The sequence below is a fragment of the Hydra vulgaris genome, chromosome 02, assembly GCF_038396675.1.
Source record: "Hydra vulgaris chromosome 02, alternate assembly HydraT2T_AEP".
Classification (NCBI taxonomy): domain Eukaryota; kingdom Metazoa; phylum Cnidaria; class Hydrozoa; order Anthoathecata; family Hydridae; genus Hydra; species Hydra vulgaris.
In genome coordinates this window covers 66,067,726-66,139,814 of record NC_088921.1, presented here as the reverse complement: position 1 = coordinate 66,139,814, position 72,089 = coordinate 66,067,726, and the positions used below count along the sequence as shown (strand labels likewise).

The following is a 72,089-nucleotide window of genomic DNA, read 5'->3' as shown; positions in this document are numbered from 1 at the left end:
GTTTTCTTTTCGATAATAAATAGCTAAAAACTATGAATACAAATGAATTGAGAACTAATTGTTCAAATCTGGTCAAACACTTAGAAAATGATGTTGAAGAGTAGGAATTCAAAAAAGAACTTTCTATTTTAAGATATATTTTAGAAGATAATTATTAGGATTATGACTTTTTTTCAACCCCATGCTCCTGCACAGTAGTTTAATGAACTTTTACCTAAAAAGCACAAAATGAACTATTATTTTCATATTATTCGAAAAAAGCTCACCCCGCCATTCAAAAATCGATTTTAACATAAGTACTACAACTATGTTTTCAAATGTATTTAGAATGTCATAGTCATTTAATACAATAAATTTTCAATCCAACAACGACTCAGACCATTGACCTTCCTCTTGCTCTTGCTTTTTGCATAGAAGGAATATTAGGTGCAACTTGCCTTTATTTTTGCATGACGAATACATTTCCTTCATTACTTTGATTGCGCGCTCTGTGCATTGATTACTTCTGGGGATCTGTAGTATGGATGGCTCTCACTTCTAGTAATTTTTTAAAGAGCTTAAAGCGTTTTTGTATAGATTCAGTACTTCAGCCAAGTTATTAAAGTCGTTTTCGTTGTACAGTTAGTTTGTAAACCAATGGTCAGCCATACGATATAAATCGACATCTCTGCAGAACTGTCCTTATTGAAGGAATTAAAGTATAGCTCTGGAATTCCACCTCACATTACTGATGTTGGGTAATTTCTAAAACCTGATCAATGAAAAATGTCCCTTTTCACCAAAAAAATTGGCACACTCGAGAGAGGTGAAATAAAAATTTCATATCATCTCTCCAGCTTGATGTTTTGAGAATTACTTCTATTTCGTTATCAAACTGTATTTTCAGTTGTTCGTACTCCTTCAACAGTTGAGATAAAAATGGGTATTCGATGTTCGGCAATTGTGTTATACTTCCAAGTTCTTCATCCATCACAAAACGGAGGATTCTATCTAATACATGGTGTCTAATACTGAGGTTTGTTGATGCGTTTCTCTGTGAACATTCATTGCAATATTACAACAACACCATTCTTTTTTCCAGTGTTAACGCTGGTGGTTTCTGCAACAATCATCTGTATTGAATTCCATAGGTGAAATTCATTGAGGACTTTAGAAATTCCTTGAGCAATAGTTTCCCCCTACCATCTACCAAGCCCAGGACATCCAATTTGATTTCTCATCTTTCATTTTTAAGGACGACCACTTGATAATCGATCCCGTTGATATGCTTGCCATTAAAGTGTAAGGACCAACTTTCCATATGCAACTTTTCAATCATTTCTTTTTTCAGCTTGATTGCCTCTTTAATTGTTGACTTGTAAATAGCTGATTGATATGGAGTTGGGATGTCAATGCCTTCACGAGCCAATTGCTTGCATATGTTAGCAGCTTTGTTTGTTGATACTCTTGCGTAGGTCACCAAGTTGACTGCAATTTTGCTTTTATGATGTTTTCTGCTTGGTTCAGGAGTAGTCTCATCTTCTTCTTAATCATCGTTTTCATATTCACTATCGTCAGCCTCAGTCAGAATCTCTAAAACCAGGATAGTAAGATGATGAGTTGGATGACCTATTAGAGATTTTTTGTCTTTTAGAGGGATGGATTGTTTCTTTACTGGCCGCTTGACCTGTAAAATATACCACTGTTCCTTTGCTTTCCACTTGGAAATGGTACAATCGCTTGTCCTCGGAAGATAACCATGTTCCATCCACTTTAGTAATATCAAAAACTTCATCAAGGGGTTCGTAGCTTCCCCGCTTGACACATTCATCATAACATTTCAATTTTTTATCAAGCTTTGCTCGTATAACTTGATCGGATACATGAGGAAAGTTCAGTTTATACTTCCAAAATCTGGTGATTTCGTGAATTTGGAAATTTCCACTATTTGCTATTTGGTGAATTTGGAAGTTTCCACTATTTGCTTCTTTCTTCCAAGGAAATGGTAGCGTCCGATAATATGCTTTTGGAGAGACATTCGGCACTTTTCTTTCAGTGAATATTCTTCCAAAGGGACCATTCTTTTTTTATTATGAGAGTCTTCAAATTTTACCAGATTATTGGTCCAGACATCCTTGTTCTTCTGAATGCTACTATTGCTTGAACGTCGTCATGTGTTGCTTCTGTAATAACTATAAAATTAGATAAGTAGCTATATACACATAGTCTAAATTGTTCTAGAATATTTTAAATTGTTCCAGAATGTTCTAAATTGTTCTAGAATATTTTAAATTGTTCTAGAATATTCTTAAGTGTTCCAGAATGTTTTAAATTGTTTTAGAATGTTCTAAAGTCGTCTAAAATACTCTAGAATTTTCCAAAGTGTTCTAAAGTTTTAAACACTTCTAATCTATACAGGTTTTAAATGATTTTCAGCAAAGCCACACATATTAATCGTAGCAGTAACAAGATTAAATAAATGGCGATTCGTAATTTTAATTGCGGGGTGACTTTTTTTTACAACCTAGAGAAATTGAACATGTTTTCAATGTTTTCTAACAAAAGTTCATCAATTTATAACAAAGGAAATTTTTTTTAAAAACAAGTTAAAAAGTCATAACCCTAATAATTATACTATTATAGAAAATTTGGAATTCATTTTAGAAAGAAATTTGAAAAAGTTATATCCAAATGTATGTATTGCGTATATCGAATAATTTTAACAATACCCATTGCCATTGCTTATTGTGAACGGTCATTTTCAAAACTAATTCAAACTAATTCAAAATTAATTGCAAACTATCTGCGTTCTACTATGCCACAGGAAAGACGTTCAAAATTTACAATACTGTCGATAGAAAATGCAATTGCAAAAGGGCTAGGAAAATTGATATATAATTTCTTTGTATAACTTTTTTTTTAGACATAAAACCCAATAAAAAGGAATTTAATAAATTTGAAAAAAAATGTTTTAAGGACCCCAAAAGTTACAGCACGGTACTGTACTTACACTACATTTTAAATCTAAAGTACTTTAGAAGATAAATATTTGTTATAATGTTACTTCTATTATAAACACCCGTCTACTAAAATAATGTTTTTTTATTTATTGGCTGAGTTCATACCAGTTTCAAAAAGTCGCTTTACTAGCATAAAGCAGAAACCAAGATAGAAATATTAAAATTAAAATGTGGCTGGAATTTGGTTCGCTGGCTCGAATTTAATCACTTTACCCTAAGTTTTTAGTTGCGTTTGAAATAAATAGGGTACCGTTGCGGTTCTAAAAATAGGTTTAATAAATATTTCGCAAAGCTTTCTGAGATCAAAATGCGGACAAACAATACAAAATGCCAAGAAACCTAACACCAATTCAGAAGAAGATGTGTATAAAAGTGCAATATAACAATGTAAATAGGATTTATTTTCATCAAATTTTTGTGACCTTGAACGTTTGCCAACTGGTGTAATTAGAAAAAAATAGTAAGAACTAAAGATTTGATAACAAACTTGAAAAAAAAAATTAAAAAAAATAAAGCTTTTGAAATTGTATATTTAAACAAAAAGTTTACATCTTGAAGATTTTCTGGTAAAAAAAGAATAAAAATAATATTAACATAAATGCAAATACTATTTATAATTATTATAACAAAGAAACTTGTAAACTCTCCATTAGTTCTGATATAAATACAGAATGCAGCATTTTGATTTTATTACTGGAAATAGCCATGATTTTATGGTTGATTTTCTGTATTGTTTAGTCCTTCATTATATGAACATGAAAATTTTTTAATGAATCTCAATTTTCTACTTTTATTACTTTCTTGGACCAGCAAATTATCAACTTTCACATTTCAGCTCAAGAAGTGTGAGGTTGAGGAGTGTGACGGTTGAAAAAATTTCTTAATAGTTACCATAAGTATGCATCAAATTTTATATCAATGTAGCATTAGTGATGTGGCTATATTTTAGAATTGTGGAATTATGGAGTATATTATTTTCAAGGTTCTATTTTTGTCTATAAAAGAACTTACAATTCAAGACTTGCTTTTACAGAAACAAGCAACTATTTATATTGCACTATTTCGGGCCAATTCAAGAACTTTTTTTGCCATATGTAAGATATGTATGTTTTTTTACCAACTTATCATATAATGTGTTTTGGTAAATTGCGTATACTTATTAAAACCCTTAAAGTACAATAAAAACATAATGTTGTATTGAACTTTTATTATACTTTACATAAAAACTGACTACCAAATACCAAATACCATATTATTAAATTAATAAGATTATCAATTTATTAATAGTTTAATTAAATTAATCATCAAAGTTTAATTAAATTAATCATCAAAGTTTTCTTGCCTTAAGTTTTGCGAAGTGTTTCAAAAATGTTTCAATCGTACTCAGAACCTGGTGTTCAATTGCTAATGTGGCCATCCACTCAAGCAGTCCTGAAAAAGGGTTAATAGAACGTAATTTTTGGTAATCTTCAATTTAGAAAAAATCATTTCTCCGCTGACCACAGATATCGGGAGGGTAAGCAAAATTCTTAATGCTACATGAATATTAGGAATGATGTCAATCAAATGGTTTTTAGTAATATAAGTATTGTTTTAGGGCAGCTATTGTTTGCATTGCAACATTGGTGCATTTATCATACTGCAACATTAGAGCTAAGATTACAATTTCACTAAACAGTTCATTCTTATTGATGTCACTTTGCACTTTTTTTAAAATACATCTGTTTCACGTTTTTTTTTTCTTCTATTTTTTCATGTTATTGAAAAATTCAAAATGTTTACTGTGATTTTTCATCTAAATCTTTCTGACAAAGAATTAATTGCAGTGTCTAAAACTACAAAAAAAAAATTTACTTTGAAAGAATCCTTTGCCAACTTCACATGTTCCTCATTCATTTACAGACTTCAAAGGTTCATCTTTTATTTGCCGACATCTCAGGTTCATCAGTTACCTTCATAGAAAAATTTCCTTTTGATCTTACTCGGCCTGAACACAAATTTTTCAGAGAACCAGTTTTATTGCGTCTGTAATAACAATATACAGCCCATTTTTTTATCTCATGTTCTCCAAAAAAGTATCGACATTTAATTAGTTTCGAAGCGGTCAGCAGATTAACAGTTTTCATCTGAAGTATTTTGCATACTAAAGTAAATTTGATCAAGATATCATACAATGGGGTCAAACATCAGAGGACTTTTAAAAATCCAAGAAAATATTCCCTCAAGTCTTCTGGAATTACGTAGACAAACCGAACAACAAGTATTAATTGTTCTTTACAACTTACGTTAGCAGTGCAGTCAAGAATTATAGAACAATATGAAGCTTTCTTTCTGCAGTTCACACAAGATAAACTCAGTAACTTAACAGGAACAAAGACCAATAAACTTGTTTTGAACTTTTTTGATTAATAATATACATGAATTTCTTTGACAGTTACCCGATGAAGCTGTTTAGAAAAGACACTGCCAAATTTTGAAATTTGTTCAAACATATTTTAAAAAGTTTCCTTTTTTTTTTGAAAACTGTTACACTTGTTCCACGAAAATCTTTGAGTTCCAAGGAATCCACAATACAAAGAGAAAAGTTAAAGCTAAAGTTTTAGTTTTAAAACAAGACTTTCTAATTGAATACAACACTGTACTAATTGAATACAATACTGTACTAATTGAATACAATACTGTACTAATTGAATACAATACTGTACTAATTGAATACAATACTGTACTAATTGAATACAATACTGTACTAATTGAATACAATACTGTACTAATTGAATACAATACTGTACTTGTATTCATTTTTACTTTTTCAAGAAAAAGCTAAACCTAAAATAAAAATAATGAACTTGACGTACTCGTACTGATATTTAGTTGCAAATTAAAGAGTTCTTAAACAGAAAAAGATTTAACTGCTTCATCAGGAATGTCTTTTAAATCTTGAGGCTGTAAACTTTTTCTTGACGTCTTCTGCTCCTAGAGTACAAGTTGTTTTATTTTCTGCTGGTTATGATTTATAAAAATGATTGAAAATAAACCCAACACTTAACATTAAGAAAAAAATTATAGTTATGCTATTTTTATAATAGCACGCAATGGTTATGTTCCATAACCATTGTGTGCTTTTATAAAAATAGCATGCAATCGTTATGGAACACAACGGCCTAAATAACAGTCATCTATCATCTCTCTAAATTATCATTTTGTATTTATTAACTAACTTGATAGTAATAAATGTACTCTTATATCAAGTTTTACATGCAATTGATTATCGTTTGGATCAATTTAATTAATGCCTTTGCTCGTTTTTTGTCTTCTCTCTTCATATCTGATTTGCGTTTTCTTTAAAAAAAAACCCGAAGATTTCTTTTTTGTCATCATGACTTATAAATTTATTCTTTCAAATAATTAACTAACTACTGCTTTTTGCTGTAATTATTTTTTCATGAAAGTGCAGAGCAAATATATACAAAATCAATAGTTTAAAATATAAACTATGGCGCACTTAAATGCAAATTCACAATTATAATAAACATTTAACATACAGAAAAAAACGACGAAATAAACAATCAACTCACTAACTTATTCTTTCAACAATTAACTAACAACCCAGCAGGCACAGGTACATTCATTGTGCGTAGAATGTACGTCCAAAACACGTCCGCCGTTATCATCTACTATGATCATTAGGGTTATGACTTTTTTTCAACCCCATGCTCCTGTACTGTAGTTTGATGAACTTTTACCTAAAAAGCACGAAACGAACTATTATTTACATATCTTTTGAAAAAAGTTCACCCGCCATTGAAAAATCGGTTTTAAGGTGGTACTATCCTGTTAAAATCAGCAAAAAAGAAGAAAAAATTTTCTTTAAATTCTAACAGCTTGAACATCATAAATCACAAGAATCACTTTAATTTCCTTCAAATAAATAACAGAAAGTCCTGAAATTTGTATTTAAAGGCAACGAAGTTATTTTTGAACCCCTAGCAACGGCCTTAGAAACCATGACTGTTTATGTGTTTGCCCTATTATCACAATTTTTTCATTGGTTTTGTAAAAAGATTACTTTGTTACAGAACAAAATGTAAAAGGTGATTAATCATATTTTTCTGGTCAGTATGGATGTTTTATTAATTAGAGAGTTTTTTTTTAGTATATGATATTTTTTATTTTAAAGCTGTTTTTCTCAGAATAATTTTTTTCAAATATTTTTAAACCAGAACATTGATATTTCAGAAGCTATTTACTCTTTTTCTTTGAAATTTTTACAGTTTGTTCATTGATATTGTAGAAAGGGCTGGTAGTAAAATAATCAAAAAATTGTTTTTATTTTGGCCAGATTTTAAAATTTTACATACCCCACGGACTATTTTTTATGATTTTTACAGGTTATTATCTGCCATTTTACTTTGGCTCTGTATTTTTAAAAAATTCTACTAGAGGCCCTCCACCAACCAGTTAGCTACATGTTTGTAAAATTTTAAGCTTTTATCTCAAATATTACTCAAGTTATTTATGTTCTTGTGACTACGTGTTTTTTGCTTTTTTTTGCTGACTCAGCATTTTTTTGTGACAAATAATTAAAAAAATGGTGTTTTTTATATTAAGTTTTTTAACTACTATCAAAAATTGTTTATCATTTTAAGAAAAAGATCTTATTTTGGAAAATTAAAATTGTAGGGTAGTACCACCTTAACATAGTACTACTATGTAATACATAATAGTACTTATGTCAAAATAAGTACTACTATGTATTACATAGTAGTACTTATGTCAAATAAGCACTATGTAATACATAGTAGTACTTATGTCAAAATCGATTTTTCAATGGTGGGGTAAACTTTTTTCAAAAGATATGCAAATAATAGTTCGTTTCGTGTTTTTTAGGTAAAAGTTCATCAAACTACAGTACGGGATCATGGGGTTGAAAAAAATCATAACCCTAATGATCATAGTTCTATACAATTTTAATTTTAATGATTTAATTCTTAAATAAATATGCGGAAGACAAACAAACCCTAGCGAGCACGGGGACGTACAAAAAGTACAGGGAACGTTGCGACGGAACGTCTTGAATGCGTTCTAAACTGATTCTAGATTAGACGCTCAAAGAAGTCTTTTCAGGACGGTCTAAAGACGTCGTAAAAAGACTTTAATAAGACTTTCCGTTTAAGTGCAATTATAAAAAATTGGTCAAGAAAATACCTATATTAAACAATCAAAAGACGTTCTGAACGTTATGCGATGAGCGTCAGAATCAATCACAGAATTTGTAGGGTTTCAGGGACAAAAATTTAACATTTAGAAAACATAACAAAAACGGCAACAAGTGTGCCTCATTAATTAAAACAAATAAAACACAAAATTAAAATTATACACAAGATTAAAACATATTTTAAATTACAGATCTAAAAAAAATCATAAAAACTGTTTTCGTGGTTTAGTTTTTCACGGTCACCGGCGCCTTTTCTATCCGGCGCTCATTTCAGAATATTTCCAATGCAATTTTCTAGTTGATTTTTGGCATACTTGGGCATGGTCTCTGTAAAATATATAAAAAATAAATAAATAAATAATTATTTATAGATTAAAAAAAAAAGAATATAATAAAGATTCAATCAAGTTAGCTTATACAAATGTGAACAATTATTATTATTTAATAAGTAATTATGTTTTAACAAAAAAAAGACAACTTATTATTATGCATAATATAACTGAAGATTTAAAAAGTTGCAGGTTGTATATAAAAGAAAAACACGAAGATGACTAAGAGTTATAAGGTTTTTTGATACGCAAGGAAAAAAACTGGAATAATAAAAGTTTTTATAGCATGAAGGGACAGATACAGTAAAAGGATGCATCTTCTTGAATAAAAACGAAGCAAAAATGAGTTTTGGTTTATCCTAATAACGATAATAGCTCATTTTAGCATTGACCATGAAGGTATTTGTTGAAAAAAGAAAGAAATGCTACCTTAAAACAATGGAAAAGTGGCTTATAAGCTTGGCAGATAAAGTAGTTCTAATTACATTTATAATGTGCTTTTAGACTGAGTTTTGTTGTCTAACAAAAATTGTGGATTTTAAGTCTAGAATTTAAATCCATAAGCCTTAGGCTGTTGCAGAAGAGAGATCAGATAAAAATTGGCTGCTCGTTCTAAGCAATCAAAAAATGAAGATTTTTTGTTAAGACAAGAGTATAAGTTAAGTCGTCAGCAAATAAAGGCACTTTAGATGTAAAATTTTCATGAGATCGATGTTATCAATAAGAAACAATGCAGAAGACAAGATAGAACCTTGTGGTACCCTTAAAGTTACTTGAAATAAAGAAGAGTGTAGGCCTTCAAGAAAAACTTTAATACTGCAGTTAGAAAGAAATAATTTAATATTCTCAAAACCTTTATATAAAGAAACTAATAACAGAGTGAAGACTAATCGTAGAATAGTTGGAGAGGTCAAAGTGTTTTCTAGAGTTTTGAAAAATTGGAACCATTTATTTAGCACTTTTTATAAATTTAGCGAAAATTGAAGAGAATTCTGTAGAACACTTTTGTAAGACTATGATGGAAATCTTATCTGAAGCACAAACTGTAGAAGTGTTTGATTGAGAACTAACTTTATCATTGGAAGACAAAGTGATTTGGATGTTTAACAATGGGTTAATCTGTTTAACTGGCAGGAAGGATATGGCCATTAGATTCAAGAGTCAAATTAGAGTAAGATTTCTTTGCAAATAATTTTGCTTTATTCTGGGAAGAAGTAAAAAGATCAGACCCATGAATTAGAGATTAAATGAAAGACTTACTTTACTTAATGACAATGGTGAAGACTAACTAAAAGTCTCTAGATCCTAACATCTGCAATAAGATACAAGGTTTAGTAAACTGAGAATAACAGAGTTTAATATCAGACAGTACCTTTTTATATTGGCTTCTTGGAATAATAAAAGGATATTTGTTCTTAAGAGAGAAGTTCTTGTAAAAAAGATGAAAAAAAAAAGAATAATGTTTAATAAAGCAACTCCTTAGACTAAACTTTTTAGATATTGCAATTACTCTTGAAAATTACAAAAAAAATCAAAAAGACATTTATTATGAAGAAACTCATGACTACTTAAACTATAACACTCACATCAAAAAAAAAAACTCTTATAATTTAGCTAAAAGAATAATTGTTTTTACATCTATTTACAAAATTGAAAAACTTCGTCTTGCGAACTAAAGTCATGGTTGAAAGATTGTGAATATTCTGATGTAATTATAGATAAAGCATTCCTAATGCAAAAATACAAGGACCAGCACCACAAAAGAAGTCTAAAGAAATATTTCATTTAGTGGCAACATTCTATAGCAATCTCAATTGTCAACCTTTAATCTCAGAAGCTAACCTTTTACTCAAAGTATCTCATGATGAAAGAGTCAAAAATGTTTTTTCTAATATTTATCCGGTATTGGCTTTTAAACAACCTCCTAACTAACTAACGTCTGTTCACAAAAAATCCGGACTGATTTCAAATGTACACAAATTGTTCTAAATTTCGAATTTTCGATTCGAAATTTTTTAATTTAATCGGTCAACAACAACAGTTTCATTTTGTGGCAAAATTGAGTTTAAATAATTAATTCAAATAAACATGGAGCATCTAAAAGAGAACGATGTTAGAAATGTGATTGGAAATTTTTATAAACAAAACATAAACAGTGGAAAGAAATTTACAGTGGATCATTTTAAGAAAATGGGAATCGCTAAATCTACAATTTATGACATAATTAAAAGGTCTGAAAATAATTTGCCAATGAATAGAAAAATGGGTTGCGGCAGAAAACCTTTTAAAATTACACCAGAAAAGAGAGAGTCCATGATTGCAAGAGCAGAAGAGAGAATCAGGATTTCGCAAAGAAAATTGGCACTAAAATATAAGATAAGCGTTTCATACGTAAATAGATTATTAAGTATGCATGGACTAAAGTATACCAAAAGAAAAAATGCACCAAAAACAACAGAAAAGCAAGAAATTAAACAAAAGAAAAACTTATTAAAACTTTCAAAAACTTTTTTCAAGCCATCAAATGAGTTTGAAATCATCATGGACGATGAATCTTGTTTCTGTGTAAATGGTACAAATTGTTCACAAAACTCTGGCTACTATACAAAGGATAATTCTCAAACTGATCCTAACATTAAATTCAACTTCAAAAAAAAGTTTGACGAGAAAGTTCTCGTTTGGATTGCAATCAGTCGTTTTGGTCATTCATCGCCTTATTTTGCTGTAAAAAACTGTGCACTGGATGCAAAAACTTATTCTAAAGAATGTATTACAAAAAGACTTCTTCCATTTATAAATTCCAAGCATCAAAACATGAAAATTTTATTTTGGCCTGACGGAGTGAGATGTCATTATGCATAACACACATTAGAAACTTACAACACTTTAGGTATTAACTTTGTCGACGCTAAAGATAACCCCCCAAATGTACCGCAGTTAAGGCCAATTGAAAATTTTTGGGCACATTTAAAAGCAAAAGTTTATGGAAATGGATTTACTGCGAAAAATCTTGACCACCTTAAGAATAGAATTCGAATAAAGTTGAAAGAGTTTGATCCAGACTACTTTTTCAACCTAATGGATTCAGTCAAAACTAAAGTTCGAAAAGCCGCTGATTTAGGACCACTTTCGGTTATAAAATAGTTAACAATGTCCAGTCACTCATTTTAGTTAAAATTTTTGTCAAAAATCGATTAATTTTGTATTCAATTAAGAACAATTTTTCATTCCGGATTTTTTGTGAACAGACGTTAAGAAGACTTACTTCTTCAAAAGTTGAAGCAAATAATAAGAAGATTGGCATATTTAAATGCAAAGACATTCGGTGTAAAATATGCAGACTCTACCTTCAATAAGTAGATAATTTTGAAACACCTAATGGTTTTTATTTTCAGATAATACTATCTGGAAAATAAACTGCCATATCACATGCAACAGCAAAAATTAAAAGAAAATAGTTTCTAACTAATAAATTTCAGTGAGTCGACTTTATTAAATATATTTCATTTTCCAAATGTCATTTTTTTATTATAATAAATAAAGCATATTATCGGTATTGTAAAAGTTTAAACGTTTTTTTATATATTATTAGTTTATTATTTTTTTATATATTAGTTTCTTGTATGTAAAATGCCAAAACATGTTCTGTTATTTGAGATTATTTTGAAAAAGAACCAACTAATAAAAATGAAAAAGTAGTTGCCAACGCAATTTGCAAAAAATGTCGAAAAATTTACAAACTTGCTAAGGGTTCAACATCTAGTATGAGATACCACTTGAAAATAACTCATTCGTCTTTGTATAAATTATTAGTTGAAAAAGAATTAAAAAATTCAGTTGATCAAAATGATGGCGAGGAAAATAACTCTATAGAGGCACAAGGTAACTTATAGTAAAAACTTTTTCACTGGTTTTATTTTAACTAAACAGTTTAATTAAAAAGTTATTTTTTAATTTCAGATGAGTATATCGAAAGATACATACAAGGTCCAGCAGCAAACAAAAAAGAGTTATACAAGAAGATTCAGCTCGCTCTAGTTGTTCAAAAAATATTGGCAAACAAAACAATACAACGGTATTTAAGTCACAAAACCATATACTTTTTCTACTTTCAAAATATAAAAGTCAGGAACAAAAACAGCTGGTTATTGATCTTAATATCACAAAGTTTTTGGTTTGCGAATCTCTACCCTTCAGTATAGTTGAATCTCAAGGTTTTAAAGATTTTGTTCATAGTTTTGATCCCCGTGCTAATATTAAAAGTAGGACAAAATTTTCTAAGTACGAGTTACCTATGATGTATCGGAATATGAAGGCAACATTAGATAAAAAAATGACAATTGAACTAAAAAATGTAGATGGGGTAGGATTTACCACTGACTGCTGGACCTCTAGAGCAGTAGATTCATTTATTACTTTAACTCTGCATTACATTGCTGATGATTACACTTTGAGAAAGTTTGTTATTAGCTGTGAAGAGTTTTCAGAACGCCATACTGCTCAACATATTGCTAATGGAATAGACAAAATGATTGAGTCAGTAGTCGGCTTCAAAGCAAAACAAAAAGTGATGATAACTGATGCTGCAAGCAACATGATAAAAGCAATGACGCTTTCAAAGCAAGTAACTTATGCTAATTTGTGTTACGATCATAGGATTAATACTTGTTTAGGTAGAGAATTAAAAACAATAAAATAAAATTTATTTGAAGAGGTTAATGAAATTCAAGATGCTCTTGACATCTGCATAAAACTTTCTTCTAAAACTCATCAATCATTCTTAACCTGTAAAGAAATTTAAAAAGAATGCAATAAACTTGATGGTTGGTTTTTTTAACTTACTTTGTGCCTAAAAATCTATTCATAATATTCAATTAATTGTAATGTAACATGATATTTGCTTCTTTTATAGTGGCTTATGTTAAAGTAATCGCTCCCATTAAAACGCGATGGAACAGCCACAGCATGATGGTGGAATCGATATTGAAATTTTGACCAGCTCTAGAGTCTATAAGAGCAAAAATAATTCCTGATGTTAGATTGAATCAACTTTTAACGATCTTGACAGAATTTAAAAAAATATGTGATAATCTTTCAGCTGATATTATTTCGACTATTCAAAATGTTGTAGCAGCTTTTTATAACATTACCGTGCACCTTACAAATAAAAAAAATGAAGATGTTACTTTATTACCGAGCATAAAAGCTTTTATTGAATCCTTGCTTACTGAAATTGAAAATAAAGTGCCAATATTTATTTCAGATTTTTTTTCAGTTGCGGTTCAAAGAATTTTAGAGTTGCACATTTTCTACACCCATATTATCGAGGAGCTGTTTTAAAAAAAATTTGATGTAAGTTTAACTATAAATTTTATTATAAAAACTTAAAAAGTATTACAACATTGTGCTATTTTTTCAGTGTTTTGAATCAACCAAAAGGCAAATAGTGCCCATCTTCAATCCCTACCCTGGAAAAGTTATTTCTGTAGCAAGCACAGAAGATTTCCAGTTCATGGAGTTAATTGACTTTTGTGTTGCTAGTACTTGTCAAAGATATTGCAATGGGTGATATGTCTTTAATTAAAGAGGAAATGTCCTCTTCTTTTTCAATGTTAAAGCTTGTCACCAGAAGCAACACAAACGTTTTAACCAGGTGGAAAGACAATTCAAAGGTTCTTCCCATCTTGGCTAAAATTTCCAGATCCATATTTTGCATTCCTGCATCAAACTCCCCGTCTGAAAGGGTTTTCAGTTCGTCAGGAAATATCGTAACTTTTAGCAGAGAAAACCTTTGCACTGACACAATAAGACAATTGCTGTTTTGCCATGACAACTTTGAGAGTATTAAAGGGAAAAATTGGAAATTGAACGATTCTGTGAATGAAAAAGAAGAAGAGTGATAGCTTTTATTTTTTTACAATAGACAACTCTGTCTAAATGTTTTAATATTATTTAGTTTGCTTTTAAAAATATAGATTTTATCTGATTTGCAACTATTTTAATTTTCAATATTACTTTGTTTACATTCAAAAATATACATATGTGTTTTGTTGTATCTTTTAATTAACGGCCGATAACGGAATTTAATGTCCGTTAAAATAGATTAACGGGCGTTAACGGGAAATTGCCGTTAATAAATTTTAACGTAACGGATTTTAACGGAAATCTCGTTAATTTTTTTTAACGCAACGGAAATTAACGGTTTTTAACGGACCGCTTAACGCCCATGCTTAATTATATATAAATTATTTAAGTGCGCATTTTTTATAATAAACATTATTAAAAAATAAATAGTTGTTTTGTGATGATGACGATGACATCCTATGACAACGAAAGTCTCTTTAACTAATTTTAATATAAGAATAATTAAAGTTCATCCATTTGAAAAGATAAATATAATTTCGTTGAAAAAAAAAAGACAAATGTTTTAGAAAGCCGTTACAACTAAATAAGTTTGATCTTAAATGCTTTTATATTAACGAAACGCTTTTTAAGGAAGTAACAAAACACTTCTAACGATCTTTTGTAATAAGTATTAATAAACTGTTGTTTTTTTTTACTTATATAATTATGAAGAGTAAACTGGGGTAAGAGTAAACGAAATAAAAATTAAACGGTTTAGCAATTTTGTTTCTTTTGCATTTACTCAAAGCTAAGATAAAAAATCTTTAAAAATGCGAGTCACCGTTTTGTAAAGAATTTTGTGCTCTATCTAAAGGTGTAAAAAAGTTTTTTAAAAATCTAATGTTGCCTTAGCAAACCTCAAAATTCTCACCCTCGCACAGTGGTCCAGAAATGTCACTTTTGTGGCAAAAATCACATCTTTTTTAAAAAAAAAAGCTGTACCAATGTGGGTACCAATGTTTAGCTTTTAGTTGCAAGTCTTGGGTTTGTCGATTGTGTTTATCCAAAAAAAAATACAAAATTGGTAAAGAGTTTTTTGCATGAAAAAATGCCGCGAACCTGCTTCTGCCGATGAAACAACTCTTTTTTTGCATTAATAGTTTTTTTCATATATTTGATTAAAATAGTTTTTTGTAAATTTAACTTCTAATTAGATTAGTTTTCAATTTATTTTCAATTACTTTTGCTTGATTTTCTTAATATCCTTATTTAGTTTTGATTTTCCTAATATCTTAAAAAATTGTTATTAAAAATTAACTAGTTTACTTTTCCCCAATTATAAGGGGAAAAGTAAACGTTTTTTTTCTTCATAAATATCTTTTTTTAAATTTTTTTTATTTTCATTAAAGATTTTCAAAAATTTTTTGTACAAATTATTTATTATTCAATGATCAAATACAAATACAATAATCTATTTAAAATTTGATGAAGAGGTGCTACACCAGGTCCCTCTATGCTGACGAACATGGAGATAAAGACGCTACAGACAAAGCAGCAATTGTATCTATAAACTTTCTTATGTTGTTTTTGAAAGCGTTGATGAATTGAGCGTTCACTGCTTCTTGCGAAAGCGCATTCCATGGGGCAACAATTCTATTTGAAAAAAATTTATATCGCTCCTCACAGTTTTTTACCATCTGACGTTTTAGTTAATGGTTGTGGCCGCTTAGAATATGCTTATCTTTACTTTTTGAAATTTTTTGCGGGGCGACAAAACTGAAAAGCTCGAGTTTACGAGTGATTTTCAATTGCTTGATAAGATCTGCTCTTTTGCGGCGTTCTTCAAGAGTTGTTAAACCGAGCCGTTGGAGTCGATCTTCATAGGACAGGTGTTTAATAGTCGATAATGTTTTTGTTGTTAAATGTTGTACTTGCTCGAGAACGGCAACATCTGATTTTAAATGCGGTAACCAGGCTTGTACAGCAAACTCAAGATGGGGGCGAATGTAAGTGAGATACAGAGTGCACCATAAATATAAACTGCGGCTGACTCTATTTGCGGTCTGACATTAAGGTCATTCGAGACCATCACACCAAGGTCTCTTTCGACTGCGGTTTCTTTGAGAGAACGATGGGTGCCGTCGACGTTAGACATTGAGCATTTGTACGTTGACTTATTACATCCGCACCCAACATGTATTACTTTGCATTTCTCAACGTTGAAATGCAAGAGTCAAATATGTGACCATTCCACTGCTCTGTCAACGTCATCTTGGAGAGTGATGTTGTCCAACTCCTTTTTAATTGTCCCTATTATTTTGCTGCCGTCGGCAAACAGTTTCATATGATGAGTAATTCTGTCCGGCAGGTCGTTTACAAAGATTAAGAATAGCAATGGGCTCAAGACCGAGCCTTGAGGCACTCCACTAGTGACTGCTTTCCATTCAGAAGTAATGCCGTTTATAACCACTCGTTGACATTGATTGCTTAGCCAAGCTGCGATCCTGTCAACGAGAGCGCCTTGATTACCGTACGCTCTCAGGTTATGAAGAAAGCGTTTACTTGGTACTTTGTCGAACTCCTTTGCAAAGTCTGTGTAAATGACGTCTACTGCGTGTCTGCAGTGAGTTGCTTCCGTCATGATGTCCCGAGTTTCAAAAAGGTTTGATACGCATCCTTTATGATGAACAAAACCATGCTGGTTTGGAGAAATTAGACCATTAGCAACGCAGTGTTTCATTATTCTTTTTTTGTACAATACTTTCCATAATTTTGAAAGGTATGGAAGTGAGCGAGACTGTCCGGTAGTTGGATGCTTTTAGCCTACTACCCTTCTTGAAAATAGGTGTTACATTCGATTTTTTCCACAAGTCATTTCCTTTCATCAAGGTTGTTTATTTCTTTCTAATTTTTATATATTTATATAATATAAAAAAAAATTCTCTTTAAAACAAAAAAACAAAAAATTAAACAATGAAATATTTTTTTTTAAAAGAATTTTTAAATTTGAAGCTAAACTGTTTACTCCTACCCCAACTTACTCTATTTTTTATGATAAATGTTTATCTTTTGAAACATATTACAAAACAAAAAACAAAGTACTAAGTCAAAGTTTTTTTTTAAATAAGTTTAAGTAAGTTTTTGTAGCACATTTTTAAATTTTGAAAATGTATCAAAAGCCGTGGTCAAATCGTCAAAACAAATTATTTTTTGCGTGGTCATATAAATGCGTGTGATCGCACGCCTTCCTGTGAAAGAGTGCAGTGTATATTATTTAATTATTATTAAGAATAATAAATTTGATTTTTAATCCTAATATATCGTTGCCGCATTTGTTTCAAAGGTATTCTCTTGAATATATATTTTTATTTCACATTAATATTTTGTAATACAGCGATTTTTAATATTTGCATTTACGTTTTTACATATTAACTTTTAAATACAAGCAAGCAATAAAGTAAAGAAATCTATTCTCCTCGCTCAGTAAATTTATAGTTTGTTATAATCATAAAACATTCTTTGTATTTAGCTTATGTTTCCGTGGTGGTTTTTTAAAAAAGTAAACTAATGGTAGATAAGTAAAAAAAAGATTTTAGTTGGTGTGATCTGTGCACAGATGGAATAAACTACCACGTGTGGTAATTTATTCCATCCGTATGATTTATTCCATCCCACTGCGTAAAACTCAAAACAAGAATGCCTTTTTTAAGTTACAGCCGTTAGAAATGACCGAACATAGTTAGAAAATAGTTCCGTTTTATTAAGCAGTGGGATGGAATGAATTAAGGGGATGGAATAATCTACTATAGTAGTAGATTATTTCATCCCAATGTGTAAAACATTAAATTTTTCATTGCCATAAATCAAATAAATGTGATTAATACGCAATGGAATGGAATAAATCAGGTAGATGGAATAATCCAACACATATCCCATCTCCTCTAGTGAATCGTACTATGTGAGATATATGATACTAGTATTGAATAATAGTAAAAATATAATTAGTATAGTTATTAGTCCAACATATCAACATATCAACATATCAACATATCAACATATCAACATATCAACATATCAACATATCAACATATCAACATATCAACATATCAACATATCAACATATCAACATATCATAATTATATTAGTCTATTTTAAAGATATTCATATATTAATTTTTTTTTCCTCCAATTTACGCATTTTTTTATTATGTTTTCAAGTTCTATTTTTGTTATTTCTTTTGATCTACATAATTTTGTATTGATTCATTAAAAATATCATACTTAATTAAATAAAAAAAAGTTCTTTTATGATTATTATCATGTCGTTGCCATTTTGTGTAACTATACCTAAATTGGCTAAACAACTAACATAATTTTGAAAATATAATTGTAAATTGAAAAATGATTTTTTTAAAACTGAAAGCTGGTGGAGTTTACTGCAAAAAGTAATAAAAAAAACTTGCTTTTACTGTTATAAAAAAAAAAAATTTTCAGCTTTTTTTGGAGCCATAAGATTTTGCACATGGTAAGAATCATACTCTGTCTTAGGCTATTTTTTTTTTCTCAAAGTCGATGCTTGATTTATTTTACCTGAACTTGTTACGTAATTTGAATTTAATAAATAATAAATATAACCCAAAGTGACCAAGTTAATCATAAATTTGGAGTAATGGTAAGAGTCTTAATCCAAAATATTGCATTACCACGGTGGGTATTTCATAGTGACAATAAGCCCTTTAAATGAATTTTACTATTTATTAATCGAGCTTTATATACCTTGAAAGACTTGATTTTATGGTTTTTCTTTTATGAATTTTTAGATTACAACTTAATTTACAACATCTGTTAAAAAATAATTATAAAATTTATGAGTTAATGTAATAAATTTTTAAGAGGCTGTTTGTTTGTTATAATAGTAGTAATAAGTAACATAAGTAGTGTTTTACTAAGTAATTTTAATAAGTAACATAAGTAGTGTTTTAGTAATAAGTAACATAAGTAGTGTTTACTTATAAGTAGTAATACTTACTACTAATACTTGATCTTTTCTAAAATCTTTCTTTTCTACTATTAGGCTGGTGTAAAAGTAAATTCGCATAAATTCAAAGTCAAATATGATGCACATGCGTAGTACAAATACCAGCAAATATATATTAGTTGAAAGAGCAATATTTTTTGCACATTTTAAATTATAAATTCTAACTTTTTAATAACATTGTATATATATAACTCTTTTTTAGAAAATGTCCATAAAAAAAATACATTTTTAGACATTGTATGCTGTACGAATTTCGGCAGGGTAAAAATGCAACAAAAGCGACAGAAGCGATTTGTTCTGTTTACGGTGTGGATGCTCTATGTGTTCACGTTTGCCAGAAGTGGTTTGCTAAGTTTCGCAGCGGAGATTTTAATCTTGAGGACAAACAACGTTCAGGAAGGCCACAGGAACTGGAAACAGACAATTTAGAGGAATTGCTCGAAAAAGACCCACGGCAATCAACTCGAGAATTAGCAGAACAACTTGGAGTTGATCATTCGACTGTTTTAAGACAATTACACGACATGGGAAAGGTTCAAAAGGTCAAAAAATGGGTCCCACATGACTTGACTGAAAACAACAAAATGCAACTTTGAGCACCTGTAATTCTCATAAGGCTTAGTACAAAAAAAAAGGATTTTTTGTGGAAAATTGTAACGGGTGATGAAAAGTGGGTTTATTATGACAATCCTTCCGACAAAAAACAGTGGTTGAGTCCTAGTCAATCGGCATCTGCCTCACCTAAACCCAATATTCATCGAAAAAATGTAATGCTTAGCGTACGGTGGGATGTTAAAGGTATAATATACTATAAACTGCTGAAACCGAAGCAAACTATTAATTCTGTACGCTACTCGCAACAATTGAGACGTTTGAATGAAAAAATCTGAAAAAAAAAGGTCCGGACCGGGTCATGGAAACGGTAAAGTCATATTGCTGCACGACAATGCTCGGCCCCATGTTGATATGAGAACCAAGGAAACTATTTTAGAACTAGGCTGGAAAGTCTTGCCGCATCCAGCGTATTCACCAGACACGGCACCATCAGATTATCATTTGTTCCGTTCAATGGAACATTTTTACGGGATAAATCATTCAAAGAAAATCAAGATTTACAAAATCAGCTAGATGCCTATTTCGAAGCAAAGCCCCAGTCTTTCTACAGAGATGGAATTCGTCAGTTGGTCACAAAATGGCAAAAGGTCATAGATAGCCAAGGAAATTATTTTGATGAGGAAATACTTCTTAATTTTGACTATATTTAATAAATAGTTCTGAAAAAAAAACAACTTTTCTTTTGCACCAACCTAATACTTTCTTCATTTCAATGCTAATTTATTACTACTAATACTTGCTCTTTCTTAACTTTTTCTTAAATCAATATCACTGTTCTATTTCCAACTCTCACTATTATAAATATTGCTATTTTTTATTATTATTATTATTATTAATGCTATTGTTGTTATTGTTACTATTAATATTATTATTATTATTATTATTATTATTATTAATAATAAAATTGTTATTTTTATCGTTAGTATTATTATTATTTTGGTTATTATTACCAATAACCGGAGTTTTTATTATTATTGCCTATTATTATTACTGATACTTATATTACTATATTAGTTACAATGTTGTTACTGTTTATTATTATAATCTACTTCTCTTTTATTGCTATATTTTAATTAGGTATATAAAAGTCTTTTATTCTAAATAGATGTATAAAAGTAGTTTGAATTTTGTCCTAAAATTATCAAACTTCTTACTTAATTATTATTCCATAAAGTTTTTCGTTTAAGTATTGTACTCTTATACGCTTTTTTTGTTTTTTGTTTTTTGTTTTTTAGTTTGGTGTTTTAGTTTCTTATTATGGTGTTCACTTAAAATTAGTACTTGTACTATATGTAAATATTCCATGAAATGTAAAATCTATTTCAGAATATATTTGATTTGATTTTATCATTTTTAAAGGTTTACAATTAACGAATAACAATTGCTTTTCAACTGTCCCGTTGTGCTCCACCCACTTGGAAAATATAAAGATTTTGCTAGTCTAGAATTTCGCTACTTTGGACGTCGTATCTTATTTTTAAATTTTTTTTTGTTGTTGTTGTTTTTTCGTTTTCTTATATCGATGAATTTTAGGAAATTTATAAAATACTGTTAACTATGGTTAGTTTATCCGCAACTAACATTTGTTTCTTAAGTGTCCCTTTATTCCCCGCTCTACCATACTATTCCTAAAGCATATTTTTTAGAATTAAAAAATTATTTCGAAATAAAAGTTTTTCTTCAGAATTAATATTATTCCGTTAATCATTTTTAAAAAAACGAAACTTATAAAAGTTACGTTAACACCCTTATTTTCCCACCCTCTTTTTGAGGTTTTTGTAAAACACGAAAAGGGTATTTTGTTATATATTTTATATAAAATACATTTTTCAACAACAACATCTTAGAAATTGATAAAATTTTGTTTTAGCTAATCATTATTTTTACGCAATGCAGTAGTTAGGCACCGCCCACAATTTTTGGCTATAGGGGGCCCAACAAATTTAAGGGGACCCTTTTCAAAATGAAAGGATTTTTTTTTGTAACACCTTTTTTTTGGAAGGGAGGGGGGGTAGAGAGCCTTCGATCTCCTAGCTACGGCACTGTTTTTACAAGTTACCTTTATTTGACACCTGTTCGCGCCGGCCCTAAATAAGACTAAGATGTCTGATTTAAATTATTTAATCATTAATTACCGGAAAGAGTTATGCTGAAAAAAAAAAGAACTAAAGAAGTAATATTTTTAATGCTCTCAATCAATCATTTAAGTATTTCAGATATTAACACATCAATTAAACTAATCTAGTCACAAACAACATGCAAGATGAACTTGATTTTATTTTTCTTATACCTGTGTATTTCACTAATAAAGTTGAACTGTTAAATTAAAATTATTACAAATAAGAAGCTAAACAAATAATTTTATCAAGGTTTCAAAAGAAAAATAATTATATAAGTTATACATCAATGCTAAATGAATAATAGAAGAAGCCCATAAAAAATGTCCACTTTACTTATGTTTTGTAAATGTTCATTTTATGCTTTTCAAAATTTAATATCAACAGCAGATATGTATGAATACATGGAAACAATATAATTGGATTTTTCATCAGATATAAACTGATAAGGAGCATGTAAGCAAGCTGCCATTTGTTTTTAAAGGTTTGGCAACAATCCCTGATACTGCTGCTTATTTGACTTATTTATAGGAACTTGCGAATAGCGATCTAAAAACCAGGTTTTAAAAAAAACATGGCAGCCCATTTTGATAAACAAAACAATTATTTGTTTATTTGTTTGTTTCGCCGTTTAATAACTTTTACAATTTAAAAGTTTATAAATAAAAACACTGGCGGGGCAAGTTAAAGACATTATTTTGTTTTATCACCGAGCCCGAATCGTACGTATTTAGAATAACCGTATAATATATTTATACTTTACAAATTTTTTATTGAAAATTATAAATGTAAAAAATAAATAACTATATCTTGAAGTATATCTTAAATAAATTAAAAATAGTTAATTTAAGATATACTTCAAGAACAACATTCATGTTAAGAGTAATAATCAAGCAAACAAGAAGAATCGAAAAAAAAAAAAAAAAATTGATTAATTAAAGAGCTCGTATCTACGCATATTATACAAAGTATTTATTGAAAAATATAAAAATAAAATTTATAACAAATTGTAATAAAGTAATATTTAAATAAAGAACGAAGAATTAAAAATAGAATAAAAGTACTTAATTTACAAAAGTTAATAAATTCTGAGACATATGTTATATAATTGAATTTTAGTTTAAAAGAAGCATTTAAAATAGGATTTGTTAAAATTCATAAGTAATAACACCTGTTTCGATTCATTTTTAAACTGTTGTATACTAACTATTTTCGTATTTGCAATGTTAGGAAACTCTTTCCCCAAATAAGGTCCACGATATTGAATTGAATATGAAATTTGTTTTGAATTATATTTAGGGACAATGCAGTTATTATATGAAAATTTTGTTCGGTATTTATGCATTACTTTTTCAAAGTAGGACTGAATTATTTTTAACGCTTGTAAAGGCAATATCTTATAACTTGACAATCTAGCATGAAATGTTTAGTCCATTTAGGCTTATTATTTCTGCAGCAGAGAGAGATTTTTCAATTTGACTATGAATGTTGTTACATTTTTGAATGCTGGAGTGACTTGGCTCGCAGAACCTCTGCTCAATGACTTTAATTTGTGGGTAACGTATAACAAATTCACGCAAAGCTGCATACATGAAACTATTGCGGTTTTGTGGTACATATAAACTGAACCAAGGTATGAACTTATCTATGTCAAGGTCATTGGCTAGAACATTTTCTTCACGGCCAGCTTTGGCTTTGTGACAAAGAATGCAATAACCTTTTCCAACATTAGCTTGAGGCAAAAGTAAAACATTTTCAAGATCAATACAAACAATTGCAGTTTTAGGATCAGCATTTTGACGATCTTTTTCATGTTCATTTTTGATATCATTTCTTGATGTTATGTACTTATTTTAACTGTTTGTTTGCACATTGTTTGACATCACACTGAAATTGTTTGCATTAACAATATTGCATATACATATATTCTTTTACTGGTGTATAGTCATTTTTATCACAATATATTTTTAAAAGATTATACAGTTTACATATATTGAGTCTTTATATATTGAATCTTTCCATATATTTTTTTATGTCTTTTTCCTGCAAAAATGAGCTTCAATTCTAGGGGGAAGGTTTATATAATCTCGTGCAACTTGTTTAGAACCTTGTGGCTTTTGCTCTGGCGTTCCAATAGCTAAGCATTTATTAAATTTGTGTTTTGACGTTTTTTTTTATATTTTTGGTAGTTTTTGAATAGAAATGTTTATTACCTTCATTATCTAAGATCCAAAAGCTATCAAATACTATTTGAAGCTCAGTTTCATTGGTAGATTTTAGTTTTATTGGTAGAGCATTTGAATTTACAATTTCTGCAACTTTTTAGTGCTACGATAGATCTTTCTCGCACTTATTCTCCTTTCTAACTTTCATAGGCTTTACCCAACTATCGTTGTATTTTTCTTATATTTAGTTTTCAAGTACTCGTATCAGCTTTAAGTTCCCTAGATACTCCAGCATGAGTTGACCGACGAGAAGGTGTTATACTAAAAAGGTGTAATACAAAGAGGTTCTAAAGATTAAAATTCTCCATTACCTTTTATATTTTCCAGGATGCATTAACAATAAGTTATCTATTAATTTAATGGGCCTAGATTATACAGCCAAAATGGGCCTAGATTATACAGCCAAATTCTACTTTTTTAAAATCATAACATAAATTATGTAAAAAATTATTTTCGTTTTGATTTAGAAAACATTTCATTTCTTGGTCAATATTTTTAGCAGAATTTTTAAAACAACAAAAACAACACAATTTTTCAGTACAATTATGTAGTTGTAAACACACCCATATATATATGATTGATATGATTGATATGAATGATACATAAGATATAAATACATATGTATATGATTGATTGATCGGAGATAAAATAATATTTTCAAATTTGCTTGTCTAGGAGATATAATATGGCATGCTACACCGTGTTAAAAGTTTCATATGTTTCAATATAGTTGAAACAGAACAGCATAATGCTAAATTATATAAAAAAGTTTAAATCTCAATTTTTTACCAAAATTGGAGATAGAATAAAATAATTCTAACGTCGCGTATTGTCGAAAAAACAGCCAATAAAAAACAAATAGTTTAATGTCACTACGGGAAAAAAAAGTGCTGCTATTATTTGCTTGAGAGATATCTGGAGAGATAAAAGCTTAATTTAAAACGTACGTAATATGATGTTTTACACTATAGGATGTTCATCATTAATTTTAATAGCTTTAGACAATGCGCTTTGTTTTTAATTTCTGCATCCCAATGAGTTCCCTTAAAATTTGCAGTATGATTCAAAGTATGATAGTAGATGACTTAAATAAATTTATTTATAAGTTGACTCTAATCTGGTCCAAAAATTTTTTATCGTGACCAACAAAATAAATGAGCAAGCTATCCCAATAACTTCGTTCTTTAATTCCTCTAATTATTATTTGAGGAATTAGAAATTACAATCTATTTTTTATTTTTATTTTAGGTGCCCCAAGAAGTCCTTACGGTCTTATCAAAGAGCACAGCGGAAGAACATTTAAAAAGAAGTTCTTGCCTCCTTCCTTACAGATGTTATAAAACTTGCTCAGCGGTGGTGTTGAGCCACGGATCTCTAGTTTTTGAGTTAAACCACTGCACCACTGCGCTACGGCAGCTCAAAATAATTCTAAACTGGAAATCTCTTTATCACCGTCAGAAACATGGGTACAATTAGTTTAACTAATTTTTATTTCACTCTAAACTTTTTACACAAAATATTTACGAATTCAATACTTTTAATATTTTATATTTTGTATATATGTGTAAAATAAATCTTTTTTCTGCTATCATAAAACGGACTTTAAAGTCCCGTCAGTAAATAAAAGATTAATGATTTTTAACAAAATTTTATATTAATTTATTAAACTTTATTACCAATGATATAAAGTGATATATATATATATATATATATATATATATATATATATATATATATATATATATATATATATATATATATATATATATATATATATATATATATATATATATATATATATGGGTATTTATACATTATTAATTATGTTTAGTGTTTGACATTTCCCGATGATTTTTATTTCTAGAGAAATAAAGATTTTTTTTTTCCTTTCTCGAGAATTCTCGAGAATTTTGAGAACATAAAATATAACATATTTTTGCACAAATCTTTAATAATAGGTACACTATATATATATATATATATATATATATATATATATATATATATATATATATATATATATATATATATATATATATATATATATATATATATATACTTGGCAAGCATTTAAAGAAAGAAATTGATAACAAAAAACTCGTTGAAAATACACGTTTCATTTAGAAATAGTCACTAAATAATCGAAAAAGAATTGAAAAACGATGACTTTTAATTAAAAAGCATAAGATCTTAAAGACTAGATTTTATTTAGAAATACGAAAAACTAAATATATAGTTTAAAAATTAAAAAGTAAAATAAAAATTTTATTTGTTTAAATTAATAAATGTAAATGTGGAATTATGTCTTTGTTTTAAAAAGGAGTTTAAAAAGCATAGTGCGTTCAATGTTTTGCTTGATAACCTAATTCTTTTCTTTGTAACAAAATCACTGGCAGTGGATAAATTTCGTTTGTTTTGTGTTGATGTAGGTTTTATTGTTGTCAGTGCACCCTAATGAAATTTTATTATTTTTGTTTTGGAATCAGTTGTTTGAAAAACATTACATTCTAATCAGTATGGCTTCCACAGTTTTATAAATTTTATTTTATAGTGCAGATTTAAAAAAAAAAAAAGCGAGAGCATCTTTGTTGTCAGAACTTGGATGTTGTAAAAAGTTATACAGAGATAGGGGAGAGTAGGGTATTGGCGAACACCTAAGCGGGAATGCGAATTAAAGACACCAGTTATACAAAATTGATCATATTTATTGCTTATCAATTAGTTTAACTACTCAGTCACAAACCCTCAAAAGGAATTTTTAAAAATCTTATTATAAAATAAAAATTTATGCCAGAAATAAAACCATTGGTGTTCGGAATTACCCTGCCTACGTGGGGTAATTCCGAACACATTGGGGGGCAATCACAAGCACTGTTGTGTAATAGCAAATAAAAAGCTAATTGTAATAACTAAGTCTAAAAACTATATTATGCAACAAAAACAAAAAAAAGGAGTGACTTTATTTCCATAGAAGTTACAACAGAGTGTTACTCAAGAAAAAAGTTGCATAAAATTATCAGAAAAATTTAAAATCAAATTATAGTGAACAACATCCGCAGCTTCATTACACTACTGCACGTCTGGAACTGAGCATAGGATCCCTTCTCAGCAGGTAAAAAAAAATTGTCGAATTTATTTTTTTACAATGCTGTTTTGACCATGTTCGGAGTTACCCCGCGTTCGCCATTACCCCACTCTCCCCTACAATATTATTAAATCTAATATCAATTTCTTCGTTTATTTTCTGTAGAAATTCTTGAATTATTTTAGAATCAACTTCATTTAACTTCGCAAGTTAATAGTATGGAATCTTCTCGGTTTAAACTCTCAACAGTTAAACCGACGTGCTCTAAGGGGTTGTCCATAGATTACGTCACGCATTCTTTGATTGCTTCCCCCCCCCCTCCTTCTTCCTATAGCGTGATCTAATTTATGGACAACCTCTGAAACAGTTAATTTATTAATATTGTTTCTGCGATATTGACATAATGATCTTTCCATAGATGATTTAAATTTTGTTCCGCCTTTTTAACGGCTTTATTCTTAAAAATCATACTTTTTTTTGTATAATTTTTATTTTTATCTTGTTTTGTAACCTAAGAGTAAAGCTAATTTATTAGATCTTTTCTCAGTTATATATCTCTGTAATCATCATTTTTTATAGGGGATTGTTTAAATTTCTTTAGAATTCTCCGTATACCTTCAATTTTATCTTTAATTAACGTTTGCAATTGCATTTCTTTATGTTTCTGTACATTATTTTTCAAATCAAATTTATTTTGTGAAAAGTCAACTTCGTCTTAAACAACTTGATCCAAATCATTAGTATAATCATCGTTTTTATCGTTGCATTTCTTTTTTCAGTATAAAATTTTTTCATAACTGCTAGATGTGATGCATGGTTGTAACATAATTGCGGATAAGCGGAAAATTTCTCGAATTTTCGCATAACAAATGCTCCATCACTTATAACAGCTACAATATCTTTGTCTAAGCAAAGATCAAAGATCTTTAATTTTTCTTTTAATATTTCTAGCATCTTTTCTGCTGTACAACTACCTTTATTATATATTAAACCCAGATTGTACGAGTCTTTAGAATTTACATATAAATGAACATTCATTAATCTCTAAATTTTAAAACTGGTCCATTCATCAGTAGACACATTGAACTTTTTCTATTCCTTTTCTTAAATTCCTAATATTATTTACTTGCTCCTCCTTTTTTAACATAATACAAGTCTATCATTAATTTTTGTACATCGCGGGGATTGAATCGTCTTGCAGTCATACTATGTCGTATAAATTCACTTTTAGCTACCTGATTAAAAGAGAATCTAGTTATAGCTGCCATTTTAGATATTATTTATTCCAAAGTTGCCCATGAATGCTGTACTTATTGTAATTTGTCTGACTATTAGTACTTTTTAGTTGTCGTTTTACTTGTTGACGAGATGTCGATGGGGATGGTGTAGAACAGGTACTAACGACTTCGGCTTCTTTTATTTGGAATTCGTGGACACCTTGCCGGTGTAGGAAGTAGTTGACGATTTTTTGCATAATAGTTATTTGCTGCAAACGTTGCATATAGCATATTCTGGATCACTGACATTTAATTATAGTTACAAAATCATTTATAGTTACTTAACAGTTACAGTCATTAAAACGTAAACATAATTTACCAACGTGACAAAATACTAATACGCTGGCAAAGACTACTTCCTCCTAGTATGCTAGTTTAGTCATCGCCTCTAGCGTGACTATGATATAACAATATAAATAATCCTTTAAGAATTTCCTTTGACTTGAAAAAGCATCTCAAAAATGATCCCATTTTTAGATATTTCTTTAATTAAAGATACAACTTACCTATGAGGTTTTTTTATCGAATGATAAAATTAATTCTTAAAATAAAAATAAAACTTAGTTTGTCAAAAATAGTTTTTCATAAAAAAAATTCCCCGACTTAAACTATTTTTTTGTGTCCTTTATTTAATTAAACTAGCAGGTGCTACCCTGTAATAAAGCAAATCAAATTAATGTTATTCCAGGGTTAATAAAACCCCCTTATACTAAAGCAAATCAAATTAGTAGGTTATTCCAAGATTAGTAAAAACTAAAGCTTAAATGAAAAGTATAAAAGCTGTACTGAAGCTTAAAATACATAGTGAATCTGATTTGTATTTTTCAGAATCTGCAAGAAGTAGTAGTAATATTTATTGCTGTAACAATTTTTTTTTAATACAAAAAAAAATATTTAAAAAAATAATTAAAATGTGAAATCGATGCAAGGATTTCAAGCTCACACAATAAAGAAACAAAAATCAACTATATAATTTAATAATTTGTGCTTTGGAAACATTCAAACTTTAAGTGTGAACATGTTTTGTATTTTACAGGTCATTCAACTTTGTAAGCTTTTAGACTTTTGTAAGCAAGGACATTTTTACTGATTAAAATAATTATTTTATTAATCGCAAGTTAAAAAAAACTTCATACAAGTAAAAATTACTTATGTCAAGCAACTGCACCTACAAAAATTTAGGTAAAAATACTGATATTGGAAATATATATGACATTAGACACGATTGAGAAAATATGATTTTTTTCGAATACAAGATTTAAAATAAGCAACAATTATTCTAAAAGTGCTTTAAGTTGCATAACTTTAATTTAACTTTTGATAACCGGTTTATTTAAACTAAAACATAAATAAGTAAATCAAAGTATGTGTTTTATAAATATTGTTTTGTATTTAAAGTTTACTAAATACAATGTTTAACAAAAATGATTAATATTGTGGACTTCCCGGTCTAGGTACATAGCAGTTATCATCTTGGGGTCCACATACTTCCATCCAGTTATCCTCAACTTTAGGTTTTGGTTGAATGCAACCATTTTTGTCTCCAAATATTCTAACTGGCAAGAAATATGCTGACTTTATTCCAGTCCTATATTGAAACAAAACATCACTATTTATCTCTATACGTATTTATAGCATACATAAACAGATAGGATAATATACACACACAGACATACATAAATATATATATATACATATATATATATATATATATATATATATATATATATATATATATATATGTATATATATATATATATATATATATATATATATATACATATATATATATATATATATATATATATATATATATATATATATATATATATATATATATATATATATATATATATATATATATATATACATATGATAAAATTATTTATACGATAAAAAAACACTGGTTTTAGAAAATTTTTAAATTAAAAATATTTTTAGGGGTCCCTCAAGACCTTTGAACATCTCACAAGTTCTTAAAATTATCAAAAAACAAATTCCTCAAAAGTGTATCATGTTGGGTCTTCAAATGAAGCGAAATTTTTTTGTTTTTTTTCATCTTCGCTTCCAACAAAACTGCAAGCAACCACTAATAGAGCTGGAAGTTACTGGAAGAGAAAAGATGAAGTTTGTAGAGCAAGATTGATAAACGACTTAAAAGATTGCAAATTTATAAATAAGGAAAGCAAAATGAAGGAAGCGAATTTCAAAGAACTGATGTTCGAATAAAAAAACTAGAGGAATGAGAGTTTAACAAATATGATTTACGTATTTTAATACTTACTTAGTAAGTTGTACTTTAAAAAGCTCTGTGTAGCTAGCCGGACCTCTAGACTGTCTTGATAACTCTGTTGCTTTGGCATGAATTTCTTTACTATTATTTTGACCAGCAAGTGTCTGAATTACATGTAAAAATTAATATTAAAAACAAAATAAGCATTACAACATGTTAAATTTAAGTAGAGAAAATAAAAAAACTGCTTGTTTTGAATAAATTTGGTTTAATTAACTAAATCATAAACTTTAGATCATTTTCTATGAATATATATCTTTTTTATGGGTTTTATATTTTTGGTATATTTTATTGACAAAAAAATTTCGAACATTTTTTAAAAATAAAAAATAATTTTTTTTTTTTAAATTACTATAATTTTAAAAATATAAAAAATGTTTTTATAAAGTTTTTATATAGTTTATATAGCCTAATAAAATTCAATAGAAAAAATAAATAATAAAAAATACATAGAAAATCAAAATAAAACTTATTTAATTTTTTTTAGTTTTGTATTTTATCATTTTAGTTTACACAGTTTAATCATTTTAATTTCTTTCAAGTAAAATTATAAAGATTTTTAAATTTTGATTGCAAAAAAATTTGGAAAATTTATTCAAACTTTTGAGGTTTTATGCCACTTATTTTTAAACCTTTCAAGAAATTAAAAAAAAATTTTATCAACCTTTTCTTTTTTATTTAAAACAGATTACTGTAACACATTGAAAAATAAATTCATTTTATTAGAACACCACCAAAAAAAAACAATAAAAAATATAGAAAATTAATTTCTTACACCCATAAACGTGAAATGTGGATGCAGAACAAGGTTTCCCAAACTATAATGAACAAGTGTATTGTTCAGCCACTCGTGTCCTTGCATTACATGTGGATGACTGCCAATGATTAAATTTACACCCAATTGACTAAGATAAATTGCCAAATTTCTTTGTGTTTCTTTTGGAATAGCAAAGTATTCTGTTCCCCAGTGTAAAAATGTTACAATAATATCAACTTTACTCTTGAAAAAAAAAAAAAAAAAAGAGATTAAAAATGGACAGTTGAAATATAAATTAAATAAAAATTTCAAACATTTCATTTGAAAAATAAAGACCACTCTCACTTAAAACAGAATTGGCACATGGTTTAACTCACTAAAATCAGAATTGCCACATGGCTAATAATTTACAAATATTTAACTAAAAGAAACTATGAAAATAACTGCTACAAAAATATTTATTGATAATGTTGAAATCTCTAAGTATAATCTGGTAATTATTTTAATTTGGTACATATAATTCACATTTTGGTAAAATTATTATAAAAGAAACAACTATATTAATAAATTCAATAGCAATTCATTGATAATAAATTTAATGGCAATTCATCAATGGCAACCTTTATTTTATAAAAAGTACTTAGATGATATTTTTGCATCTTTCCACTTAAAAACAAATATTGTCATTTTTCTTGATTAAAATGATGATGTAAGCATTACAAGAATGGCATTCTGCCATTTTTAGATGTATGCATTAAAACCAAGAATTAGCCGAGAATTGATCACAAGCATTTATTATGAAGAAACTTATTCTGGTTTATTAACTAGTGTTTATTAATTACTTTTAAATTTTGATTTAGCAACTACATGTTTTTCTTACAATTTTAACAATTTTTTTAGAGTTGTTGTTAAGGGAGATTAATACTATGCTTTTATTGGTTTGTAAGATTTATGAAGATTATGCTATTATTAGATTTATGAAGATTTATGCTATTATTGGTTGGTAAGATTTATGAAGTTTTCACTTTCCATGTAGTAAATATTGCTAAATATAAAGACTCAGGTCAATGATAAAATACAATAAAAAAAAATACTATAAGTACACAAGTATAAACAAATTTTTTTTCACACTCAAGTTTTATGTAAGATAACTTATAAGAATTGAATTGGAAATTGCTCAAATGATTCAAACCTTATTTTTATGTACTGCTCTGCTTAATTACTGCCATTTTCAAGTAAAAGATTAAGTTTTTTATTAAACTCGTTTTTTTTGAAAATTAAACTCATTTTTATTTAAAACAGAATCTCAAATGGATAGGATGACTTGATAAAGCCTAAATGACTCACACTTTTTAAGTATAGGCCAGGTTGCTATTGGTTGCAATTTGATTTTTACAGCATCATATTTCAGAAGTATTAAGTAAAATCAGATAAAATATTTACAATGAAAAAATATTTTATATCATAAATATTTTATAACATAAAATATTTATTATTTATCAAATTGTGAATATACCAAAATAAAAAAAATAAAAAGTTAAAAAAATATTGAATTTATGTACTTTTAGTTGTTGTAAATCATATTCAACTGTTTGCTTCCGAAGTAGTGCTGTGCTTGTTTTAACACCAGCACGAAACATTTCACATTCACCTGTTTCATCACCACAATATCCTAGAAAGCCAACTTTTATTCCATTTATTTCTTTTATCAGCGGTTTCTTCACATATAAAATTAAATGACAAACATGATTTATATTTTGCTCATCTAATAAATATATTACAAATAACTTATAGAGATAACAACTAAGAGGTAACAACTAAGAGATAATAACTAAGCGAAAACAACTAAGAAGATAACTACTTTTTAAAGAGGTAACAACTAAGAGGTAACAACTAAGAGATAACAACTAAGAGGTAACAACTAAGCAAGATATAAATAAGTTTAAGAGTAATTATATGTTCACTGAAAAAATGCTTTAAAACATATACCTGGGCCATACCTGAGGAGAGTAAGGTGGGCTTTCACCGTAAGTTATTCCAACATAATCAATCTTGTTATAGAAAAGAATTTTTGTTGTCAGGTCAACAGAGTCACCACCATAGTCACTAATATGATTATTAGCTAATGTAACTGATTTTATACCAGCAGATGTTAATGCCGCAACACTTTCAGGCCAAGCTTTGTTATGAATTCCTATAAGAAAAAAGTAGAGATATATGTTTACTTAAATGAATTCTTATAAGAAAAAAAGTTTACTTTAGTTATCTAAATTTTTTAAATAAATAAATCATTATTTTTAACAAAATTTTTAAAATTTTGTTAAAATAATGAAATAAATAAAATTATTTTTTAATTTTTTTAAAACTTATTATTTTCATTTTTTTAAACTATTTAATGTTTAGCTATTTAACATTATCAACTTTTTTTAAATCTTAAATAACCTCCGCAAAGCTGAGAAGACCACTACAGTCGAGGAGACCCTCTTTCAACTCTACAACTACAAAACACAAACCTTTACAAACGAAGCCGTTGGGTAGAGAAACAAGTTGAACATGGTACTAAATAGGATGTGGTGGGGTTCAAACTCAGAACTTTTCTGCTGGGTAGAGAAACAAGTTGAACGCGGTACTACAAGGAATGAAGTGGGGTTCGAACTTGGAACTTTTTGCTTTTGAGGTAAGCACTCTACCACTACGGCATAAAATTTAAAGAATCATTGTTGTCATAAAAAATTCCAAACTTCAAACAGTTCAAAAGATTTGAAATTCAGTCTAAAATGCCATATTTTTGTTTGCCATTATGGATTTTGTAGTGGCAGTTTTTAATGAACAATTGAATAATAATAATAAATAACATATGAGGCTGTTCAAATAATATGAAACAGTGTTAGGGGGAGGTGGTATTGGAAAGTGTCATCAAGTATCACATTTTGGAAGAAATTTATTTAAATATATGCTGTATAAAATTACTTGTGGTAATTGCGCACATAAAAAAAAATTCCTACAAACATAGAATAACTAGAAGAACTAGGAAAAAGTTTATTTAACTATCAAAAGTCAAATATTATTTTTTTAATGATATTTATATAAATAGACAAATAACTTAAATTTTGATAGTTACTTAAAATTAGATTTTTAAATATAATACATAACCGATATTATTCTTAAATCATTAAATTATTTTTTTTTATGCTTTGCAATACTTTTATTTTCAATGTTATTATTATTATTACTCTTAATATTTTGTTTCAATTTATAGCTTTAGTTACGTTATTTTATTTTATATTTATATTATTCATTAAGTTGTTTAGTTACGATGTTAATGAACTTTAGTATTATTAATGCTATTAACAACATTTTTACTATTTACTTATTTTTATCAAATGGTTGTTATGAAAACAAATTTCTTTTTCCATCCATCAATTCTTTTTTAAATAGATCTATAGTGGTTTCATTATGTCTGAAAATATTTCCGTAGATATTACCCACAATACTTACTTGAGTATGAGTTCAATATCAAGCTATATCTTGGAAAAACAAAGTTCTTCTCTGAGTATCTTGTAGTGAACTTTTTATAGATATCACTAAAATAGGATTCAAATGATTTTGGCATTCCTAGCTTAGTTCTATACATAAAGACTTAAAACTTAATGTAAATTGATTTTACAAATACTTGATGCTCCAAGTAAACACAGAGGTTTTTCTCTCTAAGCTCCAAATGCGATTCGACATGCATGTTTATGTTTACGGTAAAGCTTTTTTAATTTTTTTAATTTTTTTATGATTGGTACTTGTTCAAGTGATGCTACAGTATATTAAGTAAATATAAATAAAAGCAAAGTATAAACTTTTTAGTGATTTAAAAGTAAGAAGTGGTCTATAAATTATTCCAATATTTTTTGAAATTTTTTTTCTAGACTCTTGGTATGAAAAATCCATTTAAATTTTCATCCAACTTTACGCCTCAAAAGTTTACTGATGACACCTTTTTAATAATAGTTTTGTATATAATAAGATTTGGTAATTTTAATGGGACTATTATCAGATTTATGGAATAAGATAAATTTAGTTTTATCAGCATTGAGATGAATTTTGTTACTTACAAACCACTAATTAACTTTGCCTAATTGTTCATTAATATGTTAGAAAAGTATTTTGATTTCTTTGTGTGAATAAAAAAGAGCACAAGGTGACTTGAGCTGATCATGATTTTGTAATTGCTTCTTTACACAAACTTATTCCTTTCAGTAATTGAAGCCATAAAAATCAAAAAAGATTGCATGAAAAAACTAGTAGCCACATACTGGCCCAACATACTTAGAAATCAGAAATTCAAACATGGTTCATCAATAGCAGTTAGTCACTTAAAAGAAATAAACAGAATCAACCTGCATTTGAAAGCAGCTTATTTACTGAAGATGGAGTTAGCGAACCAGTCATGCTTGTTATCTCCATTAGCCAGTTTTCTTCCTCCACCAATATCTTTGATCCAAGGAGAAGATGGTCTTAAGTGCAATAATACAAAGAACAACTTTGTAAGCCTCTTATCACTTAGAAAAACATTTTTGCCCAAGACAGTTACAACAAAATTTCCTAAAGGATTGCCATACTACTACTTATGTTCAAGCATTCAAAACTCTTTACCAAAAAGAATTTGTACCAATTGTAATCTATATCTTGCCACTATCAAATCAATGAAACAACACAAAACAGTATTGGATTATTGAATGAGATTCAAAAAGTTAAACCTCATTGACTAGTTGTTTAATGTCTATTCGAACTCATATGTGTCTTTTTAAATTTTGACAAAGGAAAAACTGAGTGGTATAATCAGGATAATGTTGATACCTATGACCTCAACTGGCCTTCAATAATTATTGAAAAACATGGAACTCAAATACTTGAAGGTCAAAGTCCAATTTGAGAACAAATTTAGGACTTAAACTTATCAACTGTATTTATTTTAAAAGATGCACTGTTACAATTAAAATAAATACAGAAAATTCTGAACTTTTATCTTTGACAAATGTGGTAGGGAGTTTCTTAAAAAATGCCAGAAAATGTCACATAAGGTAAGGTAAGGAGAGAGGAGGGTCTATGAAAATGCCTAAAAAAGTGTTCTAGTGGAAGAATATGGCTAAAAACTTGAACCTGACCATTTTTAAGAGTGCCATACAAGAGTAATGGAGGCTTTAATTCTCTCAAGATCTACTCAAGAGAGTTAAAGCATCCATTACTAAAGCAAATGAACTTCTGTCTAGTATATATAACGGATTGCTGATTTAGGGGGGAGATTTGTCAAAATTTGTATAGGATTCACTGAGATTTGATTGGTATCCCAAATGTCAGCAACACTGACATCGATTCAAACAATTTTATTGACATCCTTGCCAAGTTGTTTCTTACTCAACTCGTCACTAAGCCTACTTTTCAACTTGATGAAATCATAGCAAACAACATTCTTGATCAAATTATTGCCGAAAATTGAAATCAAGTTTTTAATGTTATTCATCATGCACCTCTAACATCTGAAGAAATCTCAACAGATCCTTCAATGAGATTACGCAGTTAAAAGTACCGCAGTTGCAGATGAACCAGCTAAAAAACGCATTTATCACAAAAGTAATTTTGTAAAAATATCTAAATCTTTCAACAATATTGAGTGGCAGATGGAATTCAACGGATACAATACTAATGACTGTTATAATATTTTCTTGAACCACAACAAAGCTTAATGCAAAACCCAGTGTCCCAGTGACTAAATCAAAATGGATTCGTCAAGGAAGCATCAAGGAAATTCATCAAAAATAAACTAGAGCGAGTGGGTATAAAAATCTTCAACCAGTCAATTAAAGAAATTCATAAATCAACCTTGTTGTGAATTTGAATTTGACTTGGCTATAAAATCAAAGCACAATGCAAAGATCTTGTTTAAGTATGTAAATAGAAAGCAAAGTGTTAAAACTACTATATCTTCTTTAAATAGAATCAATGGCAACACTATCACAAATCCATTTTCAATAAAAATGAATACAATGGATTGCCAGGTTTTATAAAACATACTGAAGCCATTTGCAAATTTTTGCAAATAATTCAAAATCTGGTTAAAAAAAGCTTAGTGATTTATCAGTTTTTGTTGGTGTGGATGGTGTAAGCGAACATGTACTGAAGAACTGTTTTTACAGCTTCTAAATACCATTAAGCACAGTTTTTCAGAAGTCACTTGATAGAGGGCGTTGTCCTGAAATATTGAAAAAGGCTAATATAACACCAGAAAAAGTAGACTCGACCCAAGAAATTACCTGCCTATATCTTTAAAATCAATTGTATGTAAAGTGATGGTGAAAAGAATATGTGACAGTATGGTCAATCATTTAGTTAAGCAACAAGTATTTATTAGTAAAAAACTTGTGTGACTAATTTATTGAAGTCAATTGACATAATGTCAAAAGCATTATCTGACAAGGTATCAATGGATGTGGCATTTATAGATTTCGGTAAAGCATTCGATATGGTTCCACACAAGTGACTAATTCACAAACTTGAGGCATATGGTTTCGCTAGAAATCTCCTGAATTGGATAAAATCGTTTTTACAACAGCCGCTTCAACAAATCGTGATGGGTGATTGCATGTCATTGTGGTTGGAGGTGTTGAGTGATGTCCCTCAAGGATCCATCTTAGTTACATTTTTATTCATTATTTTTGTCAATGAGATACCTGATATTTAAATTCACCCATGTAAAATGTATATGGGTGACACAAAACTGCTGGCCATTTTAGACCACCCATTAGCCTCACAAAAACTCCAAAGTGATATCAACAAGATAGTTGAGTGGTGTAAAATCAGGCATATGAAACACAATATCAACAAATGTAAAACCATGTACATAGGTATAACAAACGACCTTTATGCTTACTCAATGCCAGCTTATAACAATAAGAGTGTGGAGCTTGCATCAACTTTAGCCAAATATAATTGGATCAAATCATGATCATGCCAGATTTAAAATGGCATTATAATTCAGCCTATGCAATCAATATAGCCAACCATGTTCAATGCATGTTGTATTGTTCATTCAGCCACATGACTCCACAACTTCTTAAAATTCTACACATAATGTTTGTACGCCCTCATCTAGAATTTGCGGTAGCAGCCACCAATCCATCTTCAAGAGTGGATATTGACAAAATTGAGAAAAAACAAAGACGAGCAACCCATTTTATACCTTCATACCGTCATCATACAAGATCGTTTGAGTCTACTAAATTTAACTTCTTTAGAAACACGTCAAATTAGAGGAGATCTGATACAAGCATATAAAATTGTTAACAAGATAGACATTGTTTCATAAGTGAACTTTATGTATTTTGTATTGGGCTGGCAAATCTAATAAAAGCTAGAGGATATCACCTAAAATTGACAAGAGAATACGCACAAAATTGTGAGCAAAGGCATCAGTTTTTTACAAATCATGTAGTGAATCATTGGAACACAACGCCATCAGACATTGTAAGTGCTATATTTGTTAACAGTTTCAAGGCTAAGCTTGATGTAGAAATTTCAAATAATTTGGATAAGTACCGAAATCAAAACTAAATGAAAATACTAAAGTACAACTTTATATTTCATACTATATTTTCATGTAATCTTTATACATTGATTTAAATATAAATTTGAGTATGAAGTAGATAAAGCTGCCATAACCTATAGGTTATATACTACTACTACTACTACTACTACTACTACTACTACTACTACTACTACTACTACTACTACTACTACTACTACTACTACTACTACAAAAAGAGCTAAGTTTTTTTAGCTAAATACAAAAATGTAGAGAAGATTTATAATTAGTAAAAAATAAGATCAGAAATTTAGAATATAAAATTATTAAACTTTTTAAAAATTACTAAACAATATTTATAATAGTAATACAAATAGTAAGACAAATTTCTATTTTGTTAGCATTGGTTGCACTTCCACTAATCTGGAGTTGCCTAATTCTCATGAATTCGGAGATTTTTTAAAAAGAGGAGATATTGATATATAATATGGTTTTGGTATTTTAATAAAGAAATGGTAAATAATAAGCATAAAAAAGATATTTAAATTTTGACAGACAATTCCCTAAATTTTACAATTTTTCTTTTTTTCTATTAAGAAAAAAAAAGATTTAAAATTGATAACTGATTATTTTTGAAGCAGGTGAATGAAAATAAAAAAAGAAAACTAAAAATAGTCATTTGTAGTCAATTGTAATGAGACATTATTACAACACCAAGGTGTTTGAATCTATCCCAAATATTTTTAGCTATCCTCTGAAATTATAGAGTAAAATATTAAACAACTTTTATAATTAGATTCATTTGACATTTTGTTTTCTTATGGAAACCAATTACACAATTCATTGCAAGGTTAACTTCTGTTAAAATTGCCTTTTAGAATTAGTTATAAAGAAATTTGCAACTGCTTTGGATATCACTGAATCCAATCTTGTTGCACCAAAAAAGTTGAAATTCCAAAGAAAAGTTCTTGGAAAAATAAGAATAATCAATTTCCTGTAACCTTATAAGGCTTTATGCAGCATATAAAAAGAAATTCCTATATTAATGAATGACAACATAAAGAAAAGGACTCATTATCGTTACTGACCATTTATGGAAACCATGAAATGAAACCATCAAACCACGAAAAAAAAACTATTACTACAGACCTTTTATGGAAACCATATATACAATCAATAGACCTCTTCACAGTTGCAATAATTTTGTGCGAACACATATTTAATAGCACGCCATGGCTCCTTATGCGCACGTCACATGAAAGAAAGAAATACACAAATGTATTATGAAAACATTCTTGAAAAAAACAGTTGTTTACACAAGATTTCTTTTCATTTTTTCAAAATAAAGACATCAATTTTGCATTATTTAAGATTTAAGTCTAAATTTATATTATTTATATATTTATACTCTTTATATGTTTGAGTTATATAATATATGCAAGAAATAAAATCTTATAGGGACTAAGCTTATCAGGCACTTATATGCGGTAGTGGTGTAGTAGTAGAGCGCTCGCTTATTAAACAAGAGGTTCTAAGTTTGATCCCCATCACATCCCTGTTAGTACCGCGCTCAACTCATTTCTCTGCACAGAGGCCTTGTTCGTCAAGGTTCGTGTTTTGAGGTTATAGAGTCGAGAGAGGGTTATACCACAAATAAATTGCCTCCTCGTCTGTAGTAGCCTTCTTGGCCTTGAGGAGATGAATTAACAAAAAAAAAAAAGAAGCTCTTTAAGAGTGTGAAAATGCACAATGATATAATATATATATACACATATATACATACATATGTATGTATATATACATATATGTGTGTGTGTGTGTGTGTGTGTGTGTGTGTGTGTGTGTGTGTGTGTGTGTGTGTGTGTGTGTGTGTGTGTATTTAGACCTTTTACACACAACGTACAACCTTTTTTTTTTTTTTGCCTTGATTACAAGTATTATATAACAAAAACATACAAACAGTATAGATTTTAGATTTAAAATGGTTAAAATAAACATATATAAAGCTAAACCAATGTCTTTTCTATAAAAAAATTAAAAAAATCTTAAGTAAACAAATGTTTCTTTCAAGTAAATTCACATATAAATTAAGATAGGTTAATCAGGAAAGAGGTTACTATCTTAATTTATATGTGAATTTACTTGTTTTCATGCAATTCTGTGCATAAAGAACCATGATGTACTATTAAATATATGTGCATGAAATTATCGAAACTGCAAAGACATCTATTGCCATCTGCTAAGGTTGCTTCTCTTTATCGTGCTTGACGTTTTCTTTTTCCTGATTCTCTACCTCAACAAATCTCTTAATCATCCCTGTATGGAATACTGTTGTCATATTTGGGCTAGTTCTTTTAATGATGTTCTTTCTTTTCTAGACAAGGTCCAAAAACACATTGTAAACATAGTTGGACCTGCTTTATCTGCTAAGCTTGAGCTTCTTTCCCATCGTCATAAAGTTGCATCTCTTTCTCTTTGCTACAAATACTATCATTGTCGCTGCTCAAAGGCGCTATTATCTTTAGTTCCATTAACTAAAACTCATTGTTGCTTGACTTGTCATTCAGCAAAGTCTCATTATTTTATTGTATCTGTCCCTGCATGCTATAAAATCTTTTATTCTTCTAGTTTTTTCCCCGCACTTCAACCCTTTGGAATTCTCTCCCATCTTCATGTTTTCCTGATTCATACAACTCTCAACTTTTTAAGTCTTCTGTCATCCGTTTCCTTGCTCTTTAACTCTTTTCTATTTTTCTAGTAACTCCCAACTTAATGGTGGTTGCTTGCAGCCTTGTTGGGAGTGAATCAGAATTAAAAAAAAAATTGCCAGACCTATAAACTGTATTCTCCAAATTTTTCAGTTTTTGGCCTAAATGTTGTATCATAGCTGGCCCAAAAGGTACACATTTTGTTTGTGTGTGTACAATATACCATAATATGGAACTGATGTTAAGTGCAGTAGGGCCTACAGTTTTGCAATATCTGGAAATATTTCTGGTCCTCAAATTCTTAAATTATTAAAAACCATGAACACTGTTTTAATAAAACGGTCAACTTATCACATTGCAAAAAATAAATTTACTACTGCAAAAATAATAAGTCAGAACTTACATATTTTAAATTATTGTTTGTTTAAACACCAAGTAACTTAAGCAGTGCAACAGTGAGGTATTATGTGCCAGAGGCTAAAAATAAATATTTTGCTCATTTATTTATTTAAATCTGAGAGCTTTTATTTTGCTTCTCTATGTCACATGGGGAGCAATGATAAGTTGCAAATCATGATAAGGATATTATAGAGCTCTTGTAATTCTTGTATTTTAGATCTGGTGCCACTAAGCGTTGTATTTTGCAGTAATATATATATATATATATATATATATATATATATATATATATATATATATATATATACATATATATACATATATATACATATATATACATATACATACATATACATACATACATACATACATATACATTTATATATATATATATGTATATTTATATATATATATACACATATACATATACATATACATATATATATATATATATATATATATATATATATATATATATATATTGCCTGTGTAATTAAAAGAAAATAGAATAATGCCCTATACTGTAACTATATTTCTCTTGTATATTTTTACATACAAGTTCTGAAAATCATATGATACTGTCAGATATTGATACCTACCAAACAATTGAACATATGAATATATTATGCTATCATACTTGCAAGACTGTTATTGATCTGCGTAATGAGAAAATACTGTTTAAGATATACACCTATTAAAATTGTAGGGCACCTCTGAAATGACATATTTTAACTTTTCTTGTTTTTAGTAATGCAAAATTGTGAATAATTTTATAAAAGTTTATTTTGGAAGACTTTTCATGTTCAATAGATAAAATGGCCAAACTAGATAAGCGTTCTTGTCTCGTTGTTGAGTGCAGATATCTTTTTATCAATTTAAACATTGAGAAGTTTCCTTCACAACTAGCTACTGATACAACTATTTTTAAAAAAACTCTGATAGCTACAAAAAGATTATGTACACTTTCTTGCAAGTGCCATTTGAGAATCTAAGACAAAACTTCTAAGACATTCTAATTCTACAACTTGTCATTTGAGATATATTGGGTGTCCTATCAAACATAATAGCGTAACATTTTGCCTTCCTAATGTCATCCAGTGTAGCCATCCTAGCGTAACCAGTGTAGCCATACTAGCGTAACCAGTGTAGCCATCCTAGCCATCCAATCACCAAGCAGAGTTATAAATTTATTCTATATTTTAGAAGAGAGATATGACACCATGGGTTGCTTAGTAATATGTGCCTATTTAACCTTAGCAATATGTTGACCTACTACTGCACCAAACTTATCTAGTAAAAGTATAGTTTCTTGAAAATTACCAGTATTTACTAAGCTACAAATAGTAATATCTTCTTAATGGCCTATTAAAGGTAAATTTTGTATTGCTAAGAACAGCAAATAATCTGAAATTCGTTTTAGAATGACCTCATGGCTTGAATTAGTGTATCGCAATCACGAATAGCGATTGCTTTTTACACCTTCGTAATTAGTTTTTCCATAAAAAAAATATTTTTGCGATTTTTTAATTATGGGTCAATTTAGCAAACTTTGTTATTATGGGTCATAAAGTACGTCACGTTAAATTAATCTTTTGAACAGCAGTATGATCATTTGCACTTTCACGCTGAGATTTTCATTCAAAATAAAGCGTTATTGAATTTAAATTAATTTTAATCTCTGTGTGGAAGCCAATAATTTTAAAAAAAGCGGGTCGTTAAAGCGAAAAATTTAAAAGGGAAAAGATGTTAAAGCAAATTTTTTCTTTCTTCTTTTTTTTTTTTAACAAAATAGCCTAGTTTTTATCTTATTTTTCAAAACATTGCACCAAATTAACTTATAAATAATAATTTAAATAATTATTTTATCAACAACTTTATATTATTAATTTTACTACTTTAAGTTTATTAAAATATATATTATATTTGTTTTTATTAAAAAAAATTTCTAATAGTTAATGAATGCTAATAGAAACTAGTAACTTTTTTGCTTCAACGATTTTTGGTTTAATGACCCTGAACCATTTAAAGTTATATTTAGTTTGATTTACTGAATGGATAAAGTACATAACAGTAAATTTACTTTTAAATAAATCAAAACAACCAGTTAAGTTACTACAGTAACTTACAGTTCACTCAAATATTAACTTATCAACTATTTACTTAATATACTCAAAGACTCACAAAAGTTAGCCATACAAATGTTTCCATTTATATCTCATGTTGTTGACACATAATACAAGCTTCTAACTAAAAATTATTTTAACAAGAAATGTCAAATAGAATATGAAAAACGCGATACCATTATTTTATATTTAAGTTTTATATAAAGCGATATCAAGTTTTAATATTTCTATACATACATAAGTTGAATTTTTTTTAAAAATAAATCTATTTGAACAAAAGAAATTTAGTATTCTAAAATTCTCACTTTTTTCTAAAATATTTTTGTGAATAAAATTTGATATTAAAAAAAAAATTGAAAAGTTTAAACATTCAATAATTTAATTGCAGCGGCAACCGTAGCACCCAGTGGCATAGAGAGTATCATTTCTGAAAGTTAAACTTATATCTAGCTACAGCAACAATATCAAATTTAAAACATAGTGCAAGTGAGGAATTTTATTTAAATTGTAAACATTTTGAATAGTAAATTTTTTTTTCTTCTTGAAAATAGGTTTTAAAGTTGAAACATATTGCAAAAAGTAAACCAGTGATTATTGCAAGCATTTAACCAAAAATCAAATAATAAAAAATATAAATTAAAAAAAATAAATTATTTTTATTTTGTACATTTCTATTTATTTAAAAATTTCTATTTACTTAATTCATCTTAAACGAACAATAAACCGATTTATTAAACCAAATTTTTTTCTCAATTTTTTTATTGCAAAACAATTTGATCGAAAATAAAAAATATATAAAAAATACTTTTTAAAATGGACTAAAAAGTAAAAAAAAAACAATTTCACGGGACTTAAGAACTTTGGGTACGTGCACAATCTGAAATATCCTTTAAAGTCAATGACTGAAAATGTAGGGCGCCAATAGGAACGAGTTGTACATTGCCCAACATTTTCAGTCATTGACTTTAATGGATATTTCAGGTTGTGTACGTACACAAAGTCCTTGGGTCTTGTGAAATAGTTTATTTTTTACTTTTTAGTCCATTTTCAAAATGTTGATTTTAAAAAGTTTTTTTTATACATTTTTTATTATATTGTTTTTTGTTTAGCAATGCGCCTGCCTCTACCTTCTTCAGTTTTCGGTATTCTTTTTGTTTAGTAATGCGACTGCTGCTATCTTCTTCTGTTTCAGCCATCCTTGCCTTAACATATCATTCTCTTTGTTTTTTTAGCCGAGATGCTTGTTGCTCAGCTGATTCATTTGCACTAGCTCGAGATTTCCGTTCTTTTTATCCAGCAAGACAAGCTAATTGATCAATTTCAATTTCCGGCTTTCTTTTCTATATTTAGCTTTCTTCTTTATATTTCTATGCTAATAAGATATTATTTTTAACTTATTTAACTTAAAAACTTGATTTTTAATTACTATTTAAAAGTAAAGGATTACAGCATTACAGTAGAAAATCTATCAAATTAGTTTTCAACAACATTTTTTTATTATTCAACAGCGATTTTATTTATTTATGCTAAACTAAAACGCTAAAAGTTTGTTGTTTATTGTTTGTTTTAATTACTTTTCTTAATGATTTCTTTTATTTACACTAAACTTAAGATTGTTTTGTGTTGTTTTTTTTAATGATACCTTTTATTATTACTGCTGACCTCGTGTTTGCGCGGACACCAAAAAAAAAAAAAAATTATTGATTGAAAATCTTAACTTAAAAATCCTTTGAATGAAAAAATTATTTATACTTAGATTTATATTTAAGATTTTTAATAGCAATAGCAATAAACTATAAAAAAACATGGTATATATTTTTTTGCTTTGATCTTACTTGTTTGGTCTTCGGATATGTATGTTTTTGCATTTTTCTTTTAAGTTAAGCATTTTTTTTTGTTTAATTCGTTTTATTTTAAATACGTTTTATGTTATTAATGTTATAATAACTTAACTTTATAAAACAGCAATACGAACAGCGTCACAAAGTTGTTTTTATATTAACACAAGCTGTTTATATTGTCAAAACATTGCAGTTTTTTTTTGTTATTTTATAGCCTTTTACAATAACAATTCAATACTCTTTAATAATAACATGTGTTTTATATCCAGTATGAATGCATTTAATAGTTTTCTACAACTAATTTTTAATAATTATATTGTACTAAAGTATTGTGCTTTATTTTTCTATTTTTATCTGATGATTTATAAAATGAATTAAAATACTAAAGTTTAAATCATAACCTTTAATAATAATAAAAATAATAGTAATAATATGGTTTTACAATAAGATTTTATATCAAATTTTTAAATAATTCAAAATCAATATAAATATTTTTTATTGAATTAGAGTTCTTGAGTTCAGTGATCAAAACAGAGTTTTACAGTTTTTAAAAAGTTACAAATTTAAAGACTGGAAGCATTTCCAGATATCGCAATTTGTGATCACTTAATTCGAGCCCTGCATTGATAGAATTGAATAGTTTTTTTAGATTTTTTCATTTTAATTTTATGATTTTAAATACAGCTCAAATTTTTATACAACTAAAAACAACTAAACATCTAAAATAAATTTAATCTTTTTGTGATAATGGCTTAATGTTATAAAATTTTATTGCTATGCTTATATTGTTATGCTTTTTGTCATGATATTAATAAGTTAATTAATGTAATTTATTACTGCTAGTCGTTAGCCATTTTTGTATATACTTATGCCCTTGATAAATTTTGTTTATGTATAAAAGTTGTTAATAAAATTTAAAAAGAACAGAGTTAAAATAATAGTAAACAAAGTTTTATTTCTATTAAGAAGCCATTTTGACAGTATGGCATTCATGGCAAAAATGATTGGAAAATTTGATGGATCTGGAGATGCTGTAGTGTGGCTGAAAAAGATCAAACTGGTGGGAGAGCTGCAAAAGATGGGTGATTTTTAATTGATCATTCTGTTGTTTCTTGAAGGTAGTGCGTTCGCATTATATCAGCAACTTAGGGAGAGCCAAAAAACCTCCGCTGCAGATATTGAAAAGGCTCTATTAGATGCATTTGCAGTCAATCGTTTTCAAGCTTATGAGCAGTTCAGAGATTGGAGATGAAATGATGGTAAATCCATTGATGTGTATTTGGTCAGTTTGCGTCAACTTATGAGTTTGGCCAATATTGAAAGCAAAGAATTGTTGCAAAGAACGTTCATAATTGGATTGCCAAGTGAACTTTCAAAACAGCTACAACCACAATTGAAAATATTTGGGATCAATTTACAGGATGCATTAAACCATGAAAGAGTACTCCTGTCAGAAGCAACCAAAGAAGAATGTTTCAACAACAATCTCTGGGTTCTATAAAAATGTTAAGAAGTTATCTGCTACCAATTTAAACAATTTTTGCTTGAATAAGTTTTTTAAAGAAACAAATTATTAATGATGGAATAAAATGTTTCAGATGTGGAAAATCTGGACACATTGCAAGATTTTGTTTGTTGCATCAGGGAAACTCAAAATGGGAATCGCCAGCGCCAGCTGTTTCCCTACACAACTAATGGCGCTTCCAATATGCAATGCGCAGGTGAACACCTTTGCAGGAAAAGCACTGGTTGACAGCAGATGTACTCAAACAATTATATCAAACAACATGGCTTAGAAAGTCAGTGTTCGTATCAGAAGAAATGAACTAGTGGTGTTAGCTGTTAATGGAGAATTTCTGAAAGCAGAGGGAGAAGCTACAGTAACATTGATTATTGAAGGAAAAAAACTAAAAACATTAATAATGATTCTAAAAAGTGTTTTCAACGATATCGATGCTGTTATTGGTATGGATTTCATTAATCACAGTGGAGGAGTGCATTTGTATAATAAAATTGAATTTGGTTTTGTTTCAATTTATACAGAGAAACAACCTGTTGGTATAAAGGACAAGGATTTTAATGCCTATTTTGATGGTACAAAGTGGGCTGCTAAATAGAAACAAAAGAAATACTGTGGACTGCTAAATAGAAACAAAGTGAACCACAACTGAGTAATTCTGTCAGGCAGTAAAAGATAAAACCCCAGTTACTGCATCAATTTAATGAACAGATAGACTCATTGGTGAAAAATGGCTGTTTGAAACCATTCAACAAAGATGATAAAAGTACAGAAAGGAATGTCCTGCTAATGGCAGTTGAACAAGAAAACTAAGGAAAATATAACCTGTTTTGGACTTTCACGAGTTAAATCAGTATCTTAATTCACATAATGCCTCAAGTGTTGAAAAAGTGAGATAATGGAAAACGGTTAATGACAAATTTGCAATGCTTGATCTCATATGAGCCTATATGCAAATACACATTAATCCATTTTTGTGGGAGCATCAGGGGGTAGTCTACAAGGAAGAAAAATATTATCTTGCACGTCTTGGTTTTGGGTTATATTCTGCCCCAAAAATTATGTCTTCAATCTTAGGCAGTGAGTTAAATCATGATGCAAGCATTAGTGAAGCAACTGATCCCTACATTGACAATAAAATCATTAATTTGAGAAAGACATCAGTTAAAAATGTCGTAAACTATTTGGCGGGTTATAGATTGGTAATTAAAGGCCCAAAGCAATGTGATACTGCACAAGCATTTAAAAATAAAAAATAAAAGAGCTTTGTTGGAAGCGTGGAAACATCATTCCTAAGTCACAAGATATTAAAAATAAAAAAGTAACACAACAGAGACTTTTTAATATGTGGACACTTATTAGGTCACTATCCTGTTGGAGGCTGGCTCAGAATTACATGCAGTTTTATAAAACATCATAGTCAAGGAGATGCTTAGGATAATCTAATCGAGACCAAGCTCAGTTATGGTTGATCAAAATATTGTTCTGATTGGAAGTTAGTGATTCTGTGAGAGGGAAATAGAATGCTAAAGGAATTCAAAATGGATCAAAATTAATAAAAGAATATAATATAAATATATCCTTGAAATGGGTTCTGTCCTCCATAAACAAAGCTGACATGTTGACAAGAGTTCCAAGGACCTGATTAAATGAGTTTTCATGAAGAAACACTAAAGAACTATGTGGAGTAAATATTGCAGAAGAAATTTGTAATAGCCACTCAAAGCATCATTTTTGTGTTAATTGGACAATGTTTACAGTACAATGAAGACTTCTGCGCGTATTGAGAAAATCATTGAAAAATGTGCGCGCAAATGTTGTCAATGTAATTAAATTGATCCAGCACTAACAAAATGGGAACATAGAGTACTTTATGTACCAGATAAATGGTGTCGCATTGCTTGTGATGCGACTCACTATTAATGGTCGCCATATTTATCGATGATTGGCGGTTTGCAGTTTGGAGAAAAATGTCTATAGTAAATCAATTGGAAACTGTATTTAGGGAGCATGGCCCACCACAAGAACTATTGATGGATAATGGAGCAGTGTTTAGTTCCAGTAAATTTTCAAACATGTGAGAAAGGGTGTGTAAAAAAGATGTATTGATATGCATATAGACCCTCAGGAAATGGGATTGTGGAGCATAATCACCACACAGTAAAATGAACAGCTGTGAGGGTACAAATATGTCTGTTACTAGCAATTGTTTGTCTGATTTTCTTACTAATTAAAAATGTTAAAAATACAATATATGAATTGATACTATGTTTCAGTACCAAATAGTATTCACACATTGCCATTATAACACATCATTATATGCCTTTATAACATATCATATATGCCATTATAACACATATAACACATTGCCATTATAATACATCATTATAACATTATCACACATTGCCCTTATATAACTATATGCTTTAACTTAACTATTTTTTTTTTATTCAAAATAGAAAAAATAATTTTCAGTTTAAATGCAATAAGGTAAGTATGGGTATTAAGGCCCGGCGGGTAATAAGGCCCACTAATCCAAACTTAGGGAAAAAATAAATTGTGAAACTTTTTTTCGACATTAAAATATTAGAGTTATCTGGTTTTATCACTGGCAGCAAAAAAAAATCAGCATTTCTTTACCGCGCGTTCGACAAAGCAAGATTACTTTGTTAGTTTCGTCAAAAATTGCTGAAGTCTAATTTTTAAGATACGTGTTTTTACATTTTAAAATATTTTATAAAGCTTCTATTTTTTTCAATTGCATTTATTTGCATTAAGTACTTATTCGTTATCATTACTCATCATTTAATATTTATGCAAGTGTTGAAACAAAAGGATACATTATTGATAAACGTAACAGGTTCAAAGCGGGTAATAAGGCCCACTAAAAATCGGCCCACTGAATCTGGTCCTTCAACAGCTTCAGTCACCCAACCCAGTCCCTCAACAGTTTCAGTCGATCAACCTGAAATTAAACTTAATGCAAGTTTCAATGATTTAATGCCGAGTCCTGCTAAAAAGAAAAATATCGCTATGGTCGGTCGCAAAAAAAGTTTTAACTATGTTGCTAAAGCCCTAACGAAAGAAGATTTTCAATCTTCTACTTCTAAAGCTGTTAATAATAAGAATAAGGGCAAAGGAAAAGCAAATGTTTCTAAAGACCTGAAAAAAGATTATTCTCAATCTTCCACTTCTAAAGCTGTTAATAAAAAGCATAAAGGCAAAGGAAAACCAAGTGCAAAGAAAAGTAAGTCTGTAAGTGTGGATGTGAATGATTGGTTTTGTTTGTTATGCCAACAAAAGTCTGTAGAAAGTATGCGACAATGTTGTAAATGTAAAGTATGGTACCACGAGGCGTGCATGGGGTATGATTCTGAAGATGAGGAAGAATTAGTATGTCCATTCTGCAAAGAATAATGTTTTTCTTTGTAACATTTCTTTATTGAATTTTTTAATTTTCTGTTGTTATTCACTGTTGTATAAAAAATTGATTCTTTTAAAGTATATAAATATGCAAGATTACTTATTATTTTATAAATGTGAGATAAACTATGCATTAAAAGAATGTTTCCAAACTTTTTTCTGGTTTTTCTTTATTTATTTTTTGTATTTTTTACATGGGCCTTATTACCCCCATAAGGGGGTAATAAGGCCCAATTAAGGTATGTTACAAAAACATGAATAACTTTTGTTATAATTATTTCCTCAATATGCAGATAAGATTTTTACATCAAGGAATGATTAATCTTAAGCAGCAATCGAAAATATTTTTTTAAACTTAATTTTTAAAGCCTAAATGACCAAAAGTCTGTTAGGTGGGCCTTAATACCCATACTTACCTTAGTATAACATATTTTCTGTTTATTTTAGCTATTTAATTTTTTCCTTAGGACAATAAAATAAATCATTTTAAGTTATTATGTGACGTAACTCATTTAACATTTAAAACTTTTAGAGTTTAAATCTCATTTGGTTACTAACCGAAAATTAATTTTAAAATGAATTTTGCTACAAAACTTAATTTAAAAACTTGCTATGAAATTTAAGGAAATGTATGAAAAATTTAATTTTTTGAAAGATAGAACAATTTTAAAATACCCATTCAGAGTAAAGTTTTGTTTGTTGGCAATTAAAATTTAATTGTTTTTGATAATAAATAAACAAAAGTAAAAATTTCCGTCTTAATAACAATATAGTAATCACACAAATTTAATTTTTGAATGAAAAAACTTTTGGTCTTTAGCTCGCTATTTTATCTTATATAAGGAAAGCAAAAAAACAAAACAAAAACTTTTTCAGAAATTTTTATTTCTTTTCCATATTCTTTTCAACTTATTAATAAAAAATAAACAACAACTTCATAAAAGTTTAATAAGGATTTAGTCATATTTAATGTTTTTTTTAATGTCTTTAATGTTTAAAAAAATCCATAGTAAATGTAACTTTTTTTTTTAACATTAATTCACATCCCTGAGGCTATGAAGACCACTACAGTCGAGCAGGCTATTTAAATGTGTTACAACTCTCTCACAACTCTTCAACTTGGAAACACAAACCTTGACAAACAAGGCTGCTGCACAGAGAAACAAGTTTGAGCACAGTTCTACCATGGACGTGATGGCAATCAAACTTGGAAATTCTTGCTTAAGGCGATCTCTCTACACCACTACCGCATTATTTATCAATTGAATATTGCAACTTTTTAAATTATACTTAATGATGAAAATATATAATATATTCTTTTTAATTAAAAAACTATAACTTTTTTTTTAATCATTAAGTAAACCATAATTATCTCTTTAATTTAAAAGGCACCTTAAAATACTTTGAAAGTTAGTAACCTTTAGTAAAAGTTAAATGAACTGATTTGCAATATTTGAATCAAAATTAAAATTAAAATAATATTAAATATGTTTAATAAATGCTTATGTTTTTTATTCGAACAGTTATTGTCTAAAAAATTTATTATATATAGACAATAACTATTCGACTACAAAACGAAAGCATAATTACTATTGTTAACTTTGCAACTATTTTGTGATTTAAAAATATTGATTAAAAGTTGTTTAAAGCATATAAACATTTAATAACTACTAAAAATTAAATTACTAAATGTTCAAAATACTTTAAACAATTTTCAATAAATATTTATATATATAGTATTTCCAACTTGAAATACAGCAAGACACTGTTTTAAATCAACTCCCATATATTCGGATAATTATGCCAAAGTAATAATTAAAAAACATTATCGTGGAACATAAATATATATTTACCTTTTTTAGGGAAAAATGTCAGGTTTTCATTTTGTTTCAACACAAATGGGGCTTCCAAGTTTATCATGTTAAAGTCAGCATTTTTAAAATATTTTGCAACATACTTCAGAATCTCAGGATAAGGACAGGATGATCCAGAAGCCAAACGAATTGGGGAATCAAAACTAATATCTCCCCCAAATATAATATCAGCTTCAAACTAAAGAGTAAGAATACTTGTTATTTTTTTTCACACTCAGCATAAACTTTAAAAAAAATTGTTTTAATATGAATCATAGGTTTATAATAAATGATGAAAGAAGAACTGTATACCTCTTTTAGAAGAACCTTTCCAATAAACAATACTAGGAAAACTAAAAAACAAATATTGATAAATTGATAAGATTAATTGAGCTATATTAAATGATTAAATAAGGCAGATAAAACTGTTTAAGAAACAATTTATTAGCAAGTTGAAATAACTGACCATCTATAAATTTTTTTCAATTATGGCAACAACAACATAAAAAAGTCGCCTTCAAAAGTTTTATTTCTTACAGATGTATAATTTATTTAGATAGAAGTATCAACAAATAAGACGAATAACTAATCTAAATATGCTATTTAATAGCCTATTAGAATATTGATAAACCTGGTTAAGAGTACAATGTTTAATGTATCTCACCATTCTTACATTTTTACTTTTGATTAGTCACTCTAATCACTGCAATGGCTGCTCAATAGCAAAAACAGTAAAATCAATAGTAAAATTTTGAGAAAAATTTTAACAAGATTACCTGAATAACAACGCAAAAAAAAAAATTTTCTGTTACTCGATAGCGATCCATTTTTTATGCACTTGCCAATTTTCATAGAAAAATTTTTATGCTCTCATGCTCTATTTTTTAATGCTGTGAAGTACTTTTTTTGTTGTTTTTCGTAAAGAAATAAAACTTAATCATTATATTGTGTAACTTTGTTGAAAATAGACAACAAAGTTCTATAACAATAACGTGTGCTGAAATTCAAAGTTGATCTCAATTTTTTTTTTAATTTATATAATAAAATTTGTTACTTTAATGATCAGGGTTCATGGCAGTTTTAGAAATCCAATTTCCCTGAGTAATCCTTTATTTCCCCCTGTTTTCAAATTTTATAACTGAGTTAGGGATGTGAAAAGTATATAATATTCCCAGGCAATTTTGAAAAATATGATACTTTCATAACTGAATCCAAGGTGCTTTAATATTTTTATTAGAAATGTTTAAGCAATTAAATTTTACCTTCTCTTTAATTAACTGATAGTAATCCAAAATTTAATTTAAGTAGTTTAAACAAAGAAAAAAAAGCCATAAAAATATAAGAAATATATTTAAAAAATAAAAATTTGTATCCCTTTTAAACAAAGTGATGCGTTTTATTTACAAAATATAAACTTTTGATTAGAACTATTATCGATAAAGTTAAATAAGCAACTTTCTCTTTTACTCTAAGATACCAAGTGCTAGCTCTAATTTCTAAATTTCTATGTTTTTCTTATTTGATTTTTGTTTTATAACACTAGCTTGAGAAATTAACCCTAGATCTTGCTTCTTCTCGGCTTTCTCAATAAATTTTACAAAATCAAACAGCAACATTTCACTAGTTTTCTTCAATTGATCTTGTTTTGTTGGAACATTTTTTATTTCACCGCTGACAACTTTTTTTGCCAATTGACTTGGTTTTTTTAAATTATTGTCTGTGATTAAACATTTTTTTCAGCATCTTCACTTCAAACAAAGCTGCAAGCAACCACTATTAGAATTGGAAGTTACTGGAAGAGAAAAGATGAAGTTTATAGAGCAAAATAACGATTGACAAACAACTTAAAAGATTGCAAATTATATGAATCAGAAAAGCAAGATGAAGGAAGCAAATTCCAAAAAACTGATGTACGAGGATAAAATCTAGACAAATAAGAATTTTTGGAGCACTTAAGAACAGATTTAATTGGATGACGAGTAACACAAGAATAAATTTTAGTAGCATTTTAGTAGCTCTTTTGGCACAAGAGACACTAGCTCTTTAGAGCAGTGCCCATTGTAGTATTCATAGAAAAGAGAAAGAGAAGCAACATTACAACGATGTGATAATGGTTAGAGGTTAGCTGCAAGAGCGGGTCCAACTATGTTTACAATGTATTTTTGCACCTTGTCTAAAACAGAAAGAGCATCAATGGAAGATCCGCCCCATATATGGCAACAGTATTTCATACAAGGACAGATTTGAGGTTAACAGAGATAAAGAATAGAATTCGAAGTAAGAAAGCAGCAACTCGTAAAGAGATGCAACCTTAGCAGATGGTAACTTTGTAATCCATTTGATATATGGTTTCCAAGAAAGATTGGAAGTAAGAGTTAATCCTAAAAGATGAAGGGTAGATGACTCATTAAGTACATTACCGTTCATAAAAATAGAGATGACTCATCAAGTTCAAAAAAGAGATGACTCATCAAGTACATTACCGTTCATAAAAATAGGAAGATATAGATTATTGCGATAATGATTGGCTAAAAAAAATTGAGTTTTATCTGAATTAAAGTTCACCTGCCACTGTGAGTCCCATGTTGTAGCAGAAGTGAAATCCTTTTTAAACTCAAATGCACCCTTAAAGCAATCAGAGAGTGTTGGTTTCTTATAAAGATAAGAATAAATGGTAGTATCATCATGAGAATACCTAGAAGATTTTTAATGTAAATTAAAAAGAGTATAGAGCCAAGGATAGAACCTTGAGGAACCCCTGAAGTTACAGGATAAAAGGAAGAATGCTGTCCATCAAGGACAACGTTTATACTATGATTGGAAAAAAAAGATCCAATAATTTTAAAGATGTTACTTGATACACCATAAGAAGAAAGCTTATGGAGATAAGTCAGATCGCTCTCCTGAGTTTTTAAAAATAGGGATAACAAAAAAAAATAAGACTCTGATAAACTTACGCAGTTTCTAAATTTCTTGTGGGTTGATTTTACAATGATGATCATTTTGTTTGTAATTTTGTGGCTGAAGATTATTTGTAACATATGATCTTTGACTAAACACCTTGCAGGTATTGATTTTTCATTTAAATTTTGTTACAGTACTTCCTAACCGATCTTTATAAATATGGTGTTGTAACCAATCCTCTTAAAAATAGGTCTTTTCTAAAGTCAAGTCTTATATTATTTTATTTAATCAAAAATTTATCTAAACATATTTTTAATTTAATTCTATTCTAATTCACTCTAAACTAGGTTGCATGCAACCACTGTTAAGTTGGGAGTTATTAAAAAACAAAAAATAGAGTTAAAGAGCAAGCAAAAAATTGATAAGACTTAAAAGGGTGTAGGTTGTATGAGTCAGGAAAACATGTTAATGGGAGAAAGCACTAAAGAAGTAATACACGGGCAGGGGCAGATACAGTAAAAGGATGAGACTTTGGTGAATGAAGAGTCAAGCAAGAATAAAATTTGGTTGATGGAACTAAAGATTATAGCTCTTTTAAACAGCAACCATGATATTTGTAGAAAAGAGAAAGAGACACAATCTTACAACAATGGAAGAAAGTGTAAAGATTGGCAGATAGAGCAACAGTTTTGTGATAGTTGTTTGCAGTAAATAACTGAGTTTTGATGGAGTTAAAAATTTAAAAGTTACAGTGAGCTCCAATCTGTTACAGAAGTAAGATCAGATTCAGGATAAGCTTTCTGTTTTAACTGATTAAAAAGAGAAGACTTTTTGTCAAGACAGAAGTATAAAGTTGAGCTGCCAGAATATAAAGCCTTTAGAAAATACTGGAAATGAAGAAGAATGTTGTCCTTTAAAGATGACTTTGAGAAATTAGAAAGAAACCATTTGATAATCTCAAAAACTTTGCCAGATACACCATATGAAGCTTATGGAGAAGACCAGCATGCCAAACTTTATCGAAAGCTTTAGATACGTCAAGATCAACTGGATGGATCCAGTTGCAAGTCAGCTGAAGAGTGAGAAAATCTAAAACCGTATTGATTGTCTGATAGCAAGTTATATGATTCAAGATGAGATTTGTTGATCAAAATATAACAACATCTAAGTTATATTATGAGATCAGTGAATACTTGATTTTTAAAACACTTTTCAACACAATTTTTTCTAAACTTATTGGCTGCCCAAACCGAAACCCTTAGTCGATGTATGAACACTATGTGCATGTTCTATCTATTTAGTCAGTCGATGTATGAACACTCCTTCTATGCTCAACCTATTTTTTTAGTCAATGTATGTACATTCCCTCTATGTTCTATCTATTTAGTCAGTCGATGTATCTGCTCTACCTGCATGTTCTATCTATTCAAGTCAGTTTATGTGTGTACGTTCCCTGCATGTCTTACCTATTTAGTCAGTTAATATATGTACACTCCCTGCTTGGTCTACCTGTTTAAGTTAGTCGATGTGTGCACACTTCCTAATTTTTGAAATAAATGATAATTTATTTCAAAAATTAACTCGCTTGGCACATTTATATAACTTATTGTTTTAAAATAATTGCGCATTGTAAAAAACAAGTATATATTTATAATTTACTTTGTTATAAGAATGATTGTGCGTAGTCCAGTGGATATTTGAACTTTCAAATATGTAAACTGCATTAAATTTTCAGTTGAACTAACTATATTTTAGACTACGTTGACGCAAGATCATTAAATAGGCAGTTTGGTTCACCTCATTTTTGTATTAGTTAGCGCAGTAGAGTTAAATTTGTTTTTAGAATAAATGCGATTTTTTTTATTACCTTAACAAAAAGATATGGGCGTTTTTGCGTTGGTTAATGAGTGACAAACGAATTGGTTGTAACTGTTCATCATTTAGAACTGAAAATGCAATAATGTTTAAATAATAATAAAGTTACATAATACAGAAAGAAGAAAACCAATAATTAGTTAATGGTGTAAAGTTTTTGCTCAGTAGACTACTCAGTTTAATCGAAGAATTTTTTCATTGAGAACTTTTTTAAAGTGAGCAAAAAACCGTAAAGATTTAGAATAAAACAGATAAACATAAATAATACATACACACGCGCACACACACACACACACACACACACACACGCACACACGCACACACACACCTCAGGGTCAACAACACTGGTTTCAAAGTGGAGGGGCGCAATCGTTTGTTTCTATAAAAGTCCTCCATATCTAAAAATTTATTAAAAAAAAAGAAGAAGCACTTCATGATAAAAGTAGTGGGGGGGGGGGGGGGGACCATGCACCCTTGATGTCGTCGATTCTGCACCTACACACACACAAACTCACACACACACAAACACATACACACACAAACACACACACACATATAACAACAAATATGTTAACATAGTATATAACTTATGTCACTATAATATATATCTTTAATATAATTTCATAATTATTTAAAATTAAAATAGTTCAACAACTTTAAAAAATAGTTTACCTACCAAAGTTAATATTTACCTTCATTTTATTTTAAATATACGGATTAATGAATGCTTGAACTATTCTGTTCATCAGTAAAGTGAGCAATGCCGCAAATAGGGTGGTATATTACATTATGCTATTACTGCATGCTATAAAGTTTAAAGCATGCAGTTTCTTTTGCGCCAGCCATAGAACAAATGAAAAGCTTTTATGCAGAAAGTAATCAAGCAACAGCTTTTTTTTAATTAATTTTTCATTATTTTACCAACTATAATTATTGCTTTATTAAATTAATATAATAAAAATTATTATATAGTTATATATCTAAATATTATTATAAAAATTGCTATATAATTACAAACTTACTTTTTTATCGGTTTTTCTGTAATTTTATTTAAATGGGTCTCTCTCCAAACCGTTACACAAAAAATAAACTTACGCGTTTTAAATTGTGTTAATTAAATTTAAAAAAACCAATTTGCGTTTTAAAGTAGAAGACGTAAATACAATGGAAATTAGGTTGGGGAGGGGGGGGGGCTAAGATAGCCAGAATCAGAGTTTAAATAAAAAAAACATAAATTTTCCAAAAGTTTGGGGGTCTTCCCTATCAAAAAAAAAAAAAAAAAATATAGGATACCTAATCTAAATAAGTCTAATAAAGTTGTTTTGTTTTTTTTGCTTTTATAGTTGCTAATTTGTCCATTACATCTCTTTGAATTTAATTAACTTGTTTTTTCTGCTTCAATAGCTTCATGTTTCGTGCAGACAATTAATTGTTGTTGTTTTTTTGTTTTTCTTGCTTATATAATTTCAGATAGAGCTTTATTTATTATCATTGCAGATGAAGGCTATCTAATAGTTTGTAAGTTAGTTGTTTTATCAATTAGAAAGATGACTCAGAAAACATTATGGATATCTTTTGGATGATCCAAAAGTAGGTTTGCGATTTTGAAAAATACACAGACTTAAAACGATTTTGCGAGCTACTGCGCATGCGAAGTTTTTAATAAAATTTAAAACCTACTCATGAATCAGCCAAAATAAATCATCCAAAAAAAATGTAACTTTGTTTTTGGCGTCGATTGATTTATCAATTCAATTTTTACAATTGCAACAATAAATTTAAATCAGTGACAGAAAGCCACTACAAATATTTGTTACAGCGCTTTTAATGTTATCTTTATAATATAAGTTGCATATATATATATATATATATATATATATATATATATATATATATATATATATATATATATATATCAAAATATAATTTGCATTATTTATATATTTTTTAACAATTTTTATATTTCTACTTTTCTTGTTTTGAACTTTTTAACATTTTATGAGGGTTATAACCACTATTAAGTAGCCTCCTCATCTGTAGTGGCCTTCTCGGCCTTGAGGAGGTGAATAACAGAAAGAAAAAAAAAGAAATTAAATTAAATTGCCGCTGCAAAACTAGTCGACTTAAGTCCGTTTTGGCTGTTCTAAGAAAAAGACATTTAAAGTTTTAAATTTAATCATGCTCTTGATTTTTTCGATTAAATCTACTTCTTTTTACTAATTTATTACATGTATTAAGTATTTTAAACCAAAAAAAAAAATTTTTCGGTTTAATATACTTAATACATGTAATACACTTAACTAACTTAATACACCTTTCTAACAGAATCTGCCTTGGAACAATTAAAATGACTTTTAGAACCAAACTTCTCATAAGGAGTTAAAAGAAAGAGTTGTATAACCACAAACAAGGAGACACAAGCAAAAATCCACGAGTCGAGTCAAACGATCTAGCATTCACCACTTAAGGCAAAAAACAATATAACGCAGGTTTAAATTTACACTAGCTTAATAGATAAAAAACGGGTGCAAAGCTGGTTAACATAACTTTTTGATTACACCTTTGCCTTGGCTAGAAGGCCTATTACAAGACAATAGCCAGGTGCAGTTAACAAGTCTCTTAATTATTTTTTTTAGGACATGAGGTATTTTAATTTTACTCATAGTCGCAAAAGTTGAATCAATTTTGGATCCATACTTTGTGAGTATTTTTACACCTAAGGAGTCTTTTAAACCAAAAAAAGTCAACTTTTCCAAAAATAGACTTAAGGTAGTTTTGCTTTGCAGCGGCGATATTTATATTTCTTGTATTACTTGAATGATAGCTATTTTGTCCAAGTTGGCATCATAACAGCCACCATATTTTTTGGTAATTTTGAATTATAAAAATAAAAGGTACAAACCAATTAGAGTACCATCGCCTGAGTAACCCACAAGTACCAAACTAATTCTAAAATCCAAGAATGCTTTGATTGAGTGTCATATTCTTTTTAAAAGCACCCAATAGTCATCTAATACCATCCAGACTGATCCATAGAAACTATTAAAGCAAATTGTCTAGACAATACACCTAAATTACACGCTCATTGATTGCATATGAATTCTTTACACTGTTTATTTTTCAATTTTAGGAAAATTTCAGGAAAACAGGAAGGTGGGAGAGAGTTCCGAAGGGTTGAAGTGCAAGAAAAAAAACTAGATAAATAAAAGTATTTAGAGCATGCAGGGACAGATGTAGTAAAAGAATGAGACTGTGCTGAATGGCGAGTCAAGCAAGAATGAGTTTTAGTTAATGCAACTAGATATGATAGCTCCTTTAAGCTATTTGTAGAAAAGAGAAATATATGCAACTTTATGAGAACTTTATGAGATAGAGCGGGTCCAGCTACGTTTACAATGCATTTTTAAACCTTGTCTAGATCAAAAAGAACATCATTAGAAGATTGGAAGAACTATTAAAATATGATGACAGTATTCCATACAGGTTTGAATAAGAGATTTGTGACGGTAAATATTGGAATCAGGAATAAGATAATGGCGAGCACGATAAAGAGAAGCAACCTTAGCTGATGTTAACATTGCTATTGATTTTATATATGGTTTCCATGAGGAAGTTTAAATCATAAATTTTAATAATAATAATAATAATACAGTTTTTTTTATAAGTTTTTATATCATAATTCAAAATCAATATAAATATTTTTTTAAATTAAATAACAGCTATCGAGTTTATGGTTTTTAAAAAGCTAAAAATTTAAAGACTGGAGACATTTCTAGATATCGCAATTTGCGATCGCTTAATTCGAGCCCTGCACTTAGGAACAGTAAGAATAAAAGGATGAGACTTTATTGAACGACGAGCAACAAAAGAATGAATTTTAGAAGCTGGCACAAGAGATGCCAGCTCTTTAGAGCAGTGCCAATTATGTATTTATAGAAAAGTGAAGCAATATTATGATGATATGATAATGGTTGGAGGTTGGCTGCAAGAGCAGGTTTATGCGTTTTTGCACCTTAACTATAATTAAAATATTATATATACAATAAGTAATCGAATACAAAACATAAGTGTTTAATAAACGTATTTACTATTATTTAAAATTCAATTTCGTTTAAAAATTAATAATTTTTTATTACATAAAAGTAAGGCTCCTTTTAAATTAGAGATATAATTGCTTTAAACTTAATGATTAAAAAAATAAATAATTATTTTCTGATTGAAAAAATATATATCAAATGATTAAAAACTTTTATTAAGTTTTATTCATTATTTTTATTATTATCAAGTCAGAAGAAATATGAAAAAAAAAAAAAATAATAAAACCTGAAAAAGTTTTTGTTTCATATTTTCGTTTTCCCAAGGTAAAATAAAATAGCGAGTTAAAGATCAAAAGTTCATTCATTTAAAGAATAAGTTGGCGCGATTGTTTTTAAGGTTGAAATTTTTACATTTCATTTATTATCAAAAACAGTTCATTTATTATCAAAAACGGTTAACTTTTAACTGCCAACAAAAAAAAGTTAACTTTTCTTTAAATGATTATTTTAAAATATTTTTATTAAAAAAAAATTTATACATTCCATTGTCTTAAAGTTTCATAACAGGTTTTTAAATTGAGTTTATTAAGGACATTCATTTTTTTAAATCTAACGTTTGGTTAGTAACCGAATAAGTATTTAACGTTAAACGAGTTACGTCACGTAATTACTTTTAAATTTATTTTATTGTCCTCAAGAAAAAATTAGGTAGCTAAAATAAACAGAAAATTAGTTATACCACTGCATTTTAAACCGAAATTTTTTTCTTATTTTTAATAAAAAATCAAAAATATCTTTTTGGGAACTTTATTTTTGGCGCTCATACTGCTCCAGCGATACCAAAATAGGTTTGGGTTCGTTCCATTTGTTCTATTGGGTTCTTCCAGGAGGTTATGTAGGAAGCACATTTATCATCAGAAAGAGAAAAGACATCATTCCATGGACTGTCACCACGAAAATTACAAAAAGAATCCTAGTCAGCTATAGATATATAGAGATCATTGCATGGTTAGAACCACCTAAGGGATTAAAGGAGAAACTGAAAACAAGCTAAGGTCAAAGAAAAAACACAAATCAAGGATTGAAGGTAAATGATTAGGGTTGTCTGGTTACAAAGTTTACTATCAGAGCAAGAGATTAAGAAATGCAGAAGTTATAGGCTTTAGTGCCAGCAGGTCAGAAAGTAATAGAGTGAAGAGGTGCTAAGTGGAACCTAATATCTTGACAAACAGGTGAATTGATGCATAAGTATACGCTTAAGCAAGGCATTCGACAATTAGAGCCTTTGCAAATTAAAGGATAGTGCTCATCAATACTGAAATTTGTAAAAGGAACAGCTGAATTTAAATTAGTCTCACAAAAAGCAAGCAAGTCTAGTGAATTTTACAACAGGTGAGATTCAATTAATGGAACGTTACTTACACAGACTTCAAATATTTGTTAATTAACCCAAAGTCGTAACATAAAGCTCCTTATGAGACTTCAATAATCGGACACCATCCATGCACAAGATGGCACTGTTAACACTCTGATATTTTTCAGCTGTTGAATGAATTATCCTCTCTAAGAGCTACCATAGAGTTTGAGAGAACCTTACTACCTGCTGGCGTCAGAACCATGAAACTGAGTTTTAGAGCTGTACTCTTATTAGGAGATAACAGGAAGAGTTTGCACAAGCAAAAATCTGTAAGTAGTTTCAAAAAGATCCGCTATTCATTATCCTAGGCAAGAAGCAATGTAGCACAGGTTTACATGTACGCCGGCCTAACAGATGAAGACGGAGTTCGAGGCTTTAAATTTATGTTATTTAACTGAAGGACTATCCTTTCCAGAAAGTTTACAACTTTCTGAAAAGGATAGTCGAAATAACTGATTTCGCAGTTGTTTTTATTTGAACTTGTAAGTAACACAAAAAGTAAACAAAGTTATTCTTATAATAATCTTCAATAGTCAGTGAAGGGAGTGGTTTTCCTGTTTTAAATCAAGCGATCCAGCTTGGAGAATAAGCCAGGAAGAGGTCGGCCATCGGATTTCGACAACTAGGCTCTTCTGGTAGCAATGGAGGAGAACGAGAGCCTGAAAACATGAACGCTTACTGAAGATTTCTGTGTCATACAATCCACAGTCGTTTGTTGCCTCAAAAAGCTGTAGAAAATCGCTGGATGTGTCCCTCATTTGCTCTGTTTGATCATCTGCTTCAAAAAATGGAAGCATTAGAAGCAAACATTTCAGAATTTTATTGAGGCTTGTGGAGAGGATGCTCCATACAAACTTTACTCCACCATTAATTTTGTCTTATGATTACATTTAAATGTGTTATTCTTCTGAAAGTATTATTGAAACCTCAGAAAATTTATACATAAAAACCCTTAATAAAATTTTTGCATAAATGCAAACCACTTTTTTTTCTTATTTTTTGAATATCAATTAGAAATGTTGAAAAAAAGTTGTGCAAACTACATAGAATAAAAAAGACAAAGTTTAAGTTTCAGATGGATTTTTTTTGCTTACAAAATGTTTTTATTTTGCGTAACAGTTACTGATTGTTTTGTAGTGCTTTAGGTTATATTTTAACTATACAAAGGTTTTTTAACTACACATAGGCTTACAAATTGTTGACTTTGTAATATAAGTTATTTTATACTACAACAATTCTGTTTTTGGTATCGCAGAATTTAGTATTATAAATGTGAATATAAATATTACATAATTATACTATAAAGTTGTAGTAGAATCAGTGAAAATTTTTTTTTTCTTTTTAAACACAAGTAAGCAGTGCAGAAAGATTTTTTTTTCTAAAATCTTTTGTGTGAAATACCGGTCAAGTTCGCAAAATTGTTTATAAAAGAAAAGCATTATCGTTGTAACTAAGATAAAAAACTATAAAATAATTAAAAAATATTGCCAATTGAAATGCAAATGTTTTTAATTAGATTGGACTAACTTATTGGTTTCTTAAAATAAAAAAATCAGTTTCTTAAAAAAATTCTAATATGAAAAATTCTTGTAACAAATATAAAATTAAATTTTATATTTAATAATTGGTACTCTTGAGTCCTTAATAAAAAGGGTGGGGGATTAAATAATTTTTGGAAAATTTTCCCACCCACCCAAGCTTATTGAGACCCCCCCCCCCCCATTTGTTAATTTTTACTTGTTGTCAGCAAAAACCTAATATCTCAAAACTAAAAAAAAATAAATTAGAAAACATTGTTTTTTTCAGTCACTGATAAAAACAAAAACTTTCAGTGTAAACAGGCTTTAAAAATGGACGACCTAGTAAATCTCGATTTGTCGAAAAATGAGCTTTTGGTTTATCTTTTACTAAAATATAAAACTTATATCAGCGTATTAATTTTTATTGAAATTATGATAAAACAGCTGTTCGCAAAATGCGCATTTGACCGCAAGCCACGCTAGAATGAAATAATTTAAAGCATGTTAAGAAAAAAAATATTAGTTTGGATTTAAAAACTTAACTTTTTTATAAAAAATATTTGTATTGTAACATAAAAAAAATGCTGTAAGCAACCAAAATTCAAGTTGGGAGTGACCAGTAAACAAAAAATATTGTTATAGAGCAAGAAAAACGTTTTTAGGCTTAAGATGAGATATCAAAAGTTTGTTAATTGAAGATTCCGAGACCTTGCTAATAATAGAGAGAAGAAAAATTTGATAATACTTAAAGAAGTCAGAGTGTTCACTAGATCTTTAAAAAAAAGGAAACACAGATGCTATTTGACAGCATGCAAGAAAACCAGATTTAGTTAAGTATTCATTAAATAGTTTACAGAATATTAAAGAGAGTTCTGGAGAACGTTTTTGTAGGACTATGACAGGAATGTTATCTAGACCACAAGCAGAGGAAGGGTCTTACAGAGAAACGACTTTAGCAACAGAAGCCAAAGTGATTTTAACATCTAAAAACCTGTTTCCCTGGTATGACAGAAAGAGTGTAGTCATTAGATTAAGAAACAAATCAACAAAAGTTTCTGCAAATAGCTCTGCGTTATTTTTGGAGATAAAAGGTTTATTGAGATCAAAAGAGAACAAGAAAAAACTGAGCACAAGTTATGATCAAAGTCAAAAATTGAGAAATGCAAAAGCTATGGTCTTTATTTCAGGCAGGGTAAGTGGTACCAAGTCATTAACTGTGATAAGTGTTAAAGCCACCAATGATAACAATATTGGCTGATTAGTAAAGGGAAAAGACGCAGTCAATCTGATCTCAACACTTACAAGAGTGCACTCTTGAAAAGGAGAAAAATAGAAAACAAAGAGAAAGGGAAGTGAAGAGGTTCTAAATAAAAGCACAAAAAAAGATCAGAGGATTCAAACCTTATTTCACAAAAAATAAATGAGTTGATAAAAAGCATAAAAATAAACTAAGCATAAGCATGCGAATATAGTCAATAAGGCTGAGATCCAAAAATGAATAAGGTCAACTCAAATTGGTCTCACAAAAAGCCTGGTAACTTTTAAGGAGTTTTTAACAGATTTAAAATGAAAGGTTACTTCAATTATCTATAAAAGAAAGATTAAAATATATAATAGTTGGCAGTAATATTTTTAATGATCATCTTAATAATAATAATAAACTCTAGTTAGCTGGTAACCAACTCTAAGTCACAATAAAAGGCTCTGTATGTGCCCTAACAATGCACATCAAAAGCAATAGCAGGAACTCCACCCATTTGCAAAATTCATTTACAAAAAGCACTAGCACGGCCGCCATCTATATCATGATAATGATCAACACTATGATATTTTACAGCTGTTGATAGAATCACCCTAGCTACTACAGAACTCAGGAAACCTTGCTAACATAGTCTGCCTTAGAACTATTAAAATGACTTTTAGAACCATACTTCTCATAAGGAGTTAAAAGGAAGAGTTATATAACCACAAACAAGGAGACACAAGCAAAAATCCATGAGTCGAGTCAAACGATTTAGCATTCACCACTTAAGGTAAGAAACAATGTAAGGTAGGTTTAAATTTACACTAGCTTAATAGATAAAAAACGGGTGCAAAGCTGGTTAACAGAACTTTTTGCTTACACCTTTGCCTTGGCTAGGAGGCCTATTACAAAACAATAGCCTGGTGCATTTAACATCTTTAACTTTTACTCAATTAGGAGCTACAAGGCAGGGGTATTTCAGGTCTGAGTTAACTTTTCCTAGCATTTGCTTAGAAAAGCAAATCTTAAAGGGTAACAGGGCATGGTGCAGGTTGTACTGGATTACATATTTAAAGTAGTGGAGTGATCATGATGATCCTGAACCTAACATGATATTTCTATGGCTTAGTTTGAGTTAGCTGATCTCCTCATCTATTTCTGACTCATAACTTCATTAATGCCGTTTGCCATGCTTTATTTGCATTTCTTTTTTATCTTTCTCTCTTTTCCCCTCATTGTCTCTTCATGCTACGTTTTTGCAAGAAAAAACACTATCTCTTTGCATAAAAAAGAATTCCTACTCTTCATTCTCTGTATTATTATCACCAAGACTATTTTTAAACATGTTGTTATTCAGTTCTGTGTTCCTTCATAGCCAGACAATTATATTTAAATGCAGCTGAACAGTTAAAGTACATCTGGCAAAAAATGATAATTTTGCTTTGTATAAAATAAAATATTGGCTTTCCAATTAGTTTATGCTCTAGGTCAGTAATTGTCTATGGGTTTTTCTAAGTAGTTAATGTATTTGTATTTGATCAAATACAAATAAATTAATTTTCTTTACAAATTCAAATATAAATTCAAATACAAGTATATGTAAGCAGCATTTTCCAAATACAAACATTTGTATTTTAAGTTAAGAAAAAATACTAAGATTTTTTTAAGACAATATTGATAAATTAGTATAATAAATAAAATGAAAATAAGCCTTTTAAAAAATATGGCTTGAAATTAAATTTTAATATTATTTTAGTGCTAAAAATGAAAAACATAACAAACTTTTAGGCTTTTAGCATAATAAACACCAGTCAATTTAGGTAATTGACTGGTGCCAAGTTATGTAAAAATACCTTTCAATCAAATACAAATATTTAAGAAGTTTTTTTATCAAATACGTTAAAAGTACAAATACAACAATATAGCCTATTATTACCAAATACAAATATCTATTTAACCTCAACCCTGCTTCAGGTCAGACCTTAAACTGGATAAAACCAATTTTTTAGTTTAGTTTCTAGCTTTTTTTGCTTCAAGAATTTATCAGGTTAGTTTAATATCAACTTAAAATAATTTCAGTAATAATTTTTAATATAAAAAAATACTTAATTCAACAACACACGATTGTCATACAAGCAATCTTGAAATGGCAGGTAAACAAAAATAAAGTACTTATGCCCAATAGATTAAAAAAAACTATGTGGAGAATTATTCTACTACTTCAACCTAGACCACCCTTTTATACGTATTAGTCTTGGATTCAAAAACTTATTTTGAGGAGGTTTAATTTTGGGAAAGATGGAGTTTTATATATTTTATATGTATATATGTTATTCACGTGATATATACATTAATACTTTATGACAAGCATTTATTATTTAAAAATTTACAACTGGTAAGCAGTGAAAATCTAAAACTCACAAAATACTATTAATGAACTTACAGTTTTTTAAATCTTTTGTCAACCTTTTTTAAATCTTTTGTCAATCTTTTGTTTCTTGTTCTTTAACTTATATATTTTTCTTTAAACTTTAAACTTAATTAGTGGTTTCTTGTAGCCATGCTAGCAGTGACTTAAAATAGTATTAAAATAAAATAAAAAAGAGCGAAAAAAGTCCATTGGACAAGCAATCAGCTTTTCCTTCATGTGGATTACCTGGATAATAGGCTCTAATAATTTTTACGGATTAGTCTAGATGATTTCAGATAATTATTGGTAGAGCATGCTATTAATAGAAACATCCTTAAAATGGCTAAAGTGGCTTAAAAATCCCTAAAATGTAAATAGCAAGATACAACACTCAATCAAAATATTCTTGAAATTTAAGATTGATTGGGTGCTTGTGGGTTATATGCATAATAGCACTCTGCTTCAACAGTATATACCTTGTTGTTTTAATATTTAAAATCACCAAAAAGATATTTTGTCTAAACATGGACAAGGTAGTCATTATTTAAATTATGCAATATAAATACATGCATACAGTTTAAATAACTTTTATTCTGTCACAACAACATTACTAAATTTTATATCAAAATAAATACAAAATTTGTTCTACTTACTGCATTCTCATTTTACGTTTTTAAGTATTTATATATTCAATTATCAGCTTGTGCTGTCAATTTATTTTACTTTTCTTTTCGAACAAGAGTGTAACAAGATGAAAAAATAAATGAGAATCTTATGTATAGATCTTAATTCTCGAAAAACTTTTTATTGTAGCATTAACAATTTATTATTTTTTGATTTAAATTTGTCGCATATATTAAAAACTTTTAGTCTTGGAAAAAACTATATTTCTGAATATCAAATTTCCTAAATATCAAAGACAAGAGAGTACTAAAGTTTAAAATTTACAGAGTTATTCGCCATAATTATTGTGTTGAAAAGTTAAAACAAAAATAAAGTATTAAACAAAAATATGTATTTGTTAAACAAATATATGAATAATGTAAATTTATGTTTTGATACAATTATCAAAATATGCAATTTACATAATAAAGATAATATTAAAAAGTGCAGTAATAAAATAAATGTTCAAAACCGATGGAATTATTGCCTTCGTTCATTTTATTATAAAAAGTTGATTAAGAATATGAATTTAGAAATAGCTATGTTTTGTTTGGATAATTCAAAAGTAGGTTTAACGATTTAATAAAAACTTCGCATGCGCAGTAGCTCGCAAAAACGTTCTAGGTCTGTGTTTTCTTCAAAACCGCAAACCTACTTTTAGATTTTCCAAAAGATAGCTAACCAGGTTTTATACATAAGCCGTAAAAAAACTAACCTCCTATTTTTTAACGGGAAATGCAACAAATGTAAGTTAAAAATGTTACCTAAACTCATACTCTTTACGACTGCGCTTTAATATTAAAAAGTAAATGGCAAAATTAAAAATTTTGCCATTAAGGCTACCGAGCCTAAAATGTAAAAACGGAGGGAACTATCCCCGGTCTTCCCTATCGAAAATTCTTAGCTTGGTTTAAAAGTTATTTAACGACAAGAAGCAGTACATCTTATTTAATGATGAAAAAACATATTTAGTATTAATTTGTTGCGGCATTCTGCAAGAATGAGTTCTAGGGCTAATCTATGGAACACGCTTTTGAATAATGGGCTAAAAACTATTTCTTCTCTTATACAATTTAAAAATAAACTTAAACAAAAACTTTTGATAAATGATAACTTATCAAAAAGAAATTTTTCTAAAGCTTTTGATTAGAAGCATGTTATTCAATTTATTTGTTATTTATTATTCTTTTTTGTTCAATTTTTTTAAAAATTCAAACAAGTTAAGAAAAATGATATTATAAGTCTTTCATATTTGTATTAATTCATATATTTTTGGATATATTACACTATAATATAGCATTATATATGTCTTGTAATTTTACGAAGTAACGTAACCGCAAAAAAAACTTGCTTTGATTTTCTATACACTTTTTTTTTTAATTTTTTTGTTGTTGTTGATGGTTATTAAGGTGCTCCAAAAAGACCAAAGAGACTTGTCACAAAGCACCGATGAAAAGCATTTAACTAGAAAGTTAATGCTGCCTTTCATATACATGTCACAGTTGTGGCCATAGCGTCGAACATTAAATATTAAGTCCTCTGGTAATTTAATAGGATTTTTAAATGTAAACTTTTTTTTTCTTTTATTTTCATTTAAAAGTGTATAGGAACCATTTTTCTATTTAGAATCTATAAAATTTTATTCCACAAATTTAACTAAACTAAATCATAAAGAAATTAATCAAAAAGTTATGATCTTCAGGTTGACCAAGGGGCGAAAAAACGGGCAAGAAAGTCTTTTTATATATAATTTTTAATTGTTTTTTTTTCAATTAACTGTTGGCATGCCTTTTCGCATACCCTTGAATTGAAAAAAATACGGCAATAATTTATCAAAATTGGTTTATATTTAAGTGGTATATCACAATATTAGCAAACATTGGCGCCTAAAACCAAACGAGATGATCTTTACTTGCAAATATTAAAAAATTTATATTTGCAAGTAAAGATAATGTCGTGCAACACAAATTGGTAAACACGAACAATACACGTTGACGCGTGAAAATGGAGCACACAAGTTGTTGTTATTAGCAACCTTAAAAAATTTCATTCTTTTGAGAGTCATTATACCAATGCGAACGAGCATTCACTAAGAAAGACATTACTTGTAGCTTCCCATAAAAAATTTTTTTCTGTGCCGAGGCTTCCTTACTCTACCTTTAGCAAATCAACAAAAAAATTTTTAAAACAAATTGTAGTCAATTATTGGCATGTTGATAATGCTTTACTAACTGGTTTAGCAAGTATACAGGGATTAGTTATCAGACCATTTAGGTATTTGAATTAGTTGCCCATTGGCTATTTCTTGCCTTGAAGCTGACATACTACCCAGCTAACACACATACGTTTAATTAAGTTGGTAAAGTGTAATATTACGTTGATTCAAAGTTGTATTTTTTAGTTTGCACAAGAGTTGTATTTTACGTTAGATCAACGTTTTATTTAATTTTTATTGGAATTAAACTTTTTTTTTTTTTAATTTTATATGTGTGTGTGTATATATATATATACATATATATATATATATATATATATATATATATATATATATATATATATATATATATATATGTATATATATATATATATATATATATGTATATATATATATATATATATATATATATATATATATATATATATATATATATAATATATATATATATATATATATGTATATATGTATATATATCATATAATTATTATATATATATACGTATATATATTTTTGAATTTGATATATGTATATATATCAAATTAAAAATATAAGTATAAATGTATATATAGCACT

At 28.6% G+C, this 72,089-nt stretch overlaps 1 protein-coding gene across 1 annotated transcript; it reads right to left on the bottom strand.

Annotated features, from left to right (window-relative positions):
• Nucleotides 1-30,119: 30,119 nt before the first annotated feature.
• On the bottom strand, nt 30,120-58,769 carry LOC100192298 (poly-gamma-glutamate synthesis protein). The gene is given in 8 exon segments (NM_001280860.1): nt 30,120-30,331; nt 31,028-31,140; nt 31,812-32,036; nt 33,356-33,511; nt 33,794-33,987; nt 53,230-53,428; nt 53,542-53,582; nt 58,685-58,769. Coding segments are annotated over 8 exon segments (1,110 nt in total). The 5' UTR covers nt 58,707-58,769; the 3' UTR covers nt 30,120-30,171.
• Nucleotides 58,770-72,089: the final 13,320 nt, after the last annotated feature.